The sequence below is a fragment of the Sinocyclocheilus rhinocerous genome, unplaced genomic scaffold (assembly GCF_001515625.1).
Source record: "Sinocyclocheilus rhinocerous isolate Xijiao unplaced genomic scaffold, SAMN03320098_v1.1 scaffold889, whole genome shotgun sequence".
In the NCBI taxonomy this organism is placed as follows: Eukaryota; Metazoa; Chordata; class Actinopteri; order Cypriniformes; family Cyprinidae; genus Sinocyclocheilus; species Sinocyclocheilus rhinocerous.
The window spans coordinates 2,548,787-2,615,375 of record NW_015638024.1 but is presented as its reverse complement, the minus strand read 5'-3'; the positions used below and the strand labels follow the sequence as shown (position 1 = coordinate 2,615,375).

Genomic DNA, 66,589 nt, shown 5'->3' with positions numbered 1-66,589 from the left:
GGTACATTACTATTTCCAACAACAAATTATTTGCCTAAGAACATAAACATCATTGTCCTAAAATAACATTATCCTTATTTCTGCATAATTTCTCTCTCAATATAGCCTTTAACTGAACTTATGATTTCCACCCTTTTATTTAGTGCCTTTCAAGTACTTGACTTGATACACACTTTGTAAAGTTGTTGAGATCTCTTCTAAAGCATTACAGGAGACAAATATGAGACCCCCAGATTATTTAGCTAAAGAGAAAAATCTAAGCACAGTGTGTGATTTTGTTGAGATCTCTAATCTAAACTTTGGAGGAGACAAATGTGAAAGATCCAGAGTCTCTAGCTAAGGAGAAAAATCTGAGCACAGTGTGTGATGTTGTTGAGATCTCTTCTAAAGCTTTAAAGGAGACCATTGTGAGATTGTTAGAGTTTTTGTCTCAGGAGACAAGTTTGAGAAGCAGGAGACTTAAGCAAAAATCTCCATTCGATCTTAAAGTAACCTCATTTCTGTCTAGGAGAAATATTTGAGACGTTAAAGAGATCTCACTTTTGATTTTTCTTTCCTATGGGAAGACATGTCCAATAAAAAGAGGACATATGGTCACCCTCAATAACTTAGACAATTTTTTCACTAAAATCACGATATTATAATATTATGTCTTTTACATCTTTTAGTATTTTAATTTCTAAACACATTGGCCACATTCACTTCCATATGCCCCATTTACTTCCATATATCATATTGTACCGCTGGGTCAAAACAACCCAATTGCTGGGTTTGTCCCTATTTTACCCAGCACTGGGTTGTATTTAACCCAGCATTTTTTAGAGTGTGTCTTTTAAGTCTTTTAGTACTTTAATTTCTTACACATTTTTGCTTTTTTAAAGAAAATAATTTTTCATGGTAAATGACATTGTCGATTATGTCTTGTATTGAACCCTGAATTATTCCTTTAAATTTAAATTGGATTAACCTTAAATCAGAATGAGTTTACTGCTATTCCATAACTCGCTATATGTCAAGCATTAGGAGGAATGCATGAGTGGCAGTAAATCCACACGCCACTCAGACCTATGTGTTGTCCCTCAATATTTAAGACATCACCATTCAAAAACATTGTAATGGGCAGCTCCTTCCCTAAGGTAGCCATGGTGATCACAGGGGCATCAACCGATGGATAGAGACGCTCTTTGAGCCGTCAGGAATAAAAGAGGAGCAGTTTTGAAGAGGCAATGTGGGGTGCTGGAGGAGGGATTCAGGCCTGAACAAAATAAAATGCCCATAGAGAATGGACTGCTTTCAGAGGTAAAGAGGGGTTGGTCTAATTTGCACAAAGTCTTCTACTTCTCAAACCGGAGCTGACAGCAGACGTTTTTATCATTGAGGAACACACTGCATGGAGAGAAACATTCATTTCAATGTGGAGTCCTTGCCAAGGACAATAGCCCAGCAGGATGGAACATTGCCGTCCTTTTCGGAAAATCAGAGTAAACATCATTCCGCCTTATTTATTTGCTGAGCAAACAACCGTGCCCACGGGAACTAAACGTGGCTTTTAGATGAAGGCCAGTGATTGTTCAAAATGTAGGTAGAACTGATCTACATAGCTCCTAAAAAGTGCTGTTTTAATCCATGGCTTTTATGTACAAGCTTTTCTTAGTTCAGTAATTTCCAGACAAAAGGTTGAACACATCTACTCATTTATTATTATTTCTATTTTTCATGTTCTTTCATCCATCTTCATGGTACCTTTATGGAAGGCTTTTTAAACAGTATTGAAAGACGTCTGTGCCTGTTTTTTCATTCATTTGGTCCAACTTGCCCCTATAAAATATAACAAAACCCCTTATGAAAGCAAATCAATTGTTATATTTTATGTATTCATTAAATTTTATTTAAAAAATATTTGATGATAACGTATTTTATAATAAAATTAAACATTTTATTATAAAATAAATAATATTTAAAAGTCTCTTATGTCTCTATGTTAGAGTTGTAAAATATTAATTTTTAAAAGCCTTTTTAAAGCCTACTCAGTGGAGGCCTGACATTTTTGTGTGAAATCTGGTTATTGATTACCACTATGGAGAAAAGTACAACAAACTGTGTCCTCAGGAGGAATGACATCAGTGACACCTGTTCACCTCTCCATCTCCATGCAGAGACAAGCCAAAATCTCACCGGATCTGAATCCAGACATCTCATTCCTCCTGGGAGAACGTGCATTAATAAATCATGTCTTTCCATTCAGTGATGCGCGTGTGTGTGTGTGTGTGTGTGTGTATTTGTGTGTGTGTGTGTGTGTGTGTGCACGTGTCATCTACTCTTTAGAGCAACATGTTTGTCTCAGGGCTGTTCCGGCTGCTCATCTCACTGACTATTGAGTCTTTTTCTTCATTAAATCCGTGATCAGAATTGATGATTTCAATCACCTGCAAGGTAGTTCATCTTGGACACTAAAATCGCATGCATTTACAGCACAAAGTGAAACCAATCTAAATATGCTTTTCTGATCAAAATAATTTTATTAGATAAAAACTGAAGAGTTACCTGTATCATAGGCGCTTGATCACAATGCAGACCTAGCAATAAACTCATTATTTGCTATGAATCAAATGTCATTTAGTTTGTTTTTGATGTAAATTTCCCCACAAAACAGAGAAAAATCTTTAGCTGTTTGACTGGAATAGTTTCATTTTCATTAGAGATGCTGCCTGCAGCCCCTGAGATATACAGTATGTGTGGAAGGGGGTGTATGAGTAATTAGATGGCCTCTTCCTCTGATCGTTTGTGCCTCTGTGCAAATAAATAACCTGCAAATGCAAATAAACAGAGGCATCCATCATGAGAGCGACCCAAAGACAGTGACTGATTTCCGTGCGGGGCTCCTGAGGGAACAGGATACGTGACACTGGCACTTTTATTGTGAGAAATGGCAGCTGCCAGTGAAACAACATGCACATGGGTGACATTATCGTGAGAGACGCCTGCACTGGATTGGTTAACAGGCAAGTGTATAGTTACGTGACTCTATATTGATGAACAACATGATAATATTTGTTTCTTTTGAAAAAAAAAAAAAAGGTGTCCTTGGGAATTGATATGGGTTTAAAAATCGAGGTTGTAGCAAAGGGACTAGATGTTTTCTTATTGTGTGCTGAAGTCACAATGCTAGGTGGTTGTTCTTTTGCACATCCACAGATGGAAGAGTGTTCTCGGACGTTATAGGTGGTTGCTAGGGTGTTCTGGGTGTTGCTATACAGCAGGGGTAGCCAACATCGGACCTGGAGAGCCACAGTACTGCAGAGTTTCGATCCAACCCTAATCAAACTCACCTGAACAAGCTAATCAAGGTTACTAGAAAGCTACAGGCAGGTGAGATTTTATCAAGGTTGGAGCAAAACTCTGCAGGACTGTGGCTCTCCAGGACTGACACCACTGCTATAAAGTGCAACAGTCAGGTCTGGAAGTAAAAATCCCATTCATTTTATCCAAATTAGGGGATTTGATTTTTAACGATAATGTGATAACAATCAAAGACATCTAAGAGGTTAGTCCATGGAATATGGTTTTGTTAAGGTCATCAGCCTGCATATAAACATCTTTAATTCAGTAGTTATATGTTTATATATTGTTTTTAATTTAATTACACCATGAGCAATTCTTCATGGAATTGCAGTTATTTCCCTCATTAAAGCTGTTAAAAGGACAGTTGACCCAAAATGAAAATTCTGTCATCATTTACTCACCCAGAGTCAAAATTTTAATTTTTGGGTGAACTATCCCTATAAGTACACTGACGGTACCTTTGTCTTTTATCTCATTTTCAAATACTTATTTGCTTCAAATCAATGTTTGTAACTCTTAAACAAAGACTTTAAAAAAAATCCCTATGGGAAAAGAAAAGGCCATTGAAAAAGTGGACAGGCACTCTTGCACACTGCTGCTAAGTGGTTACTTACTGGTTAGTCAAAAGTCTCACAGATTATGGCCCCTTCATTGCAATCACAATGCTAGGTGGTTGTTCTTTTGCACATCCACAGATGGAAGAGTGTTCTCGGACGTTATAGGTGGTTGCTAGGGTGTTCTGGGTGTTGCTATACAGCAGGGGTAGCCAACATCGGACCTGGAGAGCCACAGTACTGCAGAGTTTCGATCCAACCCTAATCAAACTCACCTGAACAAGCTAATCAAGGTTACTAGAAAGCTACAGGCAGGTGAGATTTTATCAAGGTTGGAGCAAAACTCTGCAGGACTGTGGCTCTCCAGGACTGACACCACTGCTATAAAGTGCAACAGTCAGGTCTGGAAGTAAAAATCCCATTCATTTTATCCAAATTAGGGGATTTGATTTTTAACGATAATGTGATAACAATCAAAGACATCTAAGAGGTTAGTCCATGGAATATGGTTTTGTTAAGGTCATCAGCCTGCATTATTTTATCTAAATACTACTAATAATAATCATGTTCAACAGCAGAATTCCAGGTGAAAAAATACATTACATATGATTCTGGTAAAAAAAAAAAAAAAACACCAATCAAAGAATCGCGATAAGCAATCACACTAAGAGTTGTCACTTACCCAACCCTAGAAGCACTGTGCCCTCAAACTGTGTACTGTTTTTTTAATATATATATATATATATATATATATATATATAAACATCTTTAATTCAGTAGTTATATGTTTATATATTGTTTTTAATTTAATTACACCATGAGCAATTCTTCATGGAATTGCAGTTATTTCCCTCATTACCTTTGTCTTTTATCTCATTTTCAAATACTTATTTGCTTCAAATCAATGTTTGTAACTCTTAAACAAAGACTTTAAAAAAAATCCCTATGGGAAAAAAAAAGGCCATTGAAAAAGTGGACAGGCACTCTTGCACACTGCTGCTAAGTGGTTACTTACTGGTTAGTCAAAAGTCTCACAGATTATGGCCCCTTCATTGCAATTTCACGAGATTTTTTCAATCGTTTAAATTTTTCAAAATGTGAAAATTTGTAAGATTAGAAAATAACAGAACTTATATATATATATATATATATATAATATAATGGTAACAAAATGTTTGCAATATAATTTAATTCTTACTTAATTATTGCCACAACCCTTCCACTGAAGCCACACCTCTTCTGTATGCACTTACCCAAAACACTTTCTATAAATTAACTTTTAACTCAACTTTTCTTCTTTTTTAACTTCAGCATGTACTCTATTTTACTTGATTTTATCTCAGCAATACTGCAAATTGTTGACTTCTGTATGAAAAAAATTCACTTTGGATGAAAAGTTTAATTTAAATTCAATTTAAATATTTATTTAAATACATTTACATTTTTGTATCACTTACATATTTAAATACATTTAAATAATTGTATTTATTTATTTATTTATTTATTTATCCCTCTAAGTTCATCTGTATGCATCTAATTGTGTGCCACTTTCTTTCTTTTTTTTTTGGCTGTTGTTTCATGGAGCACTCAACTTTGCAGTTTGTTCGTGTCCCTGTTAACAGCTCTCTGCTCTCCAGTGCTTCTGATAGTTGCCAGTCCAATAAATACTGTCTCTGTACCCATCCAGTCCCCTGCCCTCCTGCTATAAGACTGATCCCTTATCCCCACCCCTTCTTTTCTCTCGTCGCTGCCAGACCCTCAGCTTTAGAACCCATGTGAATAGGTGAAACTCTGAGGCTCCAACAGATGGCCAGAGCTGCCCTGATTCAGTCACACTGCTGCCAGATGAATACCAGCTCAGAGAGCCCAGAAAGAGTGGAAAAAAGGAGTTTGAGGAGAGCAAAAGAGAAATAGAGAGAGTGATAGAGTTTCCCCCATGTGTGTGGGAGAATAAGGGGAAACAGGAACGTGTTAATATGCATGAGGGGAAGAGGAACTGTGTGAGAGAGGGAAAGAGAGACAACAAGAGAGGGGAGTGGACGATATTGAATTGTAGATTGAGGGACTTCTTTCCCTCCCGCCCTCTTTTTATTTATCTGCTATGGAACCACGCCTCCTTCCTTTCACCTCTCCATGTGTCTATATCAGGGGACCGGCTATGAGAGAGCCCACTTGTACGGCTGGCAGAGGGGGAGTCAAGTCAGAGGTGGTCTGGCAAAGACCGAACAGGTGACGGATCATCATATCCCTGGCTTTAACGCCTCCTGTAGTTGCGCTTTTCTTCAGGAAGGATTCAGAGGTGGGCATCAGTGAGGTATGTGCCTTTGTCCCTAAGTATTGCTTTGTACCACCTCCTCTGTCAGACTGACAACAGTAATGAATGTACAGGTATATTCCTCCATTGTTAAAGCAGATTATAATTTTTTTAAGCAAAAAATCTGCAATTCACTGTATATCTGAAATTACTTAACTGATATTTTGTATTCATTTTTCTTGAATGCTAATAAAATGCCTAAATTGATGTCTTAAAATCATTGCCATTGAGCGATTCAGATAGTTGCCTGTTGTGATTCTTGGATTTCTTTCCATTTATTAAACCTTTTTAGGGTTGTTTCCTCTAATCTTCTCACACTCTTCATGTTGGTGTCTCTATAGTTTTTGGTTTTTCATATCTCAAACGTTTGTCCCTCATACTGGCAGTCTGACTGAACTGGTGCTTACGACGTTTGAGTCGGGTTTGTGTACGATTTTGGCCCTTTTAAGGATTTTAATAAGAGACTGTAGTCACCCCCTTTAAAATGCTACATGACTCACATTGCATTTTTGATGGTGAAGAACTGCTCTCTGGGTCAAGCAGGTCTCCGGAAACAAGTGATGTTTGGAGTGCTAGGGATTCGCTGGGTAAAATATGCATCAGTGAGCGTGGGCTTGTGTTTGCTGTGTGAGGCTATGAGGTAATGACAAAGGTGATGGGGGCTGAGAGATCTGTGCCTTAGTCATTCATTATTTAATGTGCACTCTGTCTCTGCTCAGCCTCATAACAACTGGCCTCCTTTTCCTCTTCTGCTGTCTGAACCAGAACTGTGGACCAGGTCCTTTGACGTTTAGTGCATCAGACCTGTAAAAATGAGTTCACATGGTCAGTGTCACATATTTGCTTCTTTGATTAATGTCCTAGAAATAGTGCAGTATTAAGAAAAAAAAAATCTTATTCAGTTTACATTATAATGATTTAGAATCATTTTGGACCCCTTACACAATGCATCCAAAGCATATTCTTTCTTTTTTCAAAGATTTTTTTAAAAGTAGATCAGCAGTAACTTTAGAGCTGAGTGAAACTGCTCATTGGGGACCTCTGTCTGACAGCACAAAAAGGGAATTTGATCTCAATTTTCCAATTCCTTAGTGGGAGCTATATAGGGTTCATTTGCATATCTCCGTCCCAGCCTCAATAGGGTTCTCATATGTTGTGATGATTTGATCCAATTTTTGAAAGGAATGCAAAAATAGATGGGTTTGTTTCTCCCAGTCTTCTCAAACTCCTCATGTTGGTGTCACCATTGTTCATGAGAAGTCATCATAACTGTACATCCCAGCTTCCACTATTTCACCATTTTTGTCCATTTTAAACTTAAACCTAACCATGAAGGCCCACGCTTAGCCAAATCCCTAATCTAACCATGATTGTACCTGGAAAAACATATTAAAGTTATGTTTTCATATGATCCAAGTCACACAGTATCATATGATTTCGCCATCAGCTGTCATGAGTGTGTTAGAAAGGTTTAAGCGTGTAATTGACAGACTGGAATAGATTTGAAAACTGATACAAATCAGTAGAAATCATTGACTTTTCTCAAGGTTAAATTGCTGAGAAGTCGAGTTTTATTGCCACTTTTAACCTTTAATGTAAGTACAAGAATTAATACTTAACCGCAAACTGAGTTTGAGAACTGAGCCAGATGTTGTGGTCAAATGAGCTCAGTAAAATGATGGTAAGCAGTGAACAGTGCTGTGCACATATTATTTATCTACTTGTATATTATCCCAAAAATTTAGCAAGATTTGATGGGATGTGTAAAAAAAAAAAAGTGTCCTCCTCATTTCTCTCAACATCTCTCATGAAAACCATCCACCGCACCCCAAAACATCCGAGTGATTTTTTTTGTCAAAGAGTCTGGACACTAGACAAATCTGAACCAGCCCAGAGCATGTCTATGTGAGACACAAAATCTCATTTTCATGAGCTGCTGAGAGCAAAACAAAGCCTGATATGAATCTAAAGTATAATTTGAGCCTGGTGCCCACCGTCTTAAATGTTAATGCTGACTGGAAGTCTTTGATGAGTGATTTGGAGTACAGCACTTCTGGCGGTGCCCTCTGAGGCAGAGAGTGATGTGAATGCATTAATACAGAGCTGTGCCAAGATACGGCAGGTGTCCAGCCGAGATCTGTAATTACATCCAGCCAAGGATATGTAGAGCATCAATCTTAGATCAGAATCAGAATTTGTAATCAAAAGGGGGTTTTTTTCAGTCAAGATAAAATGTGTGTTTACCTCACTAATCAGATAACTTGTGAATGTTTTCAATGATAATATGGCATTGCTACAGGAATACCTCATTACTCATCACTCAGACTCCTCCCACTGTAGACCACACCTCTCTCCCATCAGCCAAGAACATTCAGTACTAGAATCTATTTCTCGTCTCATATAACATAAACATCTGTCACAACAACAGTAACTGGCTCATTGGTGCTCAGATGAAATGAGTATATTGGATATGAATGTAGGAGTTTAGGGTTCGGGCACCCTTAGATTTACATTGAAAGAGAGAGTTTACCCCAAAATGAGAAATCGATTCAAACCTGTATGACTTTCATTTTCTTCAGATAACAAAAGATGTTGTGAAGTATGTTCCAGTTGTTTTTGTCCATGCAATGGAAGTCACTTGGGTTCAAAACAACATTGGACCCCACTGACTTTCAATTTATGGACAAACAAACTATCCTTTTAAAAGGTCATATGATGCTTTTTTAAAGATCATTATTTTGTGTATTTTTGCAACTTCAGGGATCTTATCTATGCACAATCAGCTTGTAACACTCCAAAGAGAAAGGAAAACTTGAAATCGTATCATATGACCCCTTTAAGACTTTTAGCAGATGTCATTATCCAGAAATGCTCCTAAAGTCAAGTATCATCACAAATAAGACCATTGTGATCAACAAGCTAGTACACCTACACAAAAATGATGTAGGATTTACTTCGAAACAGTTCTCACTCAGAAATTGCTAGTAAATTTCACAATTAGAAAGAAATGTCATGTAACACATTGAATTAAACATGACATTTTGAAGTAGAAAAACTGAAAAAGTATTTTATTGTAAAACCAATAATATTTTTAGATATATATAACTTTGAAAAATATATTTTTTTTTACAATGTATGCTAATAAAGATACAAGAAACCTTTCTTTTATGAGGTCCTTGTGTCAATATGGACTGGATGTAGGAACATGCTTGACCATTGACTATCTTTAGGTGTTTTGAATTGATTTTAGCTGGAATAGGAAAGCAGTGGAGGGAAAATAGCAGTGGTGTGATGTGGAAGTACTTGGGAAGGTTCAATAGGGGGGCTGCAGCATTCGGGATGAGATGCAGAGGTTTGATTACGTACCCTGGGAGACATTTGTGACAGTCATTGGGACTAATGGTGAACTGCACAAGAAAGGAGATTACAGTGACCTTAAAGTGATCTGAAGTACTTATGGGCTTACAGAGAGTCAGAACATAGAGAGTTTTCTGAGTGATGCTATGGATATTCATTGAATACTGTTTTTAAAACATTGTTCATATACTCTGCATGTAAATATGTGTCTTTTTGCTCATTTTAAAAATAGCATTTCTTTTCCTTATTCTTGACGTTCTCCTCAATCACTCTCCCTCAGGGTTCTCCCAACTGAGTTTAAAGGTTCTCGCTCAGACTTCAGCTCACATCTACCCATTACTCTCTCTCTGGCTTTCTCTAGCACGCCGTATCTATCTCTCACTCCCTCAGGAGCTCAGCAGGCTTTGTGGCTGCTTATTAACTTTTATGGAATTATACATTTCTGAAATTGGATTTTCCCAACTCACTAAAGAAAGCAGATTAGCTGACTACTCTTACATGCACCGGAGTTTTTCTGGCCTAACTTGAATGTTTGAATGTGGACAATTAGTTTAGATGGCAGGTTTATCTTTCCAGTAGTTTTTTTCTTCTTCTTCTTCTATAGTAGAATCAAATCACATAGATGAACGCTTGGGGATAAAATTCAATGTTTGTTTTTCTCAAACAAAAATTTACGTGGACTAAAGGGCATTTTACATTACACAGTTAGTGTGCACTGTGAGTTTATAGTGTGAATGTATTTTTACTTGCTTTACTTTCACAGTTATCTTACAATATTGTAATACAAAATGTAATTTTATTAAATTTAATTGTAATACAACCATTTATTACAATTTAAATAAATAATAAATTAATTACATTAAATTAAAACATAAATTTTACTGTGACTTCATTCTGAATAGTTCCAGGAAATGATTGTACTAAAATCTAAAATAATATCACCCCCAGTACTGTTTATGAATGATTATTTTATTTCTGTTCTATAACATACAATATTGCTGATGTAGACTGAAAATTATAATCAGACATCAGAGTCAATAATTACTGTTAAATCTATTAAGATCCTGGCAAATTTTCAGTGTGATGATTAGAAAGATACAAAATAGCTATACAGGAACCCCAAAAAATCAGAGGGTACTACACTAACTCAAGGGAGATTCTTCATGGGCACACATCAAGATTTTAACTGGGTACATGAAAGGCTTCTGGAATCAACTGAGAGAGATCTGTACCAGGCGGAATCAAACAAACATGGCCTGAGGGCCAGTCTGCACCAAAACTGATCTGAAAGCACCGATAAAGCTCCCAATGCATATAGGCTACATATCTCTCACAAATTAGAACCAACGAGTTGGTGATGTGCAGTGCACATTTCTGACATTAATATATTAAACTTGTTTTTGTCCTTTCTCCAGATTTTTTATCTGATAATAATATTAGTGTTTCACTGCTAAGCAAATATAGCCTACACAATATTTTTGAAGGCATGGGTTATCTTAAAGTATTATATATAAATATTTCGATAATTTAAATATAAAAATATATAAAAAGCAAAACAAACATTTATTCTAAATCATTATAGTTTTTCTATTGATTTTATTGTTATTTAATAGTTCTGCTCAGCTGTTATGTTGGAGGATTGGATTTATCATGATGTCATCATAGCAGATGTGTGAAGGTGGAGTGATGACTTCGAGTGTCAGCTGTTAAGTATGAATCATGGTAAATGGCATCTGTGAAAAGACAGAGATTCATATCTGAGGGAAGCGTTTACTTGTAATGAGCCATATTGGATGACTTAAGATAACACCTGACATGGCTATGGGTGTTCTTTTTTTTATCAATGTAGTAGTCTTAGTCTGTCCCAGACACAGATGTTAAAACACTGAAGTTTATCAAAGTTCAATCATTGGCCCAATGGTTCGGGAACATAAATTTGACATATAGCTTATGTTATTGATTGCATTGCGATCAGTTATTAATCTAACTACTCTGAAATATAGCAGAAAACATTCTAGTTTAACTCAGCAAATAGTGTCCTATATGTGCTTGTGTGAGAAAGTGCTTAATATTTAGACTTACATCCTCCTGTATGCTTGTCTGCATAGAGTTACTTTCACTATAATTGGTTGTGGGTGGCAGCGCAGTTAAGCCTGATTTGGGACTGGATTGTTGCCTGGTTTCTGCACAGCCCCAAAACAGAAATAGAACGGGGCCTATTAGTTTTTTATCTTGCCATGTATCCTGCAGTGAGTTGAACAAACAGCCCATTACACAGTTAGCTGTGCACTGATACACAGTCCTCATAAGAACCCACGTTCAGGAGCATCTCTGCCCATCATGTCATTTTGAGTCCTCATTTATATTAAATAGCTGCCAGAGTCACTAATGGCCACCTAGCCAGTGGAAGACAGGGAAGATCAGTAGCTCAGGATCCTGTGATCTCATGACTTCAAGAGTGTGTGAAGTAATGCAGCTTTCATGAGCTTTCATGAGAGACCTGGCCTCTGGACATAATTAAGTCCAAACCAAAGACTAATGTGTTTTCAGTTCTGTATACATAATTAAATCAGCATCTGTGTTGAACTTGAGGTGGAGCATTGACAGATCACACCCTAGAGGTTTAGCACAATGTTAATGAATTGTAAGAGCTGTCCATCAGCAGATTTGGATTTCAGGCTTGGATTACAGTTTGTGTACTAAAAGGGCTTTTGCTTGGTGATATTACAGGAAGCAGATATATATTCAGTTATTCTGTTTGAGGCATGATCGTATACTTCAAAATAAAGTGTGTATACGTCACCTTTCATCCCCTTTCAGGCTCTTTTTTGAATTTGACTTTAGAGCAGCAAGATAAAACAGTCACTGCCACCTGGAAGAAAGGGGAAAACTCTTCATTAAGACATAGTGGAAGTAGGCTATATATGAAATATATATGATTTTTTTAAATGTCCCACAAGCCCTTGAAGATTCTCATCCTTGCACATTGCGTAAAATCCTAAGTCTCTCCCCATAAAACCTTGCTTTTTACATAATGGGTGAAAGTACTGGCTGACTTAAAGTTTTAAAGGGGATTTCTTGTGGCTCATGGGATTGCATTTATTCTTAATGGAGTCGTTATTTTACGTAAAATGTGGTTCTACAAAACGTACATTTACTTACATTTGCAGACACTGAAACGCACAATACTGACATATTTACGGCATTCAAACGAACAATACTGACATATTGACTACAACTAAAACGTAAATTATTTACGTATGAACAACTTTACAGACTTACAAATTAATATTGCAATCGCGGCTTTATAATTTTATTTATTGTATTCAGTTGTCATATCAATGGCATTATGTTTTCAATTATTAAATGAAGTTTACTCATAACATTTTCCTTCTGTTCTGTGATGCCAACTCGTTTAGAAGAATACATAATGTTAAACAAGACTACACTTTAAAACCTTAAAATGAATTATATTTTTGCAGTCGTTTAACCGTTACTTAATAATATTTAATATATATTTAATAAATATGTAATATTTACTTTCTTTGCCATGGGACACAAAAGGTGTTTTTTACTATTGCTATGACAATTTTTTCAATACTTTTAACAACTTTCCTAAACTCTTAACGCACCAACACACCTACAACACACAATTGTCAAAACAGTTAATTTCATGCTCAAAATCACACATTGAAAACAAAACTCCAACACAAATTTTCAAAATACAATAATGCATTAACACAATACACTATGACTACCAAAACACTGCAAACATGTCTCAAAATCAAATAATTATTCCAAAACACTAACACGTGTTCTCTTCCAACAGGAACATTTAGTCCATCAAAACACAATGTCATAAAAACACTAACATCAGACGGAATTACAGAAAATGTATTATTTTATTTGCCTCAGGCCTGCCCTTATACAATAGACAGTATATGTATTGATCATTGATTGTGTTTTGCACTGCAGATTCTTTTGAAACCTCTCTACATTTTAGTTTTGTTGTGTTTAGTAAATGCATGCATTTTGTTTCTTTTGCTGCAGAAATTCAGTACAAAAAAGTAAATGACCCATCTCAGGTGCCTTTATAAAATATACGGTTTATGAAAAAAAATGCTTTATTTATAAGACATTACTGCAAGATAACAAAAATATGTAATACAGCTGCCATCTATTACTGTATGTTAATATATATATATATATATATACAAATCATATAAACCATAGGAAATAAATAAATAAAAATAAAGTAATCTTCTAATCTGCCCAGTCTTCTGCATTTGGCCACATGTTCTCATCCACTTCACACCTGATATCTTCTCTGGCCAGGCATCTTGGGAAGAATCTTTTGGCATGCCTTATCCACCCCTGCAGTTTTCAGCTGTGATGTCTTGGCATGCAGAATCCATTGCATTCAGGAAGGACATTTGGGCCTGTGGATGATGGTCAAAAACCTTCCATCTCCAGGCTGAGAAAAACACCCCAATGGGGTTGAGGAAAGGGGAGTAAGGGGCAAAGAAAAGGGACATCATCCTCGGATGTGCGTCAAACGAAGCTGTGACTGCATAGGAATGGTGGAATGCCACATTGTCCCATGTGATCACATATATTGGCAAGTGGTCTCCCACCTGTCCCCTTTCTACCTCTGGCACCAGTCTTTCATGCAGGTCTTCTAAAAATAGGAGAAGGCGGTCAGTGTTGTAGGGGCCAATCTCACATTTATGCAGAAGTGCACTTTTACACACAAGATCAGCCCAAACTAAAGTAGTGGTATTTTACTGTATACCATATGGTCATGCAATTGAAAGAACCTCAACACCTGAGTGTGTTTCCTAGCTGTTTTATTTTATTTTACATATTTTATTTAATTTATATATTTGCATAACTTCAATCAGCTGTTCAGCATAAACAATGAAATAAAATACAGGGGATATATTTGTGTTTCAATTCACAATATGAAAAGCTGTTCACTTTGACTTTAGCCTATAAGTTAGGTTTAGAACATGATGTTAATTGTTCTGACATACAGTGTGAAAGCATTTGTAAATTTGGCAGTAAAAAATCCATTGTTTTGGTCTTGGTTGAGCTTGTGTGTAAGAGAAGTTCAAGCATTTTAAATTAAATTTGTGTTAACTGAATGCATTTTGTGTCAAAGCAATAAGAAATATGTTAATTGTATAGCCTACACAGATGGATGTTGTGCTAACTGTGTTAAAAGTGTAGGAAAATTGTTAAAAGTATTGAAAAAACTGTCATAGCGATTGTAAAAACTGTAATATATTTTAAAGCTTTCAGCAGCCATAACTCAAGTCATCAGTGTCAAGTGATCCTACAGAAATTATTCTAATGCGCTGATTTGGTGTTTTAGAAAAAATATGTTGAAAAATGTTAAAAAAACAGTTGTGCTGCTTATTATTTTTGTGGAAAAGTTTTGTCCAGGATTCTTTGATTAAGTTCAAAAGAACAGCATTTATTCATACAAAATAGAAATCTTTTGTAACCTTGTACATGTCTTTACTGTCACTTTTGATCAATTTAATTTCATCCTCACTGAATAAAAGTGTTAATTGCTTTAAAAAATCTTGACCCCAAACTTTTGAATGGAAGTGTATATATTAAAAACCCTGATCTATGCACACCAAGGAGATCCCCCTGCAATCTAATTAGGAGTCAGATATTAAAACAGTGAGCTGTGTGCTGGGATAATTGATTCTTTCCACTCTGTGCACACGAAACAAGCAGACAGCAGGAGATACCCAGCTTTGTCAACATTGGGCGATGTGCCTGCTTTTTAAAAAAGGCACCCCAATGAAACTACGTAGATTGTGCCAACAGACATCCCATACACAAAGGTACACCACATGCATCCCAGTGTGTATGGGGATGACTAAAAAAACTCCTGTTTGTATGAGTGGCTATAGTCTGGCAGGTCAGTGGGAAATCATACGCACTTTGCCTCACCGCACTTTTTGGCTGTCATCAGAGGAACAGTCTAACTGTCTCTCTCTCCTCTGGCAAAATCGCTCAAACCCTGATAATTACCCTCTTCCTTTGAGAGTTATCAAAATGGACAACTCTCCCGCTGCTTTGCTAATTACTTTAATAGGTTTAGATAGAGATTAGCAACAGACTAGAAGCTTAGGGAATGTGTGATGTTGATAGAAGTGAATAATTCCCCTTACCTTTCTTTGATTTTAAAATTCAAATCTGGTTTATTTTATTTGCTCTGTTTTAAGCCTGCTTTATCATCCATGTTGGAAACAGGACTGCAGAACATATCAGCTCATGAGCGTACAGGGTCATTAACTGAATGGGCTGTAAGACCTGTATTGGTGTCCATTGACCCTAATGTCGCAGCCATGACTGTGTGTCTGTAGAGTCATTCACTATCACAATTTACGGCCAGTTTTATAGAGGTTGGGTCAGACTCAGTCTCTCATCAAGTACTTTTAGTTCTGTGTAGCCCTTTCCTCCCTCAAGCAGATTCTATGTGAACCTCTCAATTAGTGGTGGTAACCACCTGCGCGGGTCTATTTGTGAATGTAACAACCATCGTAATCGGCAGGGAAGTAAATGGAGGGGAAAAGCAGAGGAAATTTTGGGAATGGTAATAGTCTTTTTTATGGATTACAGATTACGATCATCAAAGGGGCACTTGAGAGGGTCCAGTCTTGCCACATGCAGGGTAAAAGACGCATACACTGGCCCCAATGACAGTGTCATTAACGAAATGGGCTTTAGTGATACCACATTAATGGCCAGTTACCAAATGGAGGGGAAAAGTGGCTATTGTAACCGGATATCACCATGTAATGATTAGGTACTATATTAGCTAAATGTATATACAGTATGTGGGAACTGTGTAATACTACCTTGGCAAACTGCATATTTTTTCCAACCTGGTTCCATTTTAATTTGAGATTTCAGATGTTTGTTTTTTTTTATCTAAAGCAATTGACATTGCATTCAAGGTATACATTTTATCCCTTCAGTGAGATTCCCTGAAAATTCAAACCCATGAACTTGATTTAGTGCCATGCTCTGTTGATCTACTGTTTGAGCAACAGGAATACTATGTTTTCTATGTTTTGGCCTGCATGCCATGTCATTGATTCTTGTGAATTGGCATTACAGGGGGTTTAAGGATCCAAGGCATGGTGACATCAGGAAGATCATTTAAACAGCTGTGGCAGCAGGTAACCTGACTTTATTGTCACCTTGACATGCTTTTACATGTATATTGTTCACAAGCTGTTAATTCTCATGTCTGATCTGTGGCTTAACAGAGAGAGCTGTTGGAATGACTGGAATTAATGAAACAGCTGGCCTTTATTCTTTGATCAAAGTGACATTTATTTATTTGTTTATTTATTTATTGCTGATTCTAAAGGTAAATTGGTGGATTTAAATATGGTAAAATGTGTTATATGGAGCTAAAAAATAGTCCTATTGGTGGCTGAAAGCATTATCAAATTAACCAAAATTCTTAAGAAACCAATACAAAGCAGACAGGGCATTTGTAGAATTCTATGATTGACAGGAGGTTCAACTGAGTAAATCTGTGTGTGCAAGTCATGGGTTGTTGGTGATATGATTAAAGATATTCATGCACAATTAAATCACAATGTGACAGAAATGAGACGGAACAATTTTCACCAACTGTTTTATCAATTTGGCACTTGTGTCTGACAGTGGGTGGATTTATTTCTGTTAAATGTGTGTGTTTATGGTTATGTGAGTGTGAGAACCTGCTTTCGATATGGATTACACATTAGGTCCGAATTCAGCAAGACAGGAACGAATGATTATGATAAGAACTGTCCAGGAATACATCTTTAGTACTTTCTTAATCAGAAGCTGCAATGGCATATTAAATAAACTATTTCCAATATGAAAATAGAGAAATACTGAAAAAAGAAAGCGTGATGTATAATGTTTTAGCTGTGAGAATTGCTGGAATGGACAACATGCCAGTGGAGATATTGGTTATGGCTTGGTTGTGCCCAAAATAGAGCATGATTAACAATATGGGCCTTTGTTATCACACAATCCGAATTTTAAAAACATTTAAACACAGAGCAAATAAAATTTGATTTTTTAAAAAAGTAATTTAGTTAAGGATTGTTCAGTTAATTTCATTTCACTTTGTGCTATTAGCTTTTATATAGGTTCACGTCTCAACATTGTTTTGATGTGTTGTTCTTTTACTGAAAAATAGCTTATTAATGCCTTACAGTATCCAAAACATGTCAAGGTCCACATTTCATAACTGTTTCATGGCTAATTAACTGTTTCTTTTCCCAAATAGACAATCAAAGCCATTAATATCTAAATAGCTGAGAGTTCTTATATATGAAGACTCGGGTCAGTGTGCTGGGTATCGGACCTTGTCTAATTCCTCTTTTCAAGTTCCCATCTATCCCTGCTGTTCTTAAAGCCTTTGTGTGTTTTTGGCAATGAAGCCTGTAACATGTATAGATTTTGGAGAGGCTACCACTAAGCCTGCTAATCTAACCACAAAGAAAAGGAAGGGAGAAGGAGAAGAGGATAAGGATGAGGAAAGTCAGAAAAGGAAAATATCAAGCAGCCGCACATCCCCAGGGACAATCTCCAATGAAGATTAGAAAATCCCCACAGTGGCCACACTGACAGTGGGAAGCCCATGTGAATTACTGCTAATGTTCATGTGCAGAAATCCACAGGGGTCAGAGGCGTTGGATGTGATAATTACACTTTCTGCTGTGAGCTGCAAGTGCTCTTTTGTGAGAGGGATATTGAAGATAGTGTTAGTGAATGGAGGCGATTTGGGTTATTATGGTTTGAAAATTTACCTAGTTTTTGTTTTTAGTTTTATTTCATTATTTATTTTGATTTCCATTTCCAATTTAGTTTTAGTTCATTTTAATTGACCAAAATATTTTTTTTCTTTTTTAGAAAAAGTAGTTTGTATTTAATTTCAGTATTTTAATTTCTTTACATTACATTGTTACACCAAAATATGGTGAATTGGTGATTCATTCAGGAACTAAATAATTGACCATCTTTATGAGTACATTTACATTTACCTTTAGTCATTTTGCCAACGCTTTTATCCAAAGCGACTTACAATTGGGGAATACATAAAGCGATTCTTCTTAAAGAGGCAAACAGACACAGGAAGTGCTTGAAATAACAAGTTTTAGGCATAGTTCTGTAGAGTTGGAGTGGCAGGGAAGACAAGAAGCTCAGTCTTTGCCAGGTTGAGCTGTAGGTGATGTTCTTTCATCCATGCCGAGATGTCCGCCAGGCAGCCTGACGTGCGTGCAGCTACCGTTGGATCATCTGGTTGAAATGAGAGATAGAGCTGTGTGTCATCAGTATAGCAATGGTAGGAGAAGCCATGTGCCTGTATGATGGGACCCAGTGATGTAGTGTATATGGAGAAGAGGAGGGTCATTGAATGAGTAAGTCATTGAATCTTTCGATCAACCAATTTGTTCAAAATACAGGAACAAAACACCACTACTTCGTATTGTGCAAGTATTGTGTTTTAACTGATTTCAAAATTAAGTTTTGTTTTGGTTTTCATTCTCTTCTAAAATAGATGGCCGTGAAAAAGCAGTGAAACATCCATGCTTGAATAAAAGTTTGTAAATGAAAAATACTTTAAAATTACTTAAAATTATAACCAAGTCCAACAAGAGGAGAAGCTCACACACATAATCATAGAAAAATGTTATTACAAAATGCTTTTATTCAGAGACCAATAAAGTGAAAATGCGCAGTACAAATACAAAACCTTTTTGATTCACACCATCATCAGTGCCATACAAATTTTTATGCAATTTCTATGCATGCATTTCCTCTTGTTGGACTACATTCTCTATTAAAACAATTTCAATTTTAATTAATTAAATATTTTTGACAGCTAGTTTTTGCAGTAGTTTTCATTAACAATCTATAATGTTGATTTTTGGTGAAGTGATGCTTGTTATTTCTGGTTGGGTCACTCACACATTTGCTGTAAAGATTCATGTGTTTCTTTGTATTCACCACTGAGCCAGTTTACTGAAATAAGAAACCAATATTGTCTGTAATCATCATTAAGTCAGGGCCATTACCCTTCCCCTCTCCCCAAGTCATTTAGAGGAGACAAGAAAAATTGGAAGTAATTAAAAGAAAATGAATGATGTGAACTAGCATCCTGTAGCGTGGCAGAAAGCAGATTGTATGGAAAACTGATACTAATTGTTGGACACAAACAAACAAATATTTCACTACAGACTCACAGTAGATGTTACATCGATGAAAACATAAAAATAAATGTAATGTCCTTGGATATGCTATTCCGGGTTTTATCATGGATAAATTCGTACTCATAAATTCGTGGTTTTAATGTGAAGAATATTTTGATGAGCAGCATGGTCCTGCTCTCTTAAGGATCTGAGGTACCACTTCTCTGTCTGCATTAGAATATGTAAATCAAGTAACCAGTAGTCATTCACCCATCTTGTTTTATTTCCATCTTTCTTTCTTTCTCACTCCATCTCTTTCTTTTGTCAGAATAAGATGAGTGGCGCCAGTACTCCCAGAAAGAGTCATCTTAAAAGAGTTTCCTGGCGGTTAGCAGTGGAAAAACACTTCTTTGTTGTTAAAACATTTACCAGAAACTATTTTCTCTTTTAGTTACTTGTTAAGACCCAGATATACAGGGTCCACAGGAAACCCTCAGAGGCACAATCACAGCACTGCCGATAGTTTGTACAACTGGGCCAAAAAATTCTGAGGCAACTAGTGAACATAATTCTCTTTTGCATTTGCTAGTTTAATCCAGTATGTTCATAATAAGTTATTTTAACTGCATAATAATTTGTATAAAAAAGTTACATTTAAAATTTTTCCATTAATTAGATTTTTTGGTGAGTTTCTCCCCATTTTGCTTTAACTCAAGCTCTATGAGCTTCAAAGTTTCTTTGTTTTAACATTCCCCATATTTTTAGGCCTAAAATAGATTTTGAATCCCAGGTTTCCATCTTCAATCTCATACTTTTGGACCCTACTGTATGTGGCCCCTCTGTCCTTCTGTCACAGGACAGACGGAGGGCGGTAAAGTGGCCTTAGACACAAGGGTGACCCCCACAAATATCCCCCCATTGGCCACAGGGCTAAGGACCACCACACTTGCCTAGTGAATACCATATGGTTGCTGACGGATACGGAGGAACTGGATTCCTCTGCTCCTGATGGCAGGAGTGCCACACATTTTGGTGTCATTAGTCTTCAGAGGAAGCACTAAAACATGGCTTTTCATCTGTGCATTATTAGCCCATCAGTACGATAACAAGCAGATGATTATGATCATGAAGTGTTATTCTGACCTTTCTTTGGTGTTGTTTGAAGCTGAAACAGAAAAGGCTCATCATAAACTCACTCGGATATCAGTTCAAAGAAGTTAAGCTGGAGGAAGCTGGATTAAAGTAATTCAATTTTAAAACTTATATTATACAAAACATCTATTCAATTAATATTCTGGATTCAAAATACGAATGACAGCATTTGTGGCATAATGCTGATTACCACCAAAATTTGGGCCAATTTTTGGAGCAGAAACGTGAGTAAACACTTTTCATGCCAGAATCATGTTAACTTGCATTTTGTTCACATTTTATGGCTTTACTTTTTTTTTTTTTTTTTTTTTACTTTTTTACAGATATTTATTTATTTATTTATTTATTTACATTTTAAGAAAAGTAACAATTATTTTTTTAGTTGAGCTTAACTTAAACCTGGAATATTATTTGAGGTACTTTACCTATTAGGTATTATTAGATACTTTTAACTGTTAGGTAATATTAGATACTTTAGCCATTCTCAGTCAGTAACGTGTAAAGCGATGCTTTATTGTTTCTCACTTGCTCAGTTGCTCCCTCATTTGCTCTTGTCAGCATAGTCGTGTGATGTGTCTCAGAAGGTTACATGTCAATGACAATTACAGGACTTAAGTTAGTTAGTTTAGATGTATGATTTAGAAGCCTTTTGTGTTCACACAGTGCTGACATGCAGCTTTTCGGCTGTTTATCATACTGCTGATCAAGGCAGAAAACACAATTTGCTTATGATAATTGTATGTTCAATATTTGCCCAAGGAAAATGCCCCTCTGCAACTGCTCACAGCCTCGTTAAAACTCACAAATAAATTGTTGTAAGTGCCATGGCCTATATGTTCCACTCCAAACAAGTAGGGAATGATGGATATTGATGTTGACCAAATCCGACGCAAGTCTGTTTGGCCACAGTCTACCACAAAAGGGCCTGATGTACAGTATTCAACTGGAGAATCCACATATCCCCCACCTCACTTTAAACTAGCTGGCAGATAAAGGTCTTCTCCATGAAAGAGGCTTGTCAGAACATTTGCATCTGAATGCCAACTGCTGTTGGCAAATTCAAGGAGACTTTAGAAAGTTTGCATACTGAATCGGAGGGTGGACACACATTCCCCAAGCCATGCCAGCATAGTTATGAGTGCAGGAAGTAGACTGATGGCGGTACTTGAGAGGCCCAGGGCATGAAAGTCGGGTCAAGTGCACCCTATTTCACCTGTGTCCAATGGCTCTTTGCGGTTTCTGTTGTTCTGCCATGTTCAAGACCTTCTGTAAAAAATTATGTTGGTTTGTCAATCATTTTGTTTGACATTTGTTATAGAAACCAGCCTGTTTGTAAAAGCTTACACAAAAAAAAAATTAATATCAAATCAAAATAAAAACGGTCTTGAAAATGTTCTATAGACAGTTGTAAAGACTTATATGTAATGTAAGCAAACACTGCAAAAAAAAAAAATTAATATTAATCTTTATATTTATTACCAGCAAAAATGTAATCTATAAATATCATGTTTTTATGCCATTTAAAATAGTTAATTGTTTTAAGTATAAACCTTATACACTTTTGCTAGATTTATGCTTAAATAAGAAACATGGGGAAAGAAAAAAATAACTTAAAACTCGTTTTTCAAGAATATCTTTTGGAATAAATATATACAGTATATATATATATATATATATATATATATATATGTATAATGTGTATATATATGTATATATGTATATGTATATGTATATAATGCACACATATATATATATTGCTCTCAGTCCTCTGTGGAACATTTTCAAAGCAATATTTTTTGAATAATAATTTTTAAAATGTACTCTACATTTCATAACTAGCTCAAAACTAAAACATTTTGTAGAATATTTTCCCCTACATTTGAATGAAATTTGATATAAAGTTTAAAATTGGTTTTCTGAGGTCCAAATAGTTTCCCCCCTCCCCGGCATTCATTATATCCCCAGGTTTGCCATAACATATCATGTCATCCCAATTTACAATGCAAGCTGAGCAAAATGCTGACAGCAGCAATAAGAGGAGCTTTGCGCTAAAGGACAAGCTGGCATGCAGAATGGTACATCAGATACAGAACATCTGATACTGGCACCATTTTACCTCAAGCCCCTGGTCTTAAATTATTCTCACTGGTAATGAAGAGCCTCTAAAATCACACAAGATTGCTTGAAAAATATCTCTGTCGTCACCATGCAAGTGAACAAAGAATCTATAGCAATCAGTAAGTCGCAATTAATAATGTTAGCATTCCTTTTAAGGATGAAAACATCTCTTGTTTGTCCAGCTAGAGCTATTTAAGATTTAACTCTTTTCTCAAGCTGTTGTTTTTATCAATTGCCAGCAATGAGTCCTGGTTAGGGAGAAGGAGGAGAGGATGGGGGGCCTGGGGTGAACAGAGCAGCCAAGAGAATTTAAAACAGGGGACCCCCAAGGTCAGACCTCATCCATTCCCCTGAGAGAGAACAATGACGGAGGAGAGAACGGGAATTAACATGGACTGAATGCAGCTGTGTGAGTGTTTGTGAGGGTATGAGAGGAGATGGTGGGATAAATGGAAAGAGAAAGAGTGACAAGAAGACCATAGATGCAGGACTAAAAGCTGTCAGAAATATGATAAGATTAAAAATCCCCTTGGAGAATTTGTTTAGATGAGAAGGTCCAGGGATGAGCAGTGGGAGACCCTCAAGGCATCTCTTGCAGAAAGTTTTGGCTTCTAGATTGGAGGGTGAACTTTGTGTGGTCACCTCTGCCCTGAAGACTGCAGGGTGCCTGGATCTACAGCACGCCTGGCCTTGACCGCTCTGAGGTAAGATTATGAGACTGAGGACGATGGGATTAATTTTAACCTCTGGAAATCGCCAAGGTGTTCATATTTCTGCTGTTGCAGCCTGTGTGTTCTGAACTTGAAGAAATTAAGCTAGCACGGAGCTTCATGAGAGGGATACTTCCCTGTGGATTTGTGTTTCAAATGTTGACGCTGTGGGAGATGGGTTTCCTGTGGTCTCCAAAACAAACAGTAATTCCTATCTGAGCTCATGTTTCCTTCTGAATGTAACTTGTCACAGTTGGTGGTGTGTTGGGTTAATGCTGTGTAAAGAAGCTACAAAATCCTTGTATTGTATTTGATTATCAGTTATCAGACTTGTTGGATGACCTCCTCAGAGGACAAAGAACAACTGCTGTAGGTTTTATCCAGTAATTCTGGCATGTTAGAGGTGTTTTGCACTTTGCAAATTGACTGCAATTTACATGTTGTTATATGTGTAGTGCTGCTTTCACAGTGAAAAATGTTTCTCTTCAGCTTCAGTGAATCACAAACGCTGGTCATAATTGAGGTGTTTGAAACAGGTCATAAATATGGCAGCAATTCCACCTTTAATTTGCCAAATTCTGTGATTGCACAATAAATCAGTTGTTATCAATTGTTCTGTTCTGATGGACATTTGGGAAAACACAGTGCAACATGTACATAATAAAATGCAATTAAACATAATTATTCATTGGATAGCGACGTAAATAGATTAACTTTAAAAGTGCAAGAAAAATGCATCCTATGTGTTTATTATTTGTAATGTCAAAGGCCATGTGATGAACTCAGTGTATTATTAATGACAATTATTCTGTCACTTGTCATTTTTATGTCAAGATTTATTGTACTTCCATGCATTTAGCCAAGTGTAAATAACATTTTTAACAATTGAACTTTTCAGCTTTTATCATGTTAATAATTGTGCTTATTATTAATTTGGGGCTTCTTTTTTTTTTTGCTTTGGTACGATAAAGAGTCCAGTGTAAAATCCTGAAGCAAATCCAAATCCATATTCTTAATTATAGTCCCTTAAGCATTTTCTTATGCATTAAAAACTGCCCCAGCTCTGGCTGTGAGGTCAGTCTAAGCATGCATCTACACATTTCCATAACTAATTTGTATCAGACATCACATACCCTCCCTTTTCCAATCCATTAACACCCAACTGTCTTCTCTAATAAAGACCCTTTCCTCTTCTAACCTTTGGCCCGTATCATTCACCCTCTCTCTGACTCCTTTTGGCCTGTAGCCTGCTGTCGTTAGCATCCACACCAGCTGCAATGTGTTCAACCGAGCCGATCGTTACACTTCGGGAATGAGTCGGTCTCTATGCATCATTAATGATTAATTAATGCCAAGGATCATAAATAAGATTATTTATATGGACAAGCTCCTCAGTTACTCTGCCAGTGGTGACCAAAACCCCAAAGGAGTCGAAGTGGAGGGTCATTTGAGAAGGAGTGTGTGTGTGAATGTGCCACTGTCAGTAAATTCCACTTTGAGTTAATGCTATATATCTAAGCTCCTAATTTATCTTAAAAACTTCTAACTAGGAATCTTGGCTTAAGAGTGATTTAGGACCAATCTGAGAGCAACTCTGAGCGAAGAAAAGACAAAAACTTTCATTCTTTTGAAAACTGTGACTGGTTGTCTAAGAAGAAAAAAAAATAAGAGCGCTTTTAAATAGGGTCTATTTTTTCCTATTTTACCCCCACACACACACACACACAGATAGATAGATAGATAGATAGATAGATAGATAGACATTTCTACATTCTCTGTAGTTATCAACTTCCAAAGTTTCTAGTTGTTCCCAAAGATTTGCTTTTGATTAAACTTTTGTTCGATTTATCTTTGAATCCATTAAATCCCAACAATAATTTTATTTTAGCATTAGAAACACTACTATGACTAAAGATCATACAAATACTAGTGAATTAACCATTACAAAAACATATAAAAATGATTTTGGTAATCATCAATACTGTTAGTTTAGGGCAGCTGTGGCACAAACCTTACATTAGATGGTGGTCTAAAAAATTTGTGTGTGTGTGTATATATATATACGTTGTTGTGCCTCTAATAAGACTGGTCACAAACATGATCCCTGCTGCATGATCCAATAGCGTCTTTTTAAGTCACTGTCATCTATTGTCTGCAACACATTTCTTCTCCCTCTTCGTCTTTCGGCCATTTTCTCTTCTGCTAAATAAACTCTTAAGCCCATTTTGACAGTCCTCCTCCTTACTCCTAACACTTTTTGACCTTAAGAGCTCTTTTAAGGTTTAAGATGCTTTGTGAACCACTTTCATCTTTACTAGGATCTTCTCTTTGACTTTAAAGGGGTCATATGGTGAGATTTCAATTTTTCCTTTCTCTTTGAAGTGTTACAAGCTCTTGGTGCATAAAGAAGCACTACTCTACACTGCTCAAAACTCGCGTTTGAATCATCAGTGGCCAATCCTTTAAATATGAAAATGTAATTACAGTCTGTGAGTCAGAACAGCCGGCATTGTAGTCTACTCTCCAGATCAGGAAACAGTCCTCCATAAAATGTGCTGAACACATCTGAATATTTGGGTTGAACTGTTCTGGAACAGTGTTGTAAATACAACTTAACCACTGATTTCTAGTCGTGTCCTCTTTTGGAAGGCCAAACAAAGTAGTTTAGCTTTCACAACGAAACACACAGCATCACACACGGCGGGCTTGAGTGAGCGGAGGCCGGCGGGTTTACAGCGAGAATAAAAGTTATGCCTTCTTTCTTTGCGTGAACATTTTGGCGGCGTTATGCAAATCTTCCCACATTGTGACGTAGAATGAGTCGTTTTAGGTAGGCGTGGTTGACTCTTAACTTTTATAAAGAATATCTCTTTGGATTTGAGACTTCAGTCTTTGCAACTTTACAGATCTTCTTTATGCACCAAGAGCTTGTAACACTCCAAAGAGAAAGGAAAAATTTAAATCGCATCATATGACCCCTTTAAATGGACCTCAGGGGGGAAATTTTTTTTAAAATGTTTGATATGGTCCCTGTAAAAATTCCACTTACACTTATTTTGTTCTCCAGGTTGAGAAGAAACCGTGATCTTTCTTACAAGTGTGGGAGGTGGAAGACAGGTTAAAGTCATGGCAGTTGGGTGGAGACCAGCCACCCTTATTTTTGTCTTCATCCTGACATTCCTCTGCCCCTCGGATGGAACCATGCACTTCTCTGGCAAGAGACTGAGGTCTCGACTTCAGAGGGATCGCCGAAATGTTCGTCCAAACATCATTCTCATTCTTACTGATGACCAGGACATTGAACTTGGTGTGTTTCCCATTTGTGTTTCTCTTTGTATGTGGGTATGTTTTTGTGTGTTTTTGTGTCGTTTGTGAGTATGTGCATACTGTGACATCATGTATGAGTTTATACAGAGTATGATTCACAATTCATTATCACATAATTTTATTCTTTTCTTAGCATAAGGGCATCTTACACATTCAGTCCAGTAGCATCAGCCAAGTGCTGAGGTCCACTGTGCCAAACATGCTGTTTTTCTACTCGTTTTTTGGCACTTTAATCACTGAAGTGGCAACATAATGGCCTTGCTGCTGGTCTTTGTTCAGGCTTTTCATTCAAACCCTTTTAGGGAGGAAATTTATGGTCAAGCATCTGTTACATAAAACAATCTGGATCTCTTTTTCTCTGTCTCCCTCTTTTTCGAATCTATATATATTCCCCGTTTTTCCCTAAAGGCTCAATGCAGGCCATGAACAAAACAAAGCGCATAATGATGCAGGGCGGCACTCACTTCTCCAATGCGTTTGCCACCACTCCAATGTGCTGCCCTTCTCGATCTTCCATCCTGACTGGGAAATATGTGCACAACCACCATACCTACACCAACAACGAGAACTGCTCATCACCGTCCTGGCAGGCTCACCATGAACCGCACACTTTTGCTGTCCACCTCAACAATTCAGGCTATAGGATGGGTTAGTAGACAGCATGTATTTGTGTGCAGTATTTTTACAACACAGAGCTATGTTCACAAACTGCTTTTAGTTAGAGGAATAGTTCATCCAAAAATGAAAATTTGCTGGAATTTTACTCACCTTCAGGCCATCCAAGATGCAGATGAGTTTGTTTCTTCATCAGAGCAGATGTGGAGAACTTTAGCATTACATCACTTGCTCAGCAGTGGATCGTCTGTAGTGAATGGGTGCCGTCAGAATAAGAGCCCAAACAGCTGGTTAAAAATATCACAACAATACAAAAGTAATCTACATAACACTAGTCCATCAGTTAATTTATTGTCAAACTAAAAAGTGCGTGTTTGTAAGAAACAAATCCATTATTTAGGCATTTTAATTTTAAACCATCGCTTCTAGCCAAAATACCATAATTCTTAATAATGTCTTCCCCAGTGAAAAAGACCTATTGGCTTAGAACTATTTTGCACTGTTTTTTCTTGTAAACATTGCTTGATCAGTGCATATTTCTCTCCTGATTCAGACAAGATGACATTTTCACTGGAGAAAGCTGTATTTTGGATATAGGACTCGTAATGATAGATTTGTTTATTACAAACACATAGCTTTTCACTTCACAAGACATTAATTGAGGAACTGGAGTCGAGTGGATTACTTGTGGATTATTGCAATGTTTTTATCAGCTGTTTGGACTGCAGAGGATCCATTGGTCAGCAAGTGATGTAATGCTAAGTTTCTCCAATGCTGTTCTGATGAAAAAACTTGCTTACATCTTGGATGATCTGAGGGCGAGTAAATTCTCAGCAAATTTAAATTTTTGGGTGAACTATTCCTGTCTGACATTTTTTGATCTCAAAATAATTGCTTTCTGTTACAGCCTTCTTTGGCAAGTACCTGAATGAGTACAATGGCTCTTATGTGCCTCCTGGTTGGAGAGAATGGGTAGCACTGGTGAAGAACTCTCGTTTCTACAACTACACACTGTGCCGGAACGGTATCCGAGAAAAGCATGGCACCGACTATCCAAAGGTTGTCTCCTGTCTCTTTTCAAAGAGGATGACTGAACATTGTATGATATTTACTACAGTAGAGTGTGTACTAGTACTGTCAAATCTGTTCAGCTCATTCACAGTATTTACCCAACATATTTGGGGTTGCACAATGTATTAGTACCATATCAGTTGTCAAACAATATTAGAGATTTTAGATATTGGGTATGTTCCTGGGGTATTTAAACGCTGCTCTTTTGAACTTTCTATTCATCAGAGAATCCTGGAAAAAATGTATCACAGTTTCCACAAAATCTATTAAGCAGTATGATTTCAACATTGATAATGATAATAAATGTTCCCTTTCGAACAGTCTCTCCCGTTGCGTCGCTGACGCTTTTGGGGAAACTCCTGGTTACTTTGATACTGAAGCCTGATTTGTTCACGTTCGTGTAACTTCATGAACCAATTGCACTTCAACCCGCCAAAAGGGGTGGAGCCGACCACCATATAAGTCAACTCCGAGCGCCATTTCATCAGAATTTTTCTCCTTCAGCGACAAAGATAATCTCCTCACTCACTCTGCAAGCAAGAAGCCGAAGAAGAAGAAAGAAACTCAACCTGCTGCTCTCTGCCATGAGAAGAAGCCCCCTGCAGCGAAAGAAGCCAGAAGCATTCCCCTGCGGCCATCCGGCACCTATTAAAGCAAGTTTCTGAGCAAATTTTCCCAGCGGCGTTGTTGCAAAAGTTGCGACACAAGTGTGGCTCGTGCAAGGAACCCCTGCACAATGCAGATGGACACGGTGGGTGAGTCGCCTGTCTGGGCAGCGCCCACGCAGAGGCTGTGTTCACCGGGACGGAGTGTTCTCACTGTGAGAACATGAGTCTTTCCCTTCTCCACTCGTGGATCACCTTCTTCCATGAAGGCGGTCCTCCCCGGCCTGCTCTCCCATTTCCTACCTCCCCTAGGAGGAAACAGCAGAGCAGAGCAGCTGGGCTCAAACACCAGGCTCGAGTGAACTCACGCTGGCACAGGTCCCGCATGCTTCACTCTCCCCGCAATGCCTCAACTCGCCTGTGTGCTTTACACATGAGGATCAGCGACCCTCTTCAGCTGCGACTTTTATTCACTTCGGCGGGTCTGAGGAGGAAGCTGTTGTGGATGACTCTGTGTCATTGACGGCTTCAGATACATAAAAGTGGGCGTGTTCCGCCGAAGAACCCGACACCCCTCCTCCGACACAAGCAACATGGCCCAGCATGAACAGCGAGCTGATACGCACCAGGCGCACCCCCTACTTGGCCCGTGTTAATCCTTCTACTTCTGCCACACTCACCACTGTTGACGGCGCTGAAGAACAAGGTTATAGCAAGCTCCCACCTCTGGAAGAGGTGGTAGCTGTGCATCTGTGCCCTCCATCGGCCCTAAGGGTTTGAAAGCCCATGCGGCGCCCCCATCCTAGTCCATCAGTTAATTTATTGTCAAACTAAAAAGTGCGTGTTTGTAAGAAACAAATCCATTATTTAGGCATTTTAATTTTAAACCATCGCTTCTAGCCAAAATACCATAATTCTTAATAATGTCTTCCCCAGTGAAAAAGACCTATTGGCTTAGAACTATTTTGCACAGTTTTTTCTTGTAAACATTGCTTGATCAGTGCATATTTCTCTCCTGATTCAGACAAGATGACATTTTCACTGGAGAAAGCTGTATTTTGGATATAGGACTCGTAATGATAGATTTGTTTATTACAAACACATAGCTTTTCACTTCACAAGACATTAATTGAGGAACTGGAGTCGAGTGGATTACTTGTGGATTATTGCAATGTTTTTATCAGCTGTTTGGACTGCAGAGGATCCATTGGTCAGCAAGTGATGTAATGCTAAGTTTCTCCAATGCTGTTCTGATGAAAAAACTTGCTTACATCTTGGATGATCTGAGGGCGAGTAAATTCTCAGCAAATTTAAATTTTTGGGTGAACTATTCCTGTCTGACATTTTTTGATCTCAAAATAATTGCTTTCTGTTACAGCCTTCTTTGGCAAGTACCTGAATGAGTACAATGGCTCTTATGTGCCTCCTGGTTGGAGAGAATGGGTAGCACTGGTGAAGAACTCTCGTTTCTACAACTACACACTGTGCCGGAACGGTATCCGAGAAAAGCATGGCACCGACTATCCAAAGGTTGTCTCCTGTCTCTTTTCAAAGAGGATGACTGAACATTGTATGATATTTACTACAGTAGAGTGTGTACTAGTACTGTCAAATCTGTTCAGCTCATTCACAGTATTTACCCAACATATTTGGGGTTGCACAATGTATTAGTACCATATCAGTTGTCAAACAATATTAGAGATTTTAGATATTGGGTATGTTCCTGGGGTATTTAAACGCTGCTCTTTTGAACTTTCTATTCATCAGAGAATCCTGGAAAAAATGTATCACAGTTTCCACAAAATCTATTAAGCAGTATGATTTCAACATTGATAATGATAATAAATGTTCCCTTTCGAACAGTCTCTCCCGTTGCGTCGCTGACGCTTTTGGGGAAACTCCTGGTTACTTTGATACTGAAGCCTGATTTGTTCACGTTCGTGTAACTTCATGAACCAATTGCACTTCAACCCGCCAAAAGGGGTGGAGCCGACCACCATATAAGTCAACTCCGAGCGCCATTTCATCAGAATTTTTCTCCTTCAGCGACAAAGATAATCTCCTCACTCACTCTGCAAGCAAGAAGCCGAAGAAGAAGAAAGAAACTCAACCTGCTGCTCTCTGCCATGAGAAGAAGCCCCCTGCAGCGAAAGAAGCCAGAAGCATTCCCCTGCGGCCATCCGGCACCTATTAAAGCAAGTTTCTGAGCAAATTTTCCCAGCGGCGTTGTTGCAAAAGTTGCGACACAAGTGTGGCTCGTGCAAGGAACCCCTGCACAATGCAGATGGACACGGTGGGTGAGTCGCCTGTCTGGGCAGCGCCCACGCAGAGGCTGTGTTCACCGGGACGGAGTGTTCTCACTGTGAGAACATGAGTCTTTCCCTTCTCCACTCGTGGATCACCTTCTTCCATGAAGGCGGTCCTCCCCGGCCTGCTCTCCCATTTCCTACCTCCCCTAGGAGGAAACAGCAGAGCAGAGCAGCTGGGCTCAAACACCAGGCTCGAGTGAACTCACGCTGGCACAGGTCCCGCATGCTTCACTCTCCCCGCAATGCCTCAACTCGCCTGTGTGCTTTACACATGAGGATCAGCGACCCTCTTCAGCTGCGACTTTTATTCACTTCGGCGGGTCTGAGGAGGAAGCTGTTGTGGATGACTCTGTGTCATTGACGGCTTCAGATACATAAAAGTGGGCGTGTTCCGCCGAAGAACCCGACACCCCTCCTCCGACACAAGCAACATGGCCCAGCATGAACAGCGAGCTGATACGCACCAGGCGCACCCCCTACTTGGCCCGTGTTAATCCTTCTACTTCTGCCACACTCACCACTGTTGACGGCGCTGAAGAACAAGGTTATAGCAAGCTCCCACCTCTGGAAGAGGTGGTAGCTGTGCATCTGTGCCCTCCATCGGCCCTAAGGGTTTGAAAGCCCATGCGGCGCCCCCATCTAAGCCCTGCAGGACTACCTCAGCCATAGCGAACTGGGCTTATTCAGTGGCTGGCCAGTCTGGCTCAGTGCTTCACACGATGGAGGTGATCCAAGCGTTCCAGGCCAAACTTCTCCGCACCATGGACGAATCCGACCAGATGATGCCTTCAGAGAGCTGCGCACAGCGACTGACTTGGCTCTGCGCGGTAGTAAGGCCACTGAACAGGCGATTGGTAAGGCCATGACCAACTTGGTGGTGCTGGAGCGCCACCTTTGACTAAATCTAATGGAGACAATGCGATGAGATTCATTTTATGTCTCTCGTGACTGGCCAGTCAATCGGCAGAAACAACCGAGTCGTTAAGTTTCTGAGGAGAGCTCGGAGATTGAATCTGCCTCGTTCTCATACTGTGCCTACTTGGGACTTATCTATAATCCTCAGGGCCCTACGGGGCCCTCCCTTTGAGCCGCTTCAGTCAGCCGACTTGCGGCCCCTGACGCTTAAGACCGCCCTCCTTCTGGCTTTTGCGTTGGTCAAGCGAGTGGGTGACCTGCAACGTAATATACTACTGTAATATTATTACTTTTGTAATGCGTTACTCCCAACACTGGTTATTAATGTAACCTCGGTTCCCCGAGATAAGGAAACGAGCATTGCGTAGGCCACCATGCTAAGGCTGCACACGAATCTATGACTGTCGCTTCAGTCAAAAGATTCTGACGAAATGGCAGTCGGCTCCACCCCTTTTGGCGGGTTGATGCTCCATTGGTTTGTGCAGATACACAAATGTGGACAAATCAGGCTTCAGTATCAGAGTAAACAGGAGTTTCCATAAGCATCATCGACGCAAATTTCGTTCCCTTATCTCAGGGAACCGAGGTTGCGTTAGTAACTGGAGCGTTTCTTGAACTTCAGTCAGCCGACTTGCGGCCCCTGACGCTTAAGACCGCCCTCCTTCTGGCTTTTGCGTTGGTCAAGCGAGTGGGTGACCTGCAAGCACTGTCAGTTAGTGCTTCCTGTCTTGAGTTTGGGCCTAACGACTGTAGAGTCGTCCTCAAACCAAGGTACGGCTATGTGCCAAAAGTGCTCTCCACTCCATTCCGAGCACAAGTCATCACCCTTCTAACGTTCCCCAATTCAGAAGGTGAGTAGGGTCCTAATCCACTCTGCACAGTTCGGGCTCTTAGAGTGTATGTTAAGCACTCTGGCACATTTAGGGAAACAGGGCAGCTCTTTGTATGCTTCAGAGGTCACTCTAAAGGGCTGCCGGTTATGAAGCAGAGACTATCTCGCTGGATAGTGGAGTGCTAGTGCTATAGCCCTGACTTACGCCTCAGTGGGCTTGCAGTGTCCTATAGGTGGTGGAATGGCGTCCTCCTGGGCTTGGTCCAGCGGGATTTCTATTGGTGATATTTGCCGGCTGGTCGTCACCATCTACCTTCACCAGTTTTTATAACTTGGAGGTCCCTGCCTTGCAGGCATGAATTTTGTCCGCTTTATTCTATCTAAACCCCTTTGTAAGTGAAGAGGGTTATTTCATGTAGTCCTCAGCCTAAGCGGCTTGGGTCTCATTATTGGCTCATGCTTACAGGAGCCCTCAGTGCGGGTGCTCCAGTGCTGGGCTTGCAGAGTGGTTTCGGTCTGCACCTGCTTATAGCACGGCTCTATTGGATGCGTTACCCATAAGCGTCAGAAACGCAATGTGAGAGACCGTTCGAAATGGAATGCTCCGGACATACTAGAATGATTTCTGAAGGATCATGTGACACTGAAAACTGGAGTAATGACCATCACAGGAATAATTAGCATTTTAAAATGTATAAAAATAAAAACTGTAATTTTAAATTGCAATAATATTTCACAATATTACTGTTTGTACTGTATTTTTGATTAAATAAATGCACCCTTGGTAAGCATAAGAGACTAATGTTATTTCTTTTACAGGACTATCTCACAGATGTAATCACAAACGACAGCATCAACTACTTTCGTATGTCAAAGAAGATGTACCCACACAGGCCTGTGATGATGGTCCTGAGCCACGCTGCCCCCCATGGGCCAGAGGACGCAGCACCTCAGTACAGCAGCGCCTTCCCCAATACATCTCAACACATGTAAGACTTTCTATTTCTCTTCATCTTTCTTTCACTCTCTCTCACACACACACTAAGAGAATTCTCAGTCTGCATGAACAGCTTTATGTGGTCTCATAAATCTCATTCAGTATAAATTTTTCAGTCTTCAGCACTTTATCAAATGTTCTCATGCCATTTGAGATATGACCACCTAATAAATAATGCTCACTGTATAGTACTGTAGCCACTATTCTCATTTCATACTAGCTACTTTTAATGAACCAACCCTTATGACTTATTTGCTCTTGGTTTATTGCAGGAACACAGGTTTGATTATATATTCTGTGTACAGTAATTGTTTCCATAGCGCCTCCGGCAAATGCGTTTATTAGGCTATAGAGTTGGCTCAAGAGAGATATACAGTGCTATTATTATAATATCATGATTTATTTGTTGCATCGGTGTTCATTTGTAGGTCCCCTTAGAGGTATAAACTCCATGGCTGGTGCATGTACTGTTATTTTTGTTTGATTTGTGGTTAGCGTTTCATTACTCTGCAATTTTTTTTCTTTTATATGCTGTTCTAAATTAGCATACTCATTTTTTGAAACACATGCCCAATTACAAGTTTGCTGTTATTTTATTACTGTTTTTTATGATGATTTTTAGTTGCTCGTTCTTAAAGCTGCAGCTGGTATATGCAATGCAACTTTATGCAAATCGAATATTCACAAACAACAGTGCAAACTAAAAGATGACAATGCATTGGCTTATTATTACAATATGGAACAGGATTTCAGAATTCAGCACAATGCACAGTTTTGCAACAATGACATTTTCAATCCGGAAACACAATGAAATTTATCAGCAGTGTTATTCAGCAGGTTCAGCACCATGAAGCAGCATACAATGCACTACACACAAAGCTTCTCCATTCACAGATGTTTGTACCCTCAGGATATGCACAAAAAATAGGACTGACTCTAAATTCCCTTTGGCTACGATGTTAAGTTTTATTTATGGACTGTAAAGTGTATATACATTGTACAATGTAACATTTGTAATATCTTCCAGTGGTACAGAAAACAGGTTTTAACAGTTCTGAAAATGTCCCACACAGAACCCCAAGCTACAACCATGCCCCAAATCCAGACAAGCACTGGATCCTGCGGTACACGGGACCCATGAAGCCTGTGCACATGCAGTTCACCAATATGTTGCAGAGAAGGAGGCTGCAGACCCTGCTTTCAGTGGATGACAGCGTCGAGAAGGTCACAGATCATGCTAACCTCACAATATAGCACAATGATCATATTTTATACAAAAATTAGTTCAATTTCTTGTATTTGATTGGCAGTGTGGTGTTCTGAGAGTGCTGCCACTACTGGGATGTTTTTATCACTACATCAGTCTGTCCATTATTAGTGCAAATTTTTCATTAGTAGTGCAAATTCTGCAGTTTACATCGTTACACTAGTAGGTGACTGCAAGTGACTGAATGAGTGAGTCAATTGAATAATTTGTTCAAAAGCACTGATTTATTCAGGAACTAGAATTGATAGCTAGAATTGACTTTTTGAGTGAGTCATTAAATTATCACAGGAATAAATAATGTTTTAAATATATTAATATAGAAAACATATATATGTTTTCATATATATTTTATTTTTATCAAATAAATGCATACTCAGTACTCACTTTATCTTTTTCTTTAAAAAAATCTGATCAACATTTTTTCCCCCACAGGTTTACAATATGTTGGTGGAAACCGGGGAGTTGGATAACACCTACATCATTTACATGTCTGATCATGGCTATCACATTGGTCAGTTTGGATTGGTCAAGGGCAAATCAATGCCTTATGAATTTGACATTCGAATCCCCTTCTACCTGAGAGGGCCTAATGTGGATGCGGGTGCCATGTGAGTCAAAGATGTTAAGCTCACAACTTTAATGAGAAATGCTAAAAATAACACATTGTTGATTCTTTGTGTTCTTTGTGATCTCCTGCAGTAATGCTCACATAGTCCTGAACATTGACCTTGCCCCTACCTTACTGGACATGGCTGGAGTGGATATTCCTTTGGACATGGATGGCAAGTCCATCCTCAAGCTGTTAGAAAAAGAAAGACCGGTCAACAGGTACTTATTGAATTGTGCTGGATAATGACACTATTGTATTCTGTAGAGCTACTATTTAGCTGAATTGAATTTGTTTTATAATTGATGCATGCAACATGGACACTTATTGAAATGAGTTGAATCAACATTGAACCGACTTTAGCTGAATAACAGCACTGTTGCCTTCTGTAGAGCAGATTATAACTGAATTTAACTTGTCTTCATATTCTTTCAGTTTTACCAGGTTTCATTCCTACAAGAAGGCAAAAGTGTGGCGGGATTCGTTTCTTGTAGAGAGGGGGTGAGTACATTTGATCAGGCCAGATGAACCCATGCATTTTTAATTGAACGCCGTATCACAAACTCTTACACTGTATCGCTCTGAAAAAGATTTTTAACCCCAGAAATTGATTAGACACGGCTCCATTAGAGAGACACCAGATGGCACACTGACATCGGACACATCTGCGTGTTTTGAATAGGGGCTGTATCTGATTCTTTGCTGTTTTTGGGTGGCAACCTGATGTGATCTGTTTCCGATCTACAGGAAGCCTCTGCATAAGCTAGCAGATGGCAAAGAGGTGGAACAGAATTCGCTGCCAAAGTATCAGCGGGTCAGAGACCTGTGTCAAAGAGCTGAGTACCAGACGCCCTGTGAGCAACCAGGGCAGGTAAATATTTACTTTCAATTACCACTGCATATTCACTTGATTATTTTCAGTGATTTCCCTGCTGTCCATTTGTCTAGTGCTTTCTAACTAACCGCTCCTCCTCTGTGCAGAAGTGGCAGTGTATTGAGGATCACACTGGCATGCCGAGGCTGTATAAGTGTAAAGGGATGGCGGGTCTCTATGCACCTCGTGCTTTGGGCCTGATGGCTGCCAACAGGGGACAGATCAATGGAGCTCGTTCCGCATCGTACCACTGTGATTGTGAGCCCACTGTACCTGTCAAGAGGAAGAAGGCACTCACTAAAAAGAGTGAGTCATTCTATAGTTTCACACGTTTGGTCCTGAGAGTGTCATAGTGTTCTTGCTTGGTTAGTGGTTAAATTGTAAGAAGGCTGTTTTTCTGCTTACAGAAAAGTCCAATTGTAATTTAATTTTTTGGTGGATGGATATAATTGATTCAAAATAGTCCAAATGTAAAAGGGGTAGTTCGAAGGTGGTTTATAATGCCCAAAGAAAGGTATCTGTTATTCCCATTTATCTCAGTGACAATTGCTTTTATGGTGCAGGAACCCCTGGAAGTATGTGATTTGAAATCTGTTGTTCACTGGTTCATTTCATGCTTTTAAAAGCTCACTGAAACAAACTGGTCATGGGTAAAACATCTACTCTAATATAATAAAATATATTATATTTATACACTCTCATTTAAAAGTTTGGGATCAGTAAGATTTTTTGTGTGTGAAGAAAGAAATTAATACTTTTATAATAAAAATATAATAAAAGATTAGAGTAATGATGCTGAAAATTCAGCTTTGCAATCACAGAAATAAATCACAAGTATATTCAGATAGAAAGCAGTTGTTTTAAATAATAATTATATTGTACAATATTACTTTTTTCTCATATTTCTTTTTTTTCTTTCTATAGAACAAAAAAGTTAATATTTTGCAGAATTTTAAATGGTTCTCTTTTCCGTACAAAGTGGATGGTTTTTTACACACACAAAAAAAACACCTGTTCTTTTCTGTGCAAATGTCTCCTCCTGGTGGTTGATTATTTTCACATGCAAATATAACATTGGTTTAAGAAATAATTTTATAGTAAGAAATTCTATAAGCAATATTTCGATGTTAATTCCAGAGTTGAAGACCAAGAAGAGTTTGCCACGTAATCGTTGGGCTCGCTCTATTCCTTATCACTTGGATTCAAATGTGTACACTCTGGATCTGGAGAAAGGCTACCAGCCCCTCAACCTCACCTCCAGCCTCATGCTAGGGAGAAAGCAGGCAGTGTATGGAGAAAATGTAGAATATAGCGGAATGGGACCCACAGACAACAACTTCAACCCCCTCACGTCACCTGCTGCTCTTAAAGTCACCTACAGGTACAACTCAGACAGTCGGTTACTGTGAATGATAACAACAACGCAGTGAAAGTCTAATAACCATACTTACTTGTTTGAAACCTGTGGTTTCTATGAATGAGATAGACAACTGAAAAAAGAACATTACTTTTTTGCTCAGATGCTCAATACTGATGAACGACACAGTCAGGTGTGATGGTGGATTATATAAATCTCTACAAGCATGGAAAGATCACAAACTACACATTGAGCATGAGGTAAAATTATAAAGTCGTTCTTAGATGATTTGAATAAAAACATTCAACCATGTGAAAAGTAGGGTAATTCTTGCTCTTCAAATAGATTGAGACACTGCAGACCAAAATAAAGAACCTCAGAGAGGTCAAAGGACATCTAAAGCAGGTTCGACCAAAAGAGTGTGAATGCAACCAAAACATGTAAGCCTGACACACTCTTACTTCATAAAAGGTTTGCATGCTTTCATTTCACACAATTGACGTAATCATGTAATGTTTTCTTTAAAGGTATCAGTACAACAATAGGGGACTGTTCAAACTCAAATCAGGCCAGATGCATTCTGTCAAGTAGGTTTTCATTCATCATTGGTCATAAACTGAAGGAAGACACATTATCACTTATCACTAATGTTACAATCTAACATAGTTGACAGTTGATTACAGTTTATACTGAAGATATCTGCTCTTTTAATCTAGTAAAATGACCTCCAAAGATAAGAAACAGTGGCTGATGAAAGAGCAGAAACGCAGCAAGAAGCTGAGGAAGCTCCTGAAGCGCCTCCATAATAATGACACTTGCAGCATGCCTGGCCTCACCTGCTTCACCCATGACAACCAGCACTGGCAGACCGCCCCCTTCTGGACAAGTACTGCGTAGCATATCACATTAGTTTTTTGATATATTTCACACAAAAACGTATTAAATATGTTTGCTTGATTAAATAATGATGTCATTTCACTTATATTATCTTTTTGTGTTGTCAGTGGGGCCATTTTGTGCTTGCACCAGTGCCAACAATAACACTTACTGGTGTCTGAGGACTATCAATGAGACACATAACTTCCTATTTTGTGAGTTTGCCACTGGCTTCCTAGAGTATTTTAATCTGAACACAGACCCTTATCAGGTAGGCCTTTCAAAAGCGTTTATAAAATCTTTTTTTTTTCATTATCGAAGAAGATGAGTTAAAGTAATCATGGGGACCCCCATCCTTTCCACTGTGGTTATTTTCTGTGTGCAGCTGATAAATGCTGTGAGCACAGTTGATCGTGATGCAGTGAATCACATGCACCAGCAGCTCATGAAACTGCGCAGCTGCAAAGGTCACAAAGAGTGCAATCAGGAGACAGGTGAGTCATGCCACATGATGAATGTCTTAGCATTGATGTTGCATTTCAACATAATATCTGTAAACATACAATCTATAACCCAATAACACATCATTATGTCTTATAGGTGGTAAAGAAAGAAATTCTTTGTACGATTACAGGTATGGCATCATTCCTGTTTATAATGGCTAAATAAAAAAGATTATTATTAATGTGTATTCGTGTGTGTGTGTGTGTGTGTGTATACAACTGTTCTAAAGGGATAAAAGATAAGATTTTTTTAAAGAAAGTAGTCATGTATTCAGCAAGGGAGCATTAAATTTATCAAAAGTGACAGTAAAATCAATTATAATGCTACAAAAGATTTCTGCTTCATAAATAAAATAAAGCATTTTCTATTCAGCAAAGTATCACAATCTAAAAAACATATTAAGCAGCTCAACTGTTTTCAGCATTGATAATAGTAAGAAATGTTTTTTGAGCAACAAATCAGCATATTAAAATGATTTCTGAAGGATCATATGACACTGAAGACTGGAGTAACGGCTGCTGAAAATTCAGCTTTGCCATCACAGGAATAAATCACATTTTAAAACATATTAAAATAGAATAGTTATTTAAAACTGTATTAATATTTCACAATATTTCTGTTTTTATTGTATTTTTGATCAAGCCTTCCAACCTTGGTGAGCTTAACAGACTTTTAAAAAAAATGAAAAATCTAGTTACATGTTTGTGTGATCATTACAATATTTTTAATTATTATAAAGTATTTACTTATTCAATTTAATTCAAGCATCTTGAAGACATTGCCATGGTTCTTCTGGATTTAGTTTGTCTCAGTTTTTTCTGTTTCTTCATGTCCTTCCAGACAGACTGGATGATGTTGAGATCAGATCTCTGTGTGAAGCGCTGACTGTTGTCAGAAATCTCACTGCATTATTACAATTAATGGCAAAAGGAATGTTTGGAAATGTAAACTGATATATACTGACACTACAGGAAAGGATAGAAATAACTGGCTTAAAAAACTTTTTTTTTTTGTTAGTGAAAATATTAATAGCCTAAGACTTTTGCACATTACTGTGTGTGTATCTAGTTCATTTATATTGTCTATTTTTTATCTTTGTTATATGTGTTTGTGTTTTTGCTGGCATGGGGTGCTGTGTGTGTGTGTGCTCCACATGCTTCAGGCCTCTTCATCGTCGAAAGAGGCCAAAAGTGAAGAAACCGTCCTCCAAATCAATGTGAGTTTGTTGTACACACCATCTGCTTAATATAATTGAGCCAGCCAGTTATCTGCATAAATCCTCAGTAGCCCTCTTCCCTCTGTCATACAGTGTATGTTCATGCTGTCCCGCGCTGCATGAGCAGCTTTTCAATTCTCCTGACATTCCTTTAGATGCACACGTGACAACGAGTCCTTCATTACTGATAAAAAAGTGTGTTAACAGAGTACAGAGAGGTGCAGAGCGTCCCACTGCCATAATTACACATTGTCCTCATTTTGTACTTGACTTTCTTTTGTCTTTATGTTGTTCATATTCTGCTCAAACCTGGAGTTCCGATATCAGAACTAAGATTTGTTATTGTCTGTTTACTCAGGGGCCAAATTTGGGAAGGATGGGTAGGTTAGATCTGTCTCTACTATCCACTGTGAAGGATGCGCAGAGGTGAGGAATGTGAACCGATGAACTCCTGACCCGAGGACAGCAAAGTAAACTCTGCAAACGTCCAGCTATAATGAAGTGTGGAATCGGAGATAGTCGTATCCGTGTGGTCATCTCATTTCCTCTCTCAGTGCAGTTCATTAATTTTTCTATTTCCATTTTTTTGATTCACTACATTTTTTGTGAACTTTTTATTGAAAAACTTCCATCATAGAAACTTTTTATCATAATGAACTTCTGGTGTGGATTTTTTTTTTTAATGAGCCAGTCTCTGTCCAATCAAGCACATAACATTTTGTGGCTAAGATCGATCACCTTCACTGCTCTCAAAAGACAAGAAAACTCACACGGCTCATCATCAAGATATGAACCTGTCATCTATTTTTCAATAAACACTACTTCTTTATCATTCCTTTAAGACTGTGGGACTCTGATACTGTGTTAATCACAGGGCTGGTGTGCTCTGACTTCTCTGCTGCTGTGGATATTGTAATATTACTCTCAAAGTGAAAATCCCAAGGAAATGTCATAATACTTTACACATGCTGTGCTATAATGATGTTAATGTCAACTGCAACCTATGTGATTCTCTTCATGGAAATGTTGCTTTTTGAAACATGGTGCTACTGTATGTAAGTTAACACTTGGAACTGAATGCTGCATAGTATGTATTTAAATGTATGTGCAATTAATGTAAAAATTAGAATATTTGTTACCAGACTGAACATACAGGAGTTTCTTTTCGTGAAAGGAGAGCGCCCTCAGTTTAACAAAGGTTTTACATTTGTCTGAATGCACTTATTAATAATAACCAACTAAACGGTGTTTGAGTGATGTTATGTTATTATAGTAATGAAATTTCAAATATTTGTGTAGTTGTCATCACAAACAAATTCCTTCCTTTTTGCTGTTTTCCTTTGCCTTGAAATTTGGAAAACAATGAAGGTGTAGTAGTTGGTGAATAAAGTGTTAAATACCCATGTGTACTTCTTTTATATTCCCCATAGGTATTTTTTCTCAGAAAGAACACAAAAACGTAATAACAACTTAAACAGAAATTAGGAAAAATAACAACTAAAACCAGCCTAAAACTGCTCTATACTGGTCTCTCTGCCTGGTTGGCCTGGCTGTTGGCTGTTTAGTCCAACTATTTTCAGCAGTATTATACATTTTCTGACTTATTTTTACGTATAAAAGAGATTTCTGTGGGTGCTGGTCTCTATTTAAGTGGATTATAGGTGGATAGCCTATGCTTATGGTTTATTTTACCTTGCTTCCAAACAAAAACAAAACCAACTGGTCTTAATTGGTTTCTTCTTTTTAGTTGGCCGGACTGACTGGAGATCATTTGGCTGATCAGCTAAATCAGCTAAACACCATACTGGCCAGGCTAAGAGACCATTTTAAACCAACTCCAGGCAGCGAGGCCAGATAGAAAGCTTAAACTTAAACCATCACACATATATTGTGTATTTTCAGCAGTAAATAACATTACTGAGGATATTGAAGTTTGTGCTCCTCGTTTACAACATGTTGCCTAGTTCGCCAGCAGGTGGCGCTTTTTGAACAACCCGATATAAATCCCTTCAGGCAATCAAACATATGAATCCAACTCCACCTGAACTTGCACCTGTCGTGTAGTATAATTCAACCCCAAAATATGTAGTTTGTTTCACTAAACTTTTTGGGCGTCACACTTGCTCAGTGTGCAGCAAACCGGAGTGGCTTGTCTGTGTGTGTAGGGGGTGGAGAGAGAGAGAGAGAGCGAGAGAGAGAGAGAGAGAGAGAGTTGCCCACGAGACACCCTCAGAGAGAGAGAGAGAGAGAGAGAGAGTTGCCCACGAGACACCCTCAGCAGTAAGGGCGCGAGCATTCAGGACTCTGAACCATAGACTGTATAAAAACGCTCTGATCACATCACGAAGCCCTCGCGCAGGACGTCCGACAGAACTAGGGGATAAAGTTTTACCATCTTTACCCTGTCCTTTTATACTTTTTGTGGTTTAACCGTACAATGTGAGGACAATGGCCGGGACAAGGTAAGTTTCAATCTTTTTTTGTTGAAAATGTAGCAAGTTTTGACCATAGACTGTAAGGCGGTGTCTCTTCAACGTTAGCCGCTCAACTAGTTTGAGCTATGTAAATTAATTATTACTTAACAGGCAACTACAAATACTTAATTTGCTATAGAAATCTTCGATAAGTCAGTATGAAGGAAAATATGGAGATTGTGTGAATGAAGTGATGATTTTCCCACGACTTCACGACTCACGAGGGTCCAGTCTTATGTGATATTTTGCTCTGTTTACTGCTGTCGACAGTCGTGTTATTAAATCAGCATCACTGCTGGAGGCCAACTGTTTCGACCATATGTATTTGATTTGAATTGAATTGACTTCACTATAAACATAGCTCGCTCACATTGGCTGTTTGGACTAGTATTCCTCTTACTGTAATCTCAGACTGATCTCATCTGATACTAGAAAAGAATAAACTACAGCGCTGTTCAGTGATCTCGAGACATTCAACAAAACAGGTTTCACAACTTTATCTGTCATTAGTTTTAAAATAGTAACATTTCCCCTTTTGATTTAATCAGACCATAGCATCTTTTACTTTTGGTCAACATGTCAAGATATTTAGATAAATTAGGCAGTATTAAAGTCTGTTCATATTTCACTTGCTTTGAGTTCCATAACATCGCTCAGGCTCTGGTGTGCAATGATATTTACAGACCATCATACGAAATATGGAGAACATTTTTCCCCCTAATTTAAGACAGTCCTATGCTTTGAGTTCAGTAATATCATACAGTCTCTGGTGATATCTATCATGTTTTTTTATTAAATAGTTTAAGTTGATTATGCTTATTTTTCTGTCACAACCATGATATTTACAATTTTGGTAAAGAATTTATTAATTTTTTTATGAAGGTATTTTTAGATAATGTCCCTTGTTGTCAGAGTAGTCAGTGGCACACGACACCAGATGGCTACTCCCTTTGATACACAAATAGTATGAAAATAATGGTTATTTTATTAACATCTGTGACATGCTGCACACGTGCCACAATATCGATACAGGGCCAGCTGTATCGATACTCGTATCGTCAAATCTCTGTGACGATACATCGTCGTATCGATATTTTGAACACAGCACTAGTTGACATGCACATTTTGTGAAAAAATTGAAGATTCGGGAAGTTGAACCCAAACACCCCCGAACATGTTAATCAAAATAATTCCTTCATATGTAAATTATATGTTTTTTGTCTGTTTTGTAGCCCATTTTGTCCCAGTACTCAAAAATCAGTGTTGTATGAGATAGTTGTATAGTGAATCTGGTCTAATTCACAAGTGTTGTATTCAAAGCTGCTTAATATCGGCTGATGGTTAAAGGAAACCACCAGAACCCTCTTTGATATCCCACAAAACCTTTACTGTGGCTAGAAGCACTGAAGTCACATAATGTGAGCTGGGGACAAATATTGCGTTTGCTGGTGCTGCACTGTCAGAATAATACAGAGCATCTGCTTAGTGCAGGGTTACAGAAGTACGAATTAATTAAATTCATTAAATTAAAATGTAGTCTAACCTCTTTTTCCACCCTGAGCTTGGTTATGACACAGATGCTGAAGTGTAAATAGATGAAAAAAGGTGGTTGAAAGACTTCAGCTGTTTGATGTAACACACTACCAAGCTTTGATCAGCCATAGTATTGATAGCTCTCTGTTTCTCTTTCCAAGTTCCCTGTTCAGAATCTGAACAGGGGCATGACATTGGACACTTGATGCTTTTAACATTGCCATGTCTCTATACGGCTGAAGTTTGAAGCTTGTTTAAAATGCTTCAGATGGCGTTGTATTTTTGCACTACTCTGAAGGAACTCTAATATGATTAGAGACTGTTGGTAGGAGTTAATGGGCACTTTTGTGGTCTGTTCCAGCTTTTCAGTCCCAGCTAGTGAGTGAAAATGTATGTTTTGACAAGCTGAGGTTTATCTTTGATCCAGAATGGGATCTCACAATAGGATGTTTTCCCCTGTTTGAATGTCTGGTACACAATAGTGTAATAGTGCATTGTGACAGCAGTTTAGCACCAGTGTTTTAACAAGACCTTTGAGCTCAATGTGAAAAGCACCCAATGGCCTGTCTCCAGCGCTCTGCCTGCAGGGTGTGCTGCGCGGGCCAATGAGTTGCTTTTCTATTCCAGTTTTGTTTGTTTTTTAGTCAGATGTAGTCAGATGATGATGCTGTTCTTTTGTATTGATGATATACTGTGAACCAGTGCATCACAAATAGTTTTGTGGTTTTTAAAATAATACAGTGAATTTCAGCTGTCATCTGTCAGTTCGTTTTTGTTGCTCTGGCAAAGACATTGATACTGCATCACTTTTGAAGGTGCAATTTTCAAAGGATGCGCACAAAAACGTTTTTAAGACTAGTTGCCTTAAATTTAGTGGAAATTCAATACTGTGAATGATTAATTAATGCTCGTTTCATTTTTTAAAAAGCTTAATATTTTGGCTCGTAATTCTTAATCAATGAAATCATTCAACCTTCCTATGAAAATTAGTTTTCTCTGGTGACATATGCAAGACTTCTCCAATCATTTAGTCCACTTAAACCCTGCCTCTTTCTGACATTCTCACAAATTCACATTCAGATCGGCCTCCAATTGACAACCAATGCATAGAGCCACATCCCCACCCTCCTCTTTTTCATGTCCCCATTATTTTGATAATCTATTTTACTCACGTCACAATACAGAGAAAAATATCTGTTACTACTTTTTTTTGTTTCTTTATCAGAACAAATTTGGAGAAATTTAAAATCGCATCACTAAAGAGAAATACTGTCATGGATGTTTACAGAGCAGAGGTCACCTTTTTTTAATTCCAATGGGAGAGATGGACTTTTGTTTGTCTTTTGTTTATTATTATTGTGTGTTGTATTGTTGGTTACTGTGTTATTTCTGTTTCAAAAGCCAGCAATAAATAACACTTTAATATCTAAAGAGTGTTCATGTGATTTTATTATCATTAATAAATTAGTAATTTTAGTCATTAGTAATGTTGGGAAATTAATAAATGCATAATAATCGTCATAATCGTAAAACCGTGATTATTCCTCAGACAATAATCGTACCAACAAAATCTATAATCGTTGCATCCCTAATCACTTGTTCACCAATGGATCCTCTGCAGTGAAAAAGGTGTCTTCGGAATCAGAGTTCAGACAGCTGATAAAAAGCATCACAATAATCTACAAGTAATCCACATGACTACAGTCCATCAGTTAACTTCTTGTGAAGCGAAAAGCTGTGTGTTTGTAATAAACACATTATTGTGACTTCAAAACATCTTTAATACTGCTTTCTCCAGTGAAAACCATCTTGTCTGAATCAGGAGCGAAATATGCACAGATCGTTTAGAAGTGAAAACTGTTCTAAACAAATAAGTTGGTGGATTTTGATGTGGGAGGACAAGAATGGATGGACCTTTTCATTATTTCATTCAACACCCGCCTGTTTGCATGTTGCCTGCTTTACATGTCAACGTTAATGGCCCAGCAAATAACAGTTGGAGATTATTTGACGCCTGCATTATTTGATCAGTCTTTTGAAACACTTTTATTATTATTATATTAGTGTTATTAGAATTGTTTTATTGGTAATAATTAGCTTTCTTACATCTCGTCTCCTGTGTTTGTTCAGGATGGGGCACTTAAAATACATCTGATGACCCCACCTATTTGAAATTGCACCATTAATGTGCTAATCTTCTGCAAAACTTCAGGCCTGTAGGCAGAAAGCATTATTTTGTTCTTGTCCTTACTTGGACCTCTGTGCTAACAAATGTTAACAACTCAATCAGTTGGGCATTCAGGGCTGCCATTCCCATCTCCTAGGAGCTCGCTTTGACAACATTGTCCTTTGAGGTGGTTAGGTGACCTCTGACCCTCCTCCCACCCAGTCACCCAGCATGGCCGTCGACATTGAGAGGAAATTTGATGCGTTGAATTTGATACTTTTAGTAGATGGTAGAGTTTAACTTGTCCATATGACACTTACCGGGCATGTTATGATAAAGTCATCATGTACAGCAGGAATGGTCAGCTCAGGGAACGGTTAATCTCTTTTTATCTTACTGAATCTTTACAGTTGTCTCTGTATTTCAGAATGAGATGTTCATTCGAAAGTAGTATTAATACTGACGTTGACAGCTGGTAGTAGACAAGCGACTCTGTATTTGAGCACGCATCTATGCTGCTAACTTCATAGACAACTTCAGTGTGTCTTACCCCCTCACACATGTCCATTCATGTCTCACTGTTGCTGTCAATGTGCCCGTTTGTCCTGAAATAAGGCCTTTGGCGTTGTGTGTGTGCATGCCTGCAAACGGTGGGCTTGTCAGATTTGTCCCCTCTAGAAAGAGGATTTATTGTTTTGCTAACACAGTTGTTGTTTGGCAGTTACAGACTTCCTGCCTGGAGTAGGTATAGTGTTTCTGGCAGCACTGTCCACTGAGACAGGTAGTAGTTCAGCAGCAGTGCGGACAAAAAAAGCCATATAGCACATACAGGCTGTGCATCATCCCAATGAGGTCAACTTTTCTTGCTTTATATACAGAAAATTCCCGGAAAGGGGGTTGTTGCATCTCAGACCCCTTATCCTTACCCCAAAGCCCCCCCCCCCCCCTTGAGCTTTAATTGTAAAGGGGGTTGTTCCAAATGAATAGAGGCTGATGGTTGAGCTAACAATGCTCTCCATTGTCATGTGCCCATTATCCATTAGTAATGGGTGGAATTCTCACATATTGTCATGTATATGATACTGACGTAGTACAATTTGGCTAGACGGTTTGATGCCCTCCTTCATTGAACCGCAGCACTTGAGTACTGTCTGCTTTAGCTATGATTGTCTCAGGAAAGGCAAGAGACATTAGCCACATGATTTCCACATTTACACTACATAAATTTTTTTCTTTTCCTTAATCATTATTTTGTCTTGTTTTCCAATAAAAATATCTTAAGATACATAAATAAATATGCATTTAGAAAATATGTGATTTTTTTTCTCAAGCCACCTTTAAACATGTTTAGATATTTGTACTGGAAAACAAGTAAGACATTTTTTTTTTGCATAACTATAGGGGTGTTTTGGCATCTCGTGATCATAAACAATAAATGTAGATGAGTCATACCTGTATCTGTGATTTTCTAACACTGCATCTCTTGACAAGCTGTCAGTGTTCAAAAGAGAGTGTATCACTACATTACAAACTAGTTGTTTGGTTAGCCCCACGGTTCGGCACGCATGTGATCTGCGGATTAATTGTAAAATTAAACGATAATAGAGTATAAGTTTATAATTTGTTCGTATTTACACAAGCAAGCGAATTTTAAACAATTCCAGAGAGAAAAGGCGAAAGGGAATTCGATTCGTTACTCGCGCACTGTTCTCTACGCTCACAGCCGCACACACGCGCTTCAGACGGCGCTCGAACACCGAACTGAATCCTCTTCTGAATCCTCTGAACAGCCGGAATTTTTTCTCTGGTGCTGTTTTGCGGTGTTAGTAAATTCACCACTTAATTTTGAGTTAAAATATGTTGTTGTAACTTGCGTTACTGAGATTGTAACGAGTAATAATATTACCCAAATTTGATTAGTAATGCATTATATTACTGCGTTACAGCAAAAAGTAATATACTACTGTAATATTATTACTTTTGTAATGCGTTACTCCCAACACTGCTACCAACCTTATTTTATTTGTAACATATTCTGTTGCTTGTAATTGCTTGTAATTTGTGTATTTGTTATTATTTTTACTGGCTGTTCTCTTGTCACTTTAATCATGTTTAAACTTTAAAACTTTAAACCACTTGCTGTGGTATCAAAGAAGTACTTCGCTTTTAGTAATAAATGGAAAGCAAGTTAAATTGAAATATTTTTCTTTTCTTGCTGATCCGAAAAATGATCCGATCCGTGGGTCAAAAACCGTAATGTGATCCGTTGAACCACTAGTGTTTAGCTGCAGTGTGTACTTGACCATTTGAAATCCAAATATTATAATTTGGAATTAAATAAAACCGTAAATATGTCATATAAATAATTTAAATACATGCCATTTCTTATTTTAAAATCTCAGTAAGCAGCTTTACAGACAGCTGTCATAGGATTGTTTTTGTTGTAGTTTTTAGCACTAGCTTAAATAACATAATAGCACATAAAAGACCACCATAATATAATGCTGAGGGTCTGGTTTTGATGAGGATCTATTTCTTATGTTTTATCCTATTGAATGCCCAGTGCCAGTAGTTTTAAATCACTTTTAATATAAACAAACACAAACAAGTAGGGATGTAACGGTATGAAAATGTCTTATCACAATTATAGTGACCAAAATGATCACGGTTATCAGTATTATCACGGTATTGTTAAAATGTGCTGGAGATGTTAAAAAAGTACACATAAGACACATAAATCACTTAACCAAGTTTTATATTTAAAAATCAACAAACAACAAATAAAATGACTTTTTGTTTGTATAATCACTAAAACAATAACATTACCAATGATGTTCGGATTTTAAATGACAACTTGACTTGACAGTCAGAACCTTCAGAGGTACATTCATAATTAATTAATTCATATATTCATTTGTATAATTCCCTTAGCACTCTTTTAAAACCTCCCAGCTTTTCCGCCCTGTTGTCACTCAAAACGAAACTACTCTGCGTGCTGTGCGCACGTGAGACTGTTACTTAAAACTGTGCTTTATGCTGGACAGTATTTATTTATCGCGAGTTGTTCAAATCGCGGTAATCTAATACGGTTTTAATGATAATTAAAAGATGAAACGGTAATACTAACTGTGGGTTATTTTATCATGATTTATCTTCAAATCGCTAATCGTTGCATCCCTACAAACAAGTGATTTGTGTTTTTCTCTCTCACATTTGTTTTTGTGTAGAAGACTCTGTTCTGTATGATCTAACCATGTCTATTTAACATTATTATTCTCTTCTTTTTCTGGCATTTAGCCATTTATCAGAACCATTCCTGTAACCAATCTGTCAACACAATGCCAGCTATATCAGTCCTGACAAGTTACCCCCAGAGATAAATGAAGCCAGTATAGGTCTGTACAGCCAGGCAAAATAAAAGTGAAACAGACGGGAGCAGCTGTACCATGACCTCTGCTGATGCAGGCCTAGTCTGCTCTTCAAGATGAGCCAAACCAGTCTGTGCCTTCATTCACTACTGTATATCAACCAAACAGCCCAGGAACAAAACCCTGTGTTCAGTAGCATGCTATATAAACGAAGCATTTGCATGTAACGAAAGGGATAGAAGAATAGTATCCATCCATTTTCATCCACCTTTTGTCATTCAAATATGAATGAGTACAGTTTGTGCGTCCAACTTTTCCTAGTATCACTGGAATGAGTTATCTTACCTCACAGAACCACAGAATTGCTCTGACAGGTGCAGCAGCACAGTTTGTTTTTTTGTTTGAATGAACGTGTGCACGCTCTCCTCTATTTCAGGGGCAGTGTCCTTCTATGTGTGTCCTGTTTGTGGAACTACGCCTATTGTTTGCTTATGTGTGTACTCAGCTGACACTTTGTGCATTTGTGTTTGAGAGTGACACAGCATGTTTTCTGTACTCAAATGCAACAAATATGCTAAATATAATAAGTTAAATTAGTTGTAACCATATGTTTAAAATAGTTTGAGAGGTGAACACTGATTTTAAGGTTATAACAATTCGTAAGATTTAGTATATCAAACAAAGTATGCATATATTTTTTTACCACACCTTGATTCATGTAGTTACGTAACTCCACCTGTCACACAATTTGCATGCCATTCCACCATACTGAATGGCATTACGTCACCTCAACCCCCTTTCACCCGTTATTCTAAGGATGTTCTTTTTTTGTAAATAATCCTTCACAGGAACAGTTTATTTGGAGATAAAGTGTCTGTGTTTAGCACTTTCAGCTAGCTAGAGTTCTAAAAAGGTTAAGTTAAAGGCAGGTTCTTTTTTTAAACACTTTGGCTTGGCGTGGCCAATGCTTGTTAAGTGTCAAACTCAGAATAGCATGTTATTGTTTGGCCTGGTTCAACTTTATGAGTAAATGGCAGCTAAAAGGCTTTGGCACAGGAAATTGTTGTTAAATTTGTTGCATTATTTTCATACTTTAAGAGTGGTCTTGTTTAGTCTAAAACAGAATCACCTAAGGTGGAATTTCAAAATTGCGCTCCTAGAAAAAGCACTGAATAAAAATGGCATTTGGCCTCGTTTTAGAACAATGGATTTAGTCCATAATGTCGTTTTTCAGTGCTTGGAGACCAGCCATTTTACAGCTATTTTTAAACAATGGTGCCGATTTTTAGCCTTCAGAAATTTGAAATAAATAAATAAATTTATGTATTAGGAAATTATTTGACATATTATTAGACACTTTCTAAAAATATTTGGCCATACAGAACTAGGCTTAAGCACCACACTCTCTTGTTTGATGTCTATTTTTGGTGGCGTTAAGAGTTAATTTTTTTAATTTGATAAATTTATTACAGACAGGAAGGTAACGGGATACCTGCTTATTTGTTGCGCAAAATTTTTTTGTATAATGTAACATAATCATTCATTATTTCTATTATTAATTCTACAGTTTTGATTATATTTTGTGAGTGAGTTTATTTTTATTAAAGGAGTTTTTTCTCTGTGCATGTCAAAAAAACTCAGCTCTTACAAATGTGCTTGCGTATTTACCCAATAAATACCCCAATGAGACCACTCAACCACATGCCTGTCTGTTTGATTTTTACAGTGGTCTTGGCAGTCAACCCTAATGCTTTCTTATGCAACTTTTCACTTTCTTTCCTTTTTATTTTTTCACATGTACGGAAATCTGTTTTCTTGATAATATAATGCCAAACATTTGAGTTTGATGAGGAGGAATTTAGTTATGAGGATTCTTTTGCAGAAACCTAATGCCTCTCTTGAGACGGTACAAATGAGTGAGAAAAAGGTGGGTGGAGTTCAGCACACAAAGGCCTCCAGTTTAACTGCTCTTCAATTACACGGCTCCCACCCATAAAGTTCTTGATCTGGTAGCAAGATAAACAGCTGTTTTTCTAAATTCTGCTTAGGTGAAATTCAGTGCAGTCATGTATCGTGATACGTATCGTATCGTGGCCTCTGTATCGTGATACGTATCGTATCGTGACTTTGCTGGTGATACACAGCCCTAGTAGCAAGAAGTAATTTTGTGCAGAATAGTCTCTGCAGGACAGGATTCTTTGTGATCAGTAGCATTGCCAACTTAACCCATAATTCATTTTGTGCACACACCCTTAGGATTAATGCATCAACACAAATCCAATGCATTTCCACATGTCAGACTGTTTCTCTCAAGGCAAGGCTCAAATATTTAATGGTGTTAATGAAGGTAAAATTAAATGATTAGTATATTTGTGACAGATGGTTTCCCAGCATGTCTCTGTTGAGACTCAATCAGGTCTGTTGCTTTGGTTTGCGTTTCCCAGCTTACCTGGCTGGCACCAGCTATATCATAGTCTCTCATGGCCTCTGTATATCTACATTTGTTTTGCTGCAATGATATGATAATGATATTTGTCATTTGCACTTATATATTGTTGCTCTTTTGTTCTTTTTGACTGCTTTTATTGTCCTCATTTGTAAGTCGCTTTGGATAAAAGCGTCTGCTAAATGACTAAATGTAAATGTAAATGATATATTAACAGATTTGGTACTTGTTGTTTTTTCAAATGTAAAAACCAGAGCGATAAAGAGAGTTGGATTGCTTTGTATTACATTTCAAGCACCTTTGAACAGGTGGGCTGACTATTTCTGATCCTGAGCCACAGCTTGGGTTGAAGCCCATGGAACAAATGGACATAAGGACGTGACAACACAAGCACACTGTTCACTATCCGTCCAGTGGTATAGAGAGCACGTGGCAGGAGAGAAGGAGCACACTTGTGGCGTGGAAGCTGGGCAAATGTTGACATGCCTCCAGGGCTCCAGACTGTGCCTAAAACAGTCACATTTGCAACCAAAAATATTAATTTGCGAGTGATATTTTTGCTGAGATCGCCACTGGCGACTATACATTTACATGTTATGACTTAAAAATTTGCATGTAATGCCTTTTTTCCTGCTTTCAAAGACTTTCAAACAGTCCTCTCCTCACCTCTGCCGAACACCAGCTTTGACGGCACTCTTGCTAAAAACAGGCTCCAGATTGAAAATGACGGAGAATTTACGAAGTAAAAGTGCAGGAAAGCAGTGTCTATTTCGTGCACAACCTGAACAAACTACTAGGGGTGAGACAAAATATCAATATGGCAATATATCGTTGTCCTTCTCTGTGCGATACGAGTATCTATACACTGGTGCCAAATATCGATATTGTAATTAATAAAATAATAGATTTCCCTGCTCCCAGTGTCGCTATTTCATGGCTCCTCGATAGGGCTGTAACGATTCACTCAACTCAAGATTCGATTCGATTCACGATTTTGATTTCCCCTCAGACATACATTCATATAAACTCCTACCCTAATTGAATCGCGATTTGTTTAGCATCTCAACCGATTTGAATCGTCACGTATTTAAATCGATTTTCAACCGGCTCGCGGTTAATCGTTACATCCCTACTCCTCGAGGTGGTGCTCAACACATGAATAAGAGAAACGTGAACATAAGTTAACTAGCCTAAGAAAAAGAGGTTTTTAATGGGATGGTGGACAGCAGTGTGAGTAAAATAATAGATGCCCCAGCCACGTTGTTAAGTACAAAGTCTGGACCCACCTTGGCTTTTATTAGAGATGCACCGATCGTTCAGCCAGGGATCGGAATCGGCCGATTTTCCTCATGATCGGCCCGGATCAGTGATCGGCCGGTCCTTCTCTCTCACACACGTCTCATTCGCTCCGGTTAAATAGTGCTTGTATTGCGCATTTTAGTCATTCCCCCAGGTTTCGCGCTTATACCAAGCGCACCACCACTGATCTATATTAGTGGAGCGCACAATCCACGCTCAGTCTCAAACAGCTTGCGAGCCACAAATACCAAAATGAGTGGCTAACTGCACTACATACATTCAAATACATAAAAAAATATGTCAAAATGCCCGTTTTGGCGAGTATCCAGTTAAACACAGTCCGTTTTGGAACGTTAAATAGTTGAGAAAGAGAGCACATGTTGTGTAACAGTATATTTTCTGCTGTCTGTCATGTTAATCAAAGAACAAAAGACAAAGAAAATAATTTTCTGCTCTTGACTGAATACGTTTTATAACTTTAATGGTAAGCATTAATCTGTATTTAATTTTTACAATGAAGACTACAGAAATTAAAGTAATCAAATGTAAAATAACACTGAATGTGTTATTTGACATTTGATTACTTTAATTTCTGTAGTATTTCTTACCTGAATAAAAACTTACTTAACCTGAAAAACTTAGTTTCATAGCTCTCTTTGTTCTATTGCATTTATTTGTGCTGTTGTTTGCAATTTTTTTTATTTGTTCTTATTTTATTACTGACTTTTTACTTGTGTTCTTTTATGAAAATAAAACTTTGCGTTGAAGAAAAGTAGATTTTTGTTTGTATATGCTGTCAATTATAGTTCTTAGAAAGAAAATCGGAATTGGCAAAAATCTGTATCGGCAGATCACAAAAAAATCGGAAATCGGAATCGGCCAAGAAAATTGCAATCGGTGCATCTCTAGCTTTTATGCCATTGATGGGACAAACAAAACTGACAAAGAACTGCATTATTTGCATGTGCTTTAAAACCTTGCTGGGTGAACATTTAATTCACGTGCTGTTCAATTCGCATGGACCGACCGTCAGTACACACGATCTTGCCAGATACAAAAGCACACTTCACAAGATCTCACAGCTGAATTCGACTAAGTCGAAAGCAAGGTTTGTGAAATTAAATGTTTATTAGATGTTAAAAGATTTATTTAAATGATATAAATGCGTATTTGCTGAACGCTGATGATAAACAAGAAAGTATTATAATGTTTGCCTTTCTATCATATAAAAGCAATCGTTATAATACTTTATTGTATACCTTTGATCTGATTATTAGTCAGACTTCTATACGTATCAGACAGAACTGTTAAACAGTGACAGCAAACAATGACGAATTCAAACAGAGAGAATGTGAGCTCTGTGCACTCAGGCGCTGCCGTTCTCATTGCCGTCAAAATAAAAGTACCACCTCAAACACATCGGCCAAACAGAAAAACATACTGTTTTCCATTATTTTCTGGATTCCATTTTAATGGTTCCATTAAATTTTAATAATCAAAAGCATCTTGATTATTAATTGATTTTATTTTATTTTTTTTTAAGTTTTTTTTTTCTTTTTTCAGAAATACGGCACATTTACATTTTTCTCGTAAATAAATTCTGGAAAATAACATTTCTGGTAAATACTCCTTTAAAAAGTGTTTTTTGATTATAATTTTATTGTTAGTAGACTAGAACACGTGGATATGTTGTCATTCTTACACTATAATACTGAACTTTGATTTCAGTGATTTGGACTATGAGATGGACACTTGCTTCTTGCACTCTATGTTGCACTTTACTTTTGCTTTTAAAAAAGGATTTCATAGAAATTTGGATTTAATTTGGTTTAATAAAATATTCTTAAGTAAAATTGTTGATTTTTTTGTGGGAAATTAATCATTTAGATTAATCAATAAATTAGTCGATAGATTAATCGAAATAAAAATAGTCTTAAGTTTAATAGTTTAGTTAGTTTAATAAATTTTGACTGATATGTGTAGCAGAATTTTTTAATCCGTGTAGCAAACGTTTTAAAAATAGCTTTGGGGGAGAAAAAAAACAGCGTTCGGCTTATATGTAAATTGCTTGAGCTTATTTCACAATATTAGATCGAAAGATCAGAAAAAGCCCACATACAGCGGCCCATAGACCCCCCCCTCAAACGAAATTAAGACAGAAGTGGTCCAAAGTGGACAGAAGAGACATATTAAAACACCAGGTATGAACGGGAATGTGTCTCCCTCGTCTACTTGTGATCCGATCGACAAAACGCATATTAATACCAGGTATAAACATGGCCTGAGTGTTCATATCATCTCTTGTTTTTTTCTAATATGTAAGTACTGAGGCTTAAAACCACATAAGATAAATATCAATATTTTGACTCTCAGAATGAGTCATAGCAAGCCGTTTGCTGGTTTAAGTGGCCTAAAGAAGCAATCCCGCTGTCCAGGACAGATAGTCTGAGCTTCCACATGTCTTAAATTAGCACACTTAAGACTCTCTGCATTAGGAAACTAGATCAAAAGAAACATAATCGGTTTCTCAGAAGAGCAACATGACCCAAATTAGCTGCATTAGAGTAATTTTTGTTGTTTAGGGCTCCAGCTGATGTCACTTTCACCATGCAGTGTCCAAGACAGAGGTGAAACGTTTGGCCTTGAGTTTGAGTCTTATTGTAAAATGTAGTACCTTTATTTGGGTTTAGATTTGTATTCATTGGCTTTAAAGTTGCAATGTAACAGAAGTAGTAACAGATCTTTTTTTTTTTAATGTATTTCCAAATGAAATTAATTATCAAATAGAAAAAATGGCAGGACTTGGTTCTATTCATCGGTTATTGTTTGGATTGAGGCAGATCTGAATATGAGCCTGCAGTTGATTGTAAAAAAAAAAAAGGTTTGCGAAGACAAAATGATTGGAGATGTCAAAAATGTTTGTTTTAAAAATTATGCATAGATATACCATTCATAATAACATCAATAGTATATACTTAAAAAAATTCAATTTCATGCAGACTTATTCCTTTAATTCTCCATGATGGTAGTCACTGTGCTTGGTTAACATTTTTATGTAATCTCAAGTGTCTGGTCAAACATGTTTTTAAACTAACTTTCCACACCTTAGTGTCTGCGTGTGTGAAGACAATTGCATGGTCTTTAGTCCCTGTCTGAGTCTGAAACTGTGTCATCCAGCGAGCTGTTTCAGTTTGCAGCCGGTTTCGGCATAGATAGCTAGCTATTTGAATAAGACCACCTCCGAGCCATATACGGATATATTCACATGTCTTGTGTCGACATGCCCCACAGAAGAGAGGGGTGGGCTGAGCAGTAACTCATTATCATTTAAAGAGACATGCACTGAAACGTGTCGCTGTGAACAGAGCTGTTTTTGAAGGTAAAAAGGGTGTTATTTTACATGATCATTGAAGAATTTTAACCAAAGTATGTTACAGACATTTCATGAAGACCCTAAAGAATCATACCAACTTGGGGAAAATAGGCATCCAATGTCCCCTTTAATGTCCATTATCTTAACTGCGGGATCTAGTGTTGATTTTGTCAGCCATTTTTAATTTAGTCTTAGTCTTAGTCTTTTTATTAGTCTTAGTCTTAGTCCTGTGTCAAATGAGCTTTTTAGTTATTATCCTATTTAGTCAACCTTGTTCTGTTTTTGTTTAGTGAAGTTTTAGTCGACTAAATGTCTGAGCATTTTAGTTTATTTTTAGTCATTTTTGTTATGCTGTATAATGGTTAAACTAATAAAAAAAAATATATTTTGCTCAAAATTATAATCGCAATGGTTGTTGTCATTTGAGAAGTTTATTTTTACATTTCAGGTATTGCACTTTCACCAATAAGCACAAATCAATAGAACATGGACACACACATGGTTTATTTGACCTCATCTAGTGTACTGATTTATTATAGGCTATTTAATATATTTAATATAATATCAAAGACCTAGATATGCACTCTCTCTGTCTACATTATAAAAACTGGTAAAAACAAACAAAAAATATTAAAACAGCGAAATTCCGCTAGTAATTCCAAATTGCAATAATGTTTCTCAATTAAAACAACAGCGGTTGAGTAAGTGCATTTATTCAGCAACCACAATCGCATACAAAATAGTCGAGATCTCATAACAGAACACAGACAGGCTGAATGACACTTTCATTTAACATCTCACACGGAGATCGCTAAACTTTAGCTTACTTATTTGTCGGTGTTTTCAGATCACCATCGGCGCTTCCGTAATGAAGAGCAAGGGCATGCGCATGGTTGCCAGATTGCAAAAATTAAGCAAAACACCGGGCAGAAAATGTATCCTTTTAACAGAGTTAAACAGAGTAATCTCTGAATTGGGGATTTGAACTCTTCATATCTGGCAACGGCACACATGAAAGCCTGCGTAGTAGAAGCATGTACAGCAGTCCAACATAATATTTTGTCACCTTTTTTTAGATGAAAATAAAAGGATTTTGGTATAGTTTTAATTTTTTTTAAATACATTTTAGTCTTGTCTTTTATCGTCAACTATATTGCATACTGATATAGTCACAGTTATCATTTATTGACCTTATTGTCGCCATCGTCTCGTTTTAGTCATGGGAAAAAAGCTTGTCAACATTTTTCATCATAGTTTTCATTAACGAAATTAACACTGGTGGGATCCCACTGTAGCTTTAGCTTATGGCACAAGCTACTTGGTGAGTGGAGAGTGCTATGAGGAGCTGTCCTCTTTCTTCGCTTTAGATATGCATGACTGCTGTTTCTGGGAGGCCCAACATTTTTACCCTTTTTGTAAAACTAGTAGGGCAACACATTTTTGACCTTTAGGTAAACCTAGAAGGGCAACAAACCACTCATCTCCCACCTCCTGGCCTCCAATGTGTTTCAGACCTCTCAAGCAACAGTACGTCTCTCTTGGGAACCCCACACGTCTAAGCCTCCTTACGGATGACTCACATTTTTAAAAGGTCATACGATGTTCCCAAAACAATGGACGGCTGTGTGTAAGAGATTCAGAGACCATAACTATAGCTTTCTGAGTGCATTGTGCCTAATTTAGCAGTATGATAATATCTTAGTTGTTGTGTGTAGTTAGTTGTGTGTAGGGCTGGGAGATGCATTGAATATTCATGATATATACTATTGTTCAGTAGATTTTTTTCTTTTGAAAGAAATTAATACTATTCAGCAAGGATGAAAAAGTATTTCAAATGAACTCTTCTTTTGAACTCTTTTGAACAATTCCTCAAATATTCCTAAAAAAATATGTCACCGTTTCCACAGATATAATAAGCAGGACAAATGTTTTAACAATGATAATAATAAAAAGTTTCTTGAGGAGCAAATCAGCATATTAGTATGATTTCTGAAGGATAATGCGACACTCGAGACTGGAGTAATGGCTGCTGAAAATTCAACTTTGCAATCACAGAAATAAATTATATTTTAATATACATTAAAATAGAAAAGAGTTATTTTAAATTGCAATAATATTACTGTTTTTGCTGTATTTTTTATCAAATACAGCCTTGGTGAGACTTATTTCAAAAACATTTTTATAAATCTTACAGACCCCAAACTTTTGAGCACTAGAGTATTTGTGTTTTTTCTGGCAACATAAAATTAGGCTGCTGTTTATTGTTGAAATTATGTTATTTAGTAAAAACTTTGCATCTCTAGGTTATTTATATCTAAACTTTTTACTGTTTTTAATTCTCACATTAAATACATTTGGTTATAGTGGAAGTTTGACTGAAATTATGTTTTCTCTGCTGAAAAGTATTTAGATATAGCTATATCACCTAGCCCTAGCTGACTTGCAGAAATCATAACACAGGCGTATAGTTCTGGCTAATGAAGGTTTCAAATTAGATTCTATGAAAAACATCTTGTTTAGGTATATTCCACCTATAGGAAGAGGCTATTTTGGCTCCGACTGTCTGTGTTTGCGCACACCAGAATAAAGCAAGGTAGCTTAATTTTGCTGAATTGCTCTATAATTATTATTGATATGTTGTGACACATTTTTTGTTGTTGTTTCATGCCTCAAGGGGAAGGAGTCTCCAGTAACGATTTCCGTTGTTTGTCCATCTAAAAATAAAAGCTAGGGAGTGGTCATAAAATATCAGCCTGACAATGATCCAAACAGCACCATCTGTGTTATCATATGGTGTGTGTGGTTCAAGCAGCTTCCCCTGATTGATGAACAAAGTACTAAATCTGGTAGTCATCACACTGCCCATCCAGAATGCAGTCATAGTACGGGCAAGCGGAGCTTGACTCTAGTCAGAAAGAACTCTGTAAACATGCTAACTAACCCCTGTAAACAAACACTTACACACTGGCACACACTAGGGTTGTAACGATGTACCGGTATGACGGTATATCACGGTTTGAACGTGCACGGTTATCATACCGTTAACATTTGCATATCTACGTTTTTTTGTTTTTTTTTTTATGAAAAAAAACTATCTCACCCGCGCATATGCAACTTGTTTCCACTCGCTGCTTCACTCTGCATTCACTTGGCTGCTTACACGCACGTACACGTATACGTGGAGAAAATGGCAGAGACAGAGATTATATCTCTATCCCCGCCGATAAAAAAAAGTTCAAACCTGCAGTATGGGAATACTTAGGATATTTAAAAAAATTTATGCGGGGTTGTCCTTGAGGACGGATCCAATTAGCAAAAAAATGTGGACTCTGCAAAAGCAGGCAATACATCCAACATGTTTGCTCATATTCGCGGACACCAACCCTGCATGCAGATAAAGGTGTGTCGCATTAATAACAAGTTATAAGTTAAGGCCGTATGATTTCCGTGATGCAGAGGGAATCCCGGTGCAGTCGTGAACATGGAATTTACAGTAGGCTATAACGAGGATGTCACGTAAAACACGCAATCTGATCGATGGAAAAATCAAAAGTAGATGTCTGTGAATATTAAAGCACAAAGAGACTGCTATATGAATAATCTGCTTGTTTCTGCATGTCTCTGAGTGGCGCCGTTTTATCTACTACATACTGAAGTACGCATGCATGACGCTAATAGTGTTTTCAGCATCTAACGTTACATAAACATGAACATCACCAGAGCTGCTCTGAGAGAAAAACCATTGTCAAATACACACTCTGAAACTCAAAGGTCCGCTACAACCCGTCAAAATAAAAGTTCGATTTAACTTGTAATTATGACAGAAATATATTAGGATTGTACAATGTACTTCAAAGTTATAACAATAATAATATTAAATAATAATATTAATTCAACAATAACAACAATTATTATAGTCTTTATAGGCTATCTCTCATGTTTGGAGTGGAAAGGTCACGATTAATATCTTAAGGGAGTATCGCTACATCTCAGATTTCAGAAATCATTTGGCCTTTCTCATGCTTTTACCTTTAAATTGTCATAAACATTGAGCTGTAAAGAGATTTATTAAAGGGGTCATATGATGCTATTTTAAAGATCATTAATTTGTGTATTTGGTGTAACAGAATATGTTGACATGCTTTAATGTTCAAAAAACACATTATTTTTCAAATCCTGTACATTATTGTAGGTCCTCTATGCCCCGCCTCTCTCAAACGCGTCGTTTTCAACAAAGCCCCCTCCTTTGACAAGCACAGTCTGCTCTGATTGGCCAGCTGAACCAGTGCATTGTGATTGGCCGAACATAGGCGTGGCTGACTCTTAACTTTTATAAAGAATATCTCTTTGGATTTGAGACTTTAGTCTTTGCAACTTTACAGATCTTCTGTATGCACCAAGAGCTTGTAACACTCCAAAGAGAAAGGAAAACTTGAAATCGCATCATATGACCCCTTTAAAGACAAACCAAAGCTACTCAGTCAGGCTCTGTTAAATCTTTTGCAGTCCATGTCACACACGTTTTGTGTGTTACCTCAGTCCTTTACTCTGAGAACTAGATTAGTGGCCTAACACAGATCGTCTATGAAAGTAGAGCAATTTCAACTGTCTTTTGTTTTAAGTCGTGCCTTTGGTGTTGCTTAAAATACAGTGAGAACAGACTGCTGCCTTGATCCGCTGGCTCCACTTTAAACACAAAGAAGCTCAGAAAGCCTGGTGCAGGGCTAGTGTTTCTCTAAACCTGAAGGACCCTTTTGATTTAGCAGTGTTTGCTAAACTTAGAATTTATTTTTTTACCTTTATGATTCTGTATATTCATCTAGTTGACCAGAAATGTGACTCTCAACTCATTGTCAACCATAGCTAAAATTAACTCTAATGAAGAAAAGTATTTGAAACTAATTTCCACATGTTTTGGCCACACTCTTGTGGGCCTTATGCTCTGTTCAGTATGCTGACTGTTCGTGAGAGAAGAGGCGTTTTCACGGCTGTAACCAGAGCAGTGAATTCTCTTGCTATCTGATTTCATATCAACAGATGTAGATTAGTGCTGAGATTCCAGAGCCATCTCATTGTCCATATGCTGACTGCCTTTTCCGGGGGTTACAGAGAGCCGAGTGTACGTATATAGCATTAGCTTGGTGTGAAACATACAATATACATGTTTCAGACAGTGTTGCTGTGGTCCAAAATAATTAACCATAATTTTTTCACAGTGTAAATCCAAGTATTCGTAGTATTGAAAAAAAAGTATTGATGTCGTAGCACCCCTAGCAATTCCCACCCTATTAGTGGTCTGTTTTTTTTGCTCTTAATAATTTGAATGATCTGCTTAAGATGTTCTCAAGTCTTTTGAGAGCAGGGTGTGGAAGGAGAGGATGGGCTGGTCACGTGTGCGCTATGTGAAGAAGCTAGACTCACTGGCTCAGTAATGAGAGGTGTTCAGCTGTCCACAAACAGCTGAGTCCTCTAGACCTCAGGTTTGCTTCATTGAACAAAGTCTGAGTCAATTGAATAATTTTGATGAATTAATACATGAGAAATGGAAAGAATGTTATTTCTAATACATGTACACTACTGTTCAAAAGCATGGATCAGCAAGGATGCATTCAGTTGATCAAAAGTGACAGTAAAGACATTTCTAATGTAACAGAAATGAATGGCAGTGTATATGAGTGTATGTTTATTTTGCTTAGTCTTTCACATCTGTTGAGAAGATGATTGTCAACTCTCATGTTTCAGGTTTTTGCTATAGGCCACATTTCCTCTTCCTGTCCGTACAATGAAAATAGCCCATTATCTCAGTTTTCCTCTTTAGTTGGGGAAGAGTTTTGGACACATTGTCTTTGTTTTCACAAAAATGCATTCACAAAAATAATGAGGTTAGGCACATTTCACAAATTCACCCTGCGAAACTCCTAATCTCTTGCCTGCCCTGTGATTGGACTATTAGACACCAGACGGCCTGGGACAAACTGATCCTCCCTGACTAGTTAACCTTATTTTCCTCACTGCTAAATTAAATTATCAAATTAAGCGCCTCAACAGGATTTTAACTCGCTTTTTAGTTTTGCTGGCCTCCTTTTTCTTCATGACTGTAATAAAATGTTTGCTTGAACTGTGTCATCTGTGAATTGTCATAATGTGCATTTGGAATTAGTTTTAATGAATAAATAATCAATAAAATCTAAATAATCTTGCCAAAGAAAAATGCAGAATTATTTTAACTTTTGTAAAGACATTTCTTTTGTGATACATAGATATTTTAGGTTTGTCTTTCGTTCAGTATTTTTGGTAGCAGCCACACTCCCTACCCACAAGGATCTTATTATGGAATGTTACAATAAGAAAACCATTGCCATGGCACTTAACAACCATGCATTGTACCGCTATTTAAACAATCCCAACGCCTTTGAGTGATAAGTGGAAGGAATGCAAACATTGTTGTCTAATACCAACCAAAGCAGCCTCCCATTACTAATTTCTAGTGCCGTGTTCAAAATATCGATACGACGATGTATCGTCACAGAGATTTGACGATACGAGTATCGATACAGCTGGCCCTGTATCGATATTGTGGCACGTGTGCAGCAGTGGACCGCGCTTAATTTGTTTAAAATTTTACAACGTTTAAAATTTCTAAATTCTGCTGAGGTGAAATTCAGTGCAGTCATGTATCGTGATATGTATCGTATCGTGGCCTCTGTATCATGATACGTATCGTATCGTGACTTTGCTGGTGATACACAGGCCTACTAATTTCACTCTCACAGTTTCTCTCTTCCTCTCTCATTTTACTTGTTTTTGTTCTTTGGCACATTCACGGTCACACAGTACTTTTTTTGTGTACGTATAAATAATTATATCGCGATACATATTGATATTGAATTATTGTCCAGCCCTAGTATAAATACAGTCGACAACACCTCATGTGCTGGTGCCATACTTTAGCGTCATGGACAAGAAGTCTTGGTTGCTGTAGTTTTTTATTCATTTCATTTGGGGGAAAGTAAAAATAAATATCCTGTAGATTTGATTATTTTGGCTATTTTTCAGAAAGCAAACAATGCAAAAATTAGACAGAATTTAGTTATTTAGTTTGTTTGTATAAATATCTGCCGACATTAGATATGTTCAGATGTCCAAAAAATAGCTTGATCTGTTGGAAAATTCTCATTGTGGGTAAGTATCAGAATTTGTCTCGGTCCTCTTTTTCAACTGTATAGATAGACTGCATATATGTGTTTTGACTCACCTTTGCATGTGCTGCAGGGCTGCACAATTAATCGAATTTCTAATCGCAATTACAATTATGGATGCCACAACTACGTAATCGTTCAAAGCGGCAATTAATCGTTCAAAGTCCACTTATGTTATTCTGCACGCTTAAGATTTTCAGTAAGTAAGATTTAAGTTTATTTCTTTCTACATGTTATCTTAAGGGGTTTTCCATTGTTTTAGTTTTAGTTTTAGTATAACATTATAATACCATTCATATTTTTCCTTTTTTTATAATTTAAAGAAAAAACCAATCCGATGTATATTTGACATTTGAGGCTTAATACTATAGAAAAGCACTAAAGTTTTTTCAGTTAGAGTGTTTTCAGCTTGTTTATTTTCATATAAAAATACGGCATGCAGTTGCATCAAACAATGGTATAAACATCATTCAGTGTAAATTGTGATAATCGTAATTAATCATCGCAATTACAATTTCAAGGGAATAATCGACAATTATGATTTTTGTCATAATCGTGCAGCCCTAATGTGCTGTATGTCAGTTTAATGTCAGAGGGCGGTATCTATAGGCCTATGTGCTACTTTCACCCAAAGGCTTCAAGGCAATGTATAAACTTACTGCAGTTTAGTTGTTTAAACCAGTTTTGAGTGTTCCTGATGTCTCTGTCCATGTCGGTGTAAGCTAAATTATGTACTGTAATTATTGCAAGTGATGGTAAAGTGAAAGTACAAAGTGTTAAAAAAAGATTTATTTTACTGATAAATGTGGCTTTTTTAACTTTGTTCATCAGGAAATAATAACAAATGTATCATGATTTCCACAAAATTATAAGTAGCACAACATCATTGATGATGATTATAATAAAAAGAAATGTTTATTCTACTTGAAATGCTGCTTTGAAATTATATGTATCATGAAAAGCACTATAAAAATAAGCATGGAATTATATTTCTTGAGCACCAAATCAGCATATTAGAATGATTTCTGAAGGATCATGCAACAATGCAGACTGGAGTAATGGATGCTGAAAATTCAGCTTTGCCATCATAGGAATACATTTTAAAATATATTAAATAGAAAATAGTTATTTCAAATTGTAATATTATTTCACAATATTACTGGTTTTTAGACTGTATTTTTTATCAAATATGCAGCCTAGGAAAAAAATCGTACCTATCCCAAACTTTTGAAGAGTAGTGTACGTTAAATGGTTGTTCTCATTTCTGAGGAACTTTTCAAAAGAGCAGCAGTAAAGTTGGTGCTAAATTTATATCTGCGTTAGTATTTTCTCTTTGTGCTGTGTAGTTTGTCCTTTGAACTCTTTTAACAGTGATTCCCTATGCAGGAAATTGAGCTGCATGCTTCCTCACATCGGCAGTACTCGTAAAACAACAGCACATTGAATCTGTGGGCCTTACATAAACATCTCTTCTGGATGTTCAGTGTCACATCCTGGAGACCCAAATCTACATTACCGATTGTTTTTTGTGTTGCATTCCCAACATTTAAGCAACTTAAAATCATAGCTATCACTCTGCTGTATTGTTAAA

The 66,589-nt window shown here is 37.5% G+C and overlaps 1 protein-coding gene across 1 annotated transcript; it reads left to right on the top strand.

Moving 5' to 3' along the window:
• The first annotated feature begins 6,072 nt into the window (after window positions 1–6,072).
• On the top strand, window positions 6,073–42,350 carry LOC107749484 (extracellular sulfatase Sulf-2-like). The gene is made up of 22 exons (XM_016564656.1): window positions 6,073–6,210; window positions 16,708–16,769; window positions 26,835–27,074; window positions 27,503–27,742; window positions 28,617–28,768; window positions 34,261–34,430; window positions 35,512–35,662; window positions 36,138–36,313; window positions 36,405–36,533; window positions 36,748–36,813; window positions 37,060–37,183; window positions 37,294–37,492; window positions 38,324–38,567; window positions 38,707–38,803; window positions 38,889–38,983; window positions 39,071–39,130; window positions 39,260–39,429; window positions 39,548–39,690; window positions 39,805–39,913; window positions 40,020–40,053; window positions 41,086–41,139; window positions 41,498–42,350. Exons 3-22 carry the CDS (start codon window positions 26,894–26,896, stop codon window positions 41,526–41,528), a joined length of 2,625 nt encoding a protein of 874 aa, XP_016420142.1. The 5' UTR covers window positions 6,073–6,210; window positions 16,708–16,769; window positions 26,835–26,893; the 3' UTR covers window positions 41,529–42,350.
• Window positions 42,351–66,589: the final 24,239 nt, after the last annotated feature.

Coding starts and splice junctions, on each gene's coding strand:
- LOC107749484 (XM_016564656.1), top strand. CDS start 26,894: ATGGCAGTTGGGTGGAGACCAGCCACCCTTATTTTTGTCTTCATCCTG. Junction 36,534..36,747: donor AAAGAAAGACCGGTCAACAG/GTACTTATTGAA, acceptor ATATTCTTTCAG/TTTTACCAGGTTTCATTCCT. Junction 41,140..41,497: donor AAACCGTCCTCCAAATCAAT/GTGAGTTTGTTG, acceptor CTGTTTACTCAG/GGGCCAAATTTGGGAAGGAT.